We start from the raw sequence: 72089 nt of genomic DNA, 5'->3' as shown, positions 1-72089 counted from the left end.
GAATGATTTTAATCTGCCAACATATGGTCTATATATGATCAAATCGCCTGTTCAAATGGGGCAACCCCCATTTGTCAACACCACTTGAATTAAGTCAAAACTCTGGGTGAGGAGTTACCAATTTCTAGAGATAATAATGGCCATTAGATTGCTATTTGAATAAGATCAATGGTCTATATTTCAAACAGCAGAATGACAGCTCTCTTCCCAAGGCCCACCGCTTCACTTTTGTTTCTCCAGATTCCAAAATTCATGTCTGGAAAATTCCTACAATGATAGGATGCCACTCGGCATCACAAGATTTTGACAAGTTGTTTGTAATGATCGCATTACTTTGTATCCATGTGGTTAGTAGATGTTTATTAGGATTACTATCAGATTAGAGAGGTCGGTCGTTGAGGAAAACCGGTTACTTCTCCCATATGGGGAATAGCGTGAACTGTAAACAGTTGTTGGTATTGTAATGGTCTTCTCAACAATACGAAGTTACTGTGCAATTGAGAAAAAGTATGTAGGTCTTAACATACAATACAATTTCTTAATATACGATCGCTCACAGATTTCCTGAGAGTCTGGTGCATTACTTGAAAAGGTGCAACAATCAAGCTGCGGCTTCACAGTTTTGGACGCGTAAACTGCAACTCTCATGCTTGTGTTGTGCTTAATATCGAACAATATATCTTGTCAATTTATTCCAGATATCTTATTTTACATTATTAATATTTTACCTTCGAATATATGAAGTCAATCAACAGCAGTAACTTTGACGAGAATGAATTTTCAATTGTCTCAGTTGTGTGGATAATACAAGAGAACTTGTTATATGGGATCATGCTTTAAGTATAAAGCATGAGAGAGAGAGATGCAGTCCAGTAGTAGCTTTGTTGGAATCTTGGACTGGAAGAGATGGTCAGGGGATGATTAGTGAAGGGGGTAACGTATGCTTTAACATAGGTAACTGCTGCAACCATGTTTTATAAGGTTATGTTAGCCTGATAAGATTACACGATTAAAGCACAACAATAAAAAAACAAAACATGGCTGACGTGAAGAAGAAGCTCTAGCAGCAGCCATTAAATTGACTAGAACTCGAAGAAAGCTACAACGATACATAAATCTTCTGCAAGCTCCTAGCCTTAAAAAACTACTCAATGAGAAGCGTTTTGTTGCATGGTTTAGGGCTTCAAGGACCTCAATATTGATGTTAGCTAAGAGACTACGATTGAGTCCATAAAAGAGACTCACAGTTACTTGATTATCAAGGATTCAATCAGCCTTACTTGAACTCGAAGACACAAAATTATAAGACTGATATTAGGGAAACAAATCACGATCTTAATTTGATCTCTATTATTCCATACCTATTACATTGTAAGACTGTTTATGGTTCATTTATGTTGGATTAAATTCAAAAGTTCTTCATACGAAAGTGTCATCTAATCATTCATATGTGAGTTGGGTCAGTTGATCATGAAAATTTTCATGTCCCCTTTGCACTCAAACTCAAATTCTACTCTCCGTAAGTTCGTCTTACTAGGAAGAATAAAAAAGCATTGTTTTATTGACACCCTATTAATTTTTGAAGACACCCTCAATTAAAATTTATCCCAACAATTTCAGTTTTACTCTTACTTACTGTTGAATCCATCTCACCTGCCAAAACCAAAAAATTTCACAACCAACAACAGTACCGTCGCGCCAATAACTTCCTCTCTGATCAATCGAAGGCAAGAGTGCTGCCTCGATATTATTCCGAGGAGCCTTTTCTTTTGCATGTATTGTTGTTTTCAGTAAATGAATCGAAATTGTGTGCTACTTATCACATCAAATCAATGTTGTTTGGATAAACAAAAAACAAGAGTATAGTTACAATATTCTAGGGAATGGATTATATATATCAACTCGCATAGAAAAGATGACTTGGAACCACTGATTAATGCTGGGAACTTTTACAAAATAATTTGGTTCGTGCAGTGGTTATATAGCTGCATCCGAGGTTGGTACTTTTTGTTCATTTTTGTTAACCTAATTTTCGCTTATTATCTCCTCGCCCTCACATCATTTTTGCTTTTCAGGATGTTATACGATTTCTTAAACATGCTTGCCAGGCTCATATGAGTGCAACTCCGATATCACCTCCAGCAGCTCAACAGATCATATCTTCTATTAACGTCATTCTTGGAGAGGACGGTACCATTAGAGTGCCTCAGAAACTCCGGTGGATTCCCGAACACAGCAACTTCTTCAGGTCGGAGCTGCAGAATATGTGGGCTTTCAGGTTCTCGGAGAGAATGATTCCACTGTAATCGGATAATGCTTTAGAATTCAGCAAAAATTCCTGTTTTTTCTGGGGAATGTCTGAAGCAAAATGTGAGTAAATCGCTAATTCACTAACTATTCTCGTACATTTATATGTTCCTATTTACCACAGCCGTCTCTGAGATTTTGGAAGCCATGTGCGAAATTTATAAAAAGCCTCTCCTTAAGATATCTTTAAAAAGTAGAACAATATATTGATGCTAAAAAACAATCACTTAAATCAAAACCAACTTTAGCACTCATCAATTGCAAGTTTATAAATGTCATTAATTATAAGTAAAAAGTGCTGCAAACATAATATTCGCTAAATAAACAAAAGAAGTTCAATCTTAAATAACCAAACATGAAAAAAAAAAAAAAAAAAAAAACCTTCAAAACTCTAACTTTAAAGTTTCACTTGAATATAACACATTATTATATAATAAAATTGGAAAAACAAATTGTTTTAGAATGTTATTAGTGACACTCAAAATATCTCATTATACTTCAAATTTTTATATTTAAAAAGAAAAAAAATTACTCTTATAAAAAGTGAACAATGAGATTTTAGCGTGCTACCAAAAGCAACACCTTTCGCTTTTGGCTTTTCGAAAGTGAGATAAAACATGTCCGTACGGGTTGCTGTTGTGAGAGTTAAGGGGCAGAGCGCGTATATGTGTATCTGCGTCGCACGGCAGAGCAGATCTTCTTAAGCAGACGTAGGACTCTGCAAAAATAGTGTGATATAATTTGGTTTGCACCTTTGGCGGGTAATCAGTCGAGTTGGCGATTTGGTGGGTATACATACTTCCCTGCTGAACCTAACAAGCAGGAGGGAAACGCCATCAAACTTGAATAAAGGGGAGGACTCGGCGTTGAGGTGTTGTAATGCAAAGAAACCAAAGTCTGATCCGACTATCGAACTGAAGCGTCTGCCCCACGCGTTGTGTTAAGGCTTCCGATTAAGATCAAGCACTACTGGATCTTCCCTACCGGCAAAATGCGAGGCATTTAGCCTTAAAGACAGTTGTGCACAATACCATTAATTCTTTATATCGAGTTTCTTCGTAGAATTGTATTGATGAAATTTGTTCAGATGCTGCTCCCATTTGTTCGAATACCAGTTGTGTTTCTAACTCAGCACTGTTGTATTTACTAGTAATCCATCTCCCATTCGTAAAATTGCACCTGTTTTGATTGAAAGTTAGTTGATGTACTGATGCAGCTTTGATTCGATTTGTTTAATATGTTATCAGGTATGTCTCAAACTCGGCATTCTTAGACCTAACAAAACTCCGAACAAATGCTATACAATTACACAACATATTGGTCAGTGAAACTCGCATTTGCTTCCCGTCAAATGGAACAAGGTCATGCTTCCTGAAGATTGTTGAGAAACTAAAGCCAACTAATGAGTTGAAAACCTAGTACACTGCAAAACAGCAGCATTTACCTTGTGATTTGTTTAAGGTTCAAAACTATTCTGTATTCAGCATGCTTGATGGACATAGCGAAGACAACTGATCTCCGCCACTGCAACTTCTTTAACTATGAGTTAGCTTCATTCCTGTAGTTCTTATGTTGGACAAAGTTAAATCATTATGTTGGACGAAATTAAATTTGGATTTGTCGAACAAGAACTACTGTGAACCAAGCAATAATCAACAAATTGTGAAGAGGAAGCCATAATTCCTTAAATGTATATGGTCATACAAGTCACTTGAACAAAGTAAACTAGCATTGTCATCAGCCTTCTCAACCTCACCCGCCAGCGCCATAGCACCCTCTCCCTCATGCTCACCATTGGCCTTTTCCTTGTTCCATTCCCCGACTTTGTTATCGTTGAAGTTAGCTTGATTCGCCCACTCCCTCATTCACATTATCGAAGCTAGCTTCCTCATCTCCCTTGGGTGTGTGGAAAGACGCAGATGAGGGAGCTAACTCCAATAATGGGAATGAGGTAGAAGGCAAACCAAGCTAACCTCACATAAAATATGTTCAAAGAAGTTGGTGAATGGAACGAGGAAGAGACCAATGATGCAACAACTCAAGAGATTAGGGTTTACATGTGAATATGAAGCTTAAAGGGAGAGAGGGGGGGGGGGGGTGTTATTTATTTAAATAGTTCATTTCTTGCTGGCGAGCATTGAATTAATTAGGGTTTGCATGTGAAGAGGAAGCTCAAAGGAAGGATGGAGGGAGGTGTTATTTATTAACATGGTTTATTTCTTGCTGGTGAGGATTTGCACACAAAATGAATGAATGCAACCAAAGAATAGAAATTGTGAGGTGTTGACTGAAACAAAGTGGAGGAGCCGAGGAAGGAGGGAACAAGTTGGACTCTTCAAAATACAAGCAGATCTGACAAAATGGGACCCAGTTGTTAGGAACACAAGGAAAAAAATTTCAATGTACAGAACATGATTCAGTACACCAAGTGTTATAATGTAAATGGAAAAAAGTATTTTTTTCAAATGTCCATCCACTTGTATTGTTGAGACTTAGTGTACCAAGCCATGGTCGTAGTACATTAGAAAAGTCTCCCGGCAGGAAGGGATTCTTAGCCGTTAGATCAATCTTAATGACTGTTGTGAAAATTTTAACTTGTACCACAAGCCTACAACCAGTTCTTAGGAAAATTACTCTGATACATATGAAGTTCTCTACCATTGACTATAGAAAAAAAAAAGTGCTGCAGTTCGCAAGCAACAACTTAACCTTGTCACATTCTTTTCTTTTATTTTTTATAGAGACGGACAACAAGGATGACATTGAAGTGCAATCTGAAACGAGGACAACGAAATTGATCGATTTCAAAAGTTTGTGACCAAAATATGTCCTTCAACTTTAACCTAATTGGAATAATGATTTTTCAATTAAAAATCCATTACCATTGATCCCTCAACTCATCAAAACATGCAACTATGGTGCTTTTCGACAACTCTGTTAGAACTTCCGTCAAAATGAGTCACGTGTTACGCATGTGAGGCTAAATCAAAGGACAAATATAAAAAACCAAATAAGAAAAATTGTATCAATGGTCCCTCAACTTTAATTCAACTGGAGAAATAATCTCTAAACTTTAACTCAATTAAAGTAATGATCCCTAAACTTTAACCTAATTATAACAATGATCCTTCTAACATAACTCATTTTGATAGAATTTTGACGGAGTTGAGGAAAAGGATCTTAACTACACGTTTTGATTAGTTGAGGGATCATTACTTCAATTTGATTAAAGTTGAAGGACCATTGCTATAATTTATTCTTTAAGAGAAGTTGCCAAGCCAATCTTCTTGGAGGACAGTGATTTACAGGGCAATTCAATTCCGTCCTGATCTGAACCTCGGATCATCAGCAGGTTCTGCTCTAATGCCTCGGTCTCACTATATCGAGCTGCCAAACTCTGAAAAAATGCAATACAATTATACAAGCAAAGCCTTTACACAAACTTATAGTACACTTCAGCTGAAATGGCCCTGAACTCTTCTTAGGTCAACATACGTTATGAAACTTCGCAGATTTTTGCACAAGTACATTAGGGAACGCCAGAATAATGACGACACGTAAGTACAGATTAGTCAATAAAACTCGAATTTGCTTCCTGTTGATGGAACAGAGGCATGCTTCCTGAAAATTACTGAGAAACTACAGCCAACCAGTGCAAGTTATAATCCTGGTACACTCTAAAACAGCAGCATTATTTGCAACCTCAACCTTATGTTTTTGTTTAAGATCAACAAGTCTAATTAGATGAGGTCTGTATCAGCCCCACCACTTAGACAAGATAAATATGGAAAATTATAATCAAGATGCAGTGAAAGCTACTTAGTTTGACATGTATAACAAGAAGGCAAATCGCCGGCTCTTTGATGATTCGGTCTCAAAGCATGATTCCTAATACTAGACATCTATCTCTCACAAGTGAATTTATCCCTGTTACAATGGAAAGAGACGCACAAATAATACCCTGCCATACTCCAAGCCGTTATTATGCAAATTCATGTACCCTACTGTGACTGGTGAATGCAACCTTTCCTTCTGAACAACTTAGCATTAACCCTAAAACCCTCATCAACCAAGGATTTTCTAACAACAATGCATGACCTCTTGGACTCTATATCCCACTCCTGGTTCTACGAGAAGGATCTATCGGGAGAACATTCCCTCCCCTGACATCCAATCTACTGTTAAACGTCCGAAGATAACTATGCAACTCTGTACATCATAATCACAACTTTCAGGCTTTCCCTTTGCTAGCCACGACAAAACAGGTCAGACTGACTTCCAAATTCAACTCCTTGCCTAACGCCGCTATTTCATTAACCTACCAAAAGGTTTATAATTCGATACAATAGTTTTCTATATACAACATTAACATCATAGTAACTAATAGATAAGGAAGATTAAATTCAACAGAACACTTCTACCTGGGAAATCATTAAATATATTAAACTGTCCATCAGCTCAAAATTATTCTGCATGCTTGATGGAAATAAGAAGAGCGGAAACGAAATGACTCCAATTGATCCTTCCTTTAACCAATTATAGGCATTTCTTTTACCCATTCTGTCCTAGAGGTTACAACCAACTAAGAAAACAACAGTTCTCTGATCAATGGATAACTATAACTAGTTCAGCATTACTACCAAAATGAAGTACAAGGATCCAAAATTGCACCGCATCAAAAGCATGAAAAATAAAGTAAATAGTGCAATGAAAACCAAAATCTACTTATCCAAAATACTACTGAGTTGAGATTTGAGAGAAAAAAATATAACCAAAAAGCTCAAACCAGTTTTACTTGCAGGCATGTCTCTTACGTTGCCATGGCTGAGGATTTTTTTCGATTTTTCGTTTGCCAACAGTCACAAAAGCAAAAGTCAAGAAAACCCCTTCCCCAGCTTCTGAATTGCACAATACATTTTCCTTCTGGACCCAACTGCATTTACTCCCATATCCTTGAGGTCCTCCAATGTTAACATGGGCAATACCTCATCATCCACCTCATGAATTTCGAACACCGGCGCATAACGCCCTAACCCTAACCCATTGAGCCAAACCCTAACCCCATCTTCTCCACACCTTCCTCTTCCTTCATTCCCAATTCTAACCCCACTTGTCCCTCTACAATTCCAATCCCTGGCATCGTTATCCGACGGCCCGGATAGCTCAATACCATCATGGTTATCCCTACCCTCCGAAATCCTGGTCCTAATGGGTCTTCTACTTCCATGGTAAAGCAGCTCCCTTCCATTGGCATGCCCATCCACACCCAAATTCTCCGAACTATGAATTGGACTCCGCTCTTTCAACGGGCTTTCCGAGTTTTCGACATCAAAATCGCGTTGATACCCATCATCGACGTCCTCCGCTCCACTGAATTTCTCGTCCCCTTCGCCGCCACCTTCATCGATCTTGGAAGATACCCAATTGGATCTGACCCGTTTCATGACGCTCGAAGCCCGTTTCTTGGCGTCCTTGACCTTCCAGCTCCCAATGGCAACACTATCGAGATTGGCCTCTCTGTCTTCACCGTCTAGGGTTTCATGGAATTCCCCAACGGAGCTTAAATTCGTTAAAGGTCGAGGCTTGGAGGACTTATTGGCGTCTTTGCGGTGGTCCGGCGGGAGCCTCCACGGCTTGGTGGCGCGGCGCACCTGCGAATCGTACGGCTGGTCTCCTCCGATGTCGCCCAACCGGACGCTGGGTCTCCGCTGTCGCTTCGATCCTACCGTCTCGGACGAACCCATCAAAAACTGTCCTCCGCCGTTGATCTCAGAAACCGGCTGCGGTTGAATCTCCGCCATGGATTCCGAATTTTATTTAATTTCTTTCACCCTAAAAATCCAATTTTGTTCGCTGGAATTTGAGTTTCTCTGCGAAAAGACTCGAACTTTCCGAATTTGTGTGTGTTTTTTGTTAAGTGGAAAATGGGGGGAGAAGCAAAAGGGCTCTTTGGCCTTTGGGATGTAGCGCTTTCTTGCGTTGTGCCTACAAGTTTTGTTCTTTTGGTCGGTTTCTAGAGAGAGAAAGAGAGGGTTTTGAAGTAAATGAAGTGATTGATGGGGGAAGAGTGAGAGAGGGAGAGAGAGAGAGAAGGGTTTCAGTGAGTGAATGAGTGGCTTTGGATTTGGGTGGTTGGGGGGAGAGACCGAGAGAGAGAAGGTGCGTTGGAGTCTTAGAGGAACGTGACACGTGGCACTCTCTCCATGTTATCATCAGATGGGAATGTCCCATTGACCACAAGAAATCATCTCTCTCAATTAAATAAAAAAATTCATAAATGTCACATGGAAAAATGTTTTTGGTTGCATGTGTTTAAGTTAAATTTGTTGCTAGTTCATTAGGAATTTATGTTTATTTTTTTATTGTAAATAATATTGTCTATTTAGAAGAAGAAAAAAAGTCGAATTTGGTTTTTAGCATTTTAAATGAAGTTTAATATAATTTTTTGGAGTGCAAATCGCAATTGTATTCTAATTATTATTTTTGGCCAGTATAAAGTTTTTTATTAGACCATCTCCAACCGAAGGAGAGTCAGAGGGCTCTCTTTGGCCCTATAGCCCTCCAAAAAATTAATATTTTAATAAATAGTTTCAGGCCATATTTCTTACCATCTCTAACCGAGAGGCCAGAGGGTTATAGGTCAAGCATAGCCCTGTGACAAAAAATCATCTCCAACTGAGGAGCCAAAGAGATATAAGGTCAAACATAATTTGTTATTTTAATTAAATTAATATGGTTACTTAAATTAAACTACCTCAATAATTAAACTAACTCGATAAGGAATCTCAATAATTTTGCGTCTCGGATTTCGAGTGCCACGTGTCGATATCTGAGTGACTTTGCAGATTCTTGTTGATAAGGAATCTCAATCATTTTACGTCTCAGTTTTTGAGTGTCACATATCGAGATGTAATTGGTTGTAGGGATGTTAGATAGGGTTTTTATTTGTGTGGCACTTCTTATCTTTAGCTTCCAATGTCCATAAATAGGGTGGATATTAGGCTATAATTCACACACCTTTAGATTCAATCTCTTTCAATTCAAGTTTGAAATGTATTCCAACTTTGGATCCTCTTCGGATTCCAACTGGGGGACCTCATCCAATTCCGAATTGGAAGAAAAATGGGCGCAGATGAGACGAGAAGATAAAGAGTCTGATGAAGAAGATGAAGCATAGCGCAACACATAATATGTGGCAGCCATAGCTACAGTCATGGCGTGTTAACCAACTGAGGAACAACCTCAATGGGGTGGCTCTGTTGCTGGTTGCTTTTACAAACCACGAAATAGAGCGATGATGCATGCCAATCTAATGAACAACTACTTCAACCCCAACTTGGTGCACACAGAAGAGGATTTTAGACGTCGCATCCGGATGAGGCGTCATGTCTTCAAGCGTTTACTTTATGATGTCCAGTAAGTCTACTTTCGGCAAAAGCTGGACAGAGCAGGCCGCCCTTACCTCATCAAAAGGTTACTATTGCATTTCAAATAATGACCTATGTCTTCCCAGCTGATTCGATGGATAATACATATGGTATGTCTAAGTCTACATGTCTTGATACTCTTATTGAATTCTGTGACACAATTGTTCAACTTTACAAATAGGAGTACCTTCGTGAGCCAAATCAAGAAGATCTGGATCGGCTCATTCACAAAGCTAAAGACCATGGCTTTCGAGGCATGATAGGGTCATTCATGCATTGGCATTGGAAGAACTGTCTCACCGGATGGCAAAGAGGCTTTAGTGGAAGGTCGAGAAAGTTAACTATTGTGTTAAAGGCAGTTGCCTCGTATGACACATAAATCTGGCATTCTTTGGAGTCCCTGGATTCCAAAATGACATTACAGTTCTTGGGTGTTCACCCTTCTTCAATAACCTAACGGAAGGTAAATCACCTCAACTTGACTACTACATCAACGGTCGTCAGTACAATATAGGGTATTACTTAGCAGATAACATCTACCCAAAGTGGGCGACACTTGTCTAAGCAATTCGAAACCCTGCGAATGATGTTGAAAAGTGGTTTACCTTACACCAAGAGGCATACCGGAAAGATGTCGAGAGAGCTTTAGGTATTCTACAAGCATGATGGAAAAATCATCAAGGAACAAGCAAAAGGGTAGAGTCGAGAAAATTTGAACTCCATCATGATGTCTTGCATCATATTACACAACATGATTGTGAAGCATGAGCGATATAGGTATATTGATGGAGTGTCTGATGACAACCAAGAGGATCCAAATAGGTTGAAAAGGGCTCGTGCAAAAATATATGATGGGCTTAATTTGTCTTTGAATTCAATAGCTGGTAATATCTCTTTAAATGAGTACATGAGGCTATAGGATGATACATTCCCGTGCCACGAACAAGTACCGACAACAGAATCTTTTTGCACATCTTTTGGCCAAAAGAAGCATGGAGTAGGCGTTTAAGTTTTATGTTGTTAAATGTTTTTTAAAATGTTGTTTAAGTTTCATGTTGTTAAATGTTTTTTTTTATGTTGTTTAATGTTATTTAATGTTGTTTAAAAACTTAGGACGTTATAGGAAAAAAAAAAAGAATTTAAAATTTTTTTTTTTAATTTGTAAAAAAAAATATTCAAATATAACTGACACACCCCGACCCAGAAAGTCTACTTGGACCATGAATCGAGCTGTGCTGGGCGACACCTGGAAGGTAACGAAGCCATAAAATGTGATAGAGTGTAGAAAAATGTGAATAATTTGAGCCTAAAAATTATTAATACCAAAGTGCGTTGTGAGCGGGAGCGAACCCATTTCACGCACGATGTCAGAGCATAAGTAAGGTACATGAGTGTGGGTAAGAATCATACCCTCAGAAATATCCATCAATACTAAGATTCGCCACAGATCCTTGTCGATACAAACTCAGCAGCTAAAACCTAGGGGGCACCAAACAGAGAGTGTGAGTAAGCAATAAAATCAAGCTTCCCAAAGTTATTACCTCTCTAAAAGTAATGCTCCTAAATGTAAAACCTATATCGTTTTGCCATAAGACAATACAACATATATACATATATCAAAACCATACTCAGAAATGGCCAAAACCACAGTTTGCCATCAACTCCACCATGCAATAATAAGTAGGCCAAATGAACTTAATCAATACAAAATAATATATCAGTCGGAGCCATCTAATATGACATGTACAACTTATCTATATCTTATCAATCATGGCTAGCATATAAGTCGGAGTCACCTATAGTGACCTGTACGACTTATCCATATCTCATCAATCATGGCTAGCATATAAGTTGGAGTCACCTATAGTGACATGTACGACTTATTCATATCTCATCAATCATGGCTAGCATATAAGTCGGAGTCACCTATAGTGACCTGTATGACTTATTCATATCTCATCAATCATGGTTAGCCAATAGCTCAATAAGTATACCTGCACACGAGTCGGAACCACCTAAAGTGGTCTGTACGACAAGACTGGGTGTAAATAAATACGTTCAAGTGCTATGATCACATGAAGACTCTGCGAATAATCGCGGGTCACCTACGAATCGAAACCACCTAAAGTGGTCTGTACGACAGGACTGTGCACCTACCTTGGATCCAAGGTGAGTGTAAGGTGCGGGAGGTGAACATCACGTGAAGGACTGTGCCCTGGCCACGGGCGGGAGCACTAACACCGGGGTGCAGGTTTATGTGCTATATTATATCTCAACACAATCATACTCACTAACATCACTAACATCAACATGTACTCATCTGAGACTTACCTGGGCATCCGCGACGTCATATAGCACTTCAAAGTATTCACAATAGTCAGGTTCGGTAATATCCATATGAATATGCCATGATGCAATCTAAACCCAAACATTTCATGATATTCCCAAAATATATATAATACGGCATAACATGTACAATCAATAACACCCTACTCCCAAACTATTTACTTTTGAGAGTAATCATTAGTGATAAGCCCAATTAGACCCTAGTTACATTAACTATCATACTTGCCTTTCCTTACTTCAATTTCTTGATTATTCACGCATTGATTTATGATCAACATTTAATCACCAAATCATAAAGTTAAATCTCATAATTCCCACCAATGTCCCTCACATTGCTCAATTCACTAAACAAGGCTGTTGTCTCAATTATTTAATCTCATTTATTATATGGCTACATCTAACGTCTTGTTAGATTGCCTATGTATCCTAAACAGGGATCAAGCCATTCGTAGTTCGAAATGATTAATTGTAGGTAACAAGCATAGATCACTATAAAAGTGCTTGTGGAACTATCAATTATATGCCTATGAAAGAAAATTGCCCACTCACTTGGATTCCACGCTATGATTATCTTGCACGCACATCGAGACATCACCATCTATCGTCGCCTGTGACCAATTATCAAATCACATCTCAAGGGTTTTACCGATAGAATACATAATTTACATAAAACATATCCTCAAGGACCTTCAAGAATAATTTGAGACCCATTGACCAAAAGCCAACCGTCAATCAAAGATCGACAGTAGGGTCTACAACCCTGTATAGCTCGATTTGGAAGATCCGCATATCAGATTTCCAATCTGAAACTCCCAACGATCCACAATATGTTTCTAGAATAACATATTAAAATTTCATTACGATCCAACGGTTGGATCTCCGCCATTTGCCCAAAATCAAGTGGACGTCAACATTTATTTTACTAACTTACAAATTCAATTCGGGAAGATCCATACATTGGATTCCCGATCCATAAATTCCTATGATCTTTAAATATTATGCATTATAATGTATCCAAGTTTGGTGACGATCCAACGGTCGGATTGTCGATTCACATTTTCATCAAGTAACGTATCGTAACGAATTTAGGTTCCAACGATCAACCTATGTCATTCAAATAACAAAACTGAATTCAAGACATTCGACATAACCTAAAAATAGCATTGGCGGCTCACTGGCCATGCGCCGCTGCGGGTGGCGGTCGGCCACCCCGACTCGTTGGAAAATCCAACTATTTCCAAAAATTCTCAAACTTCATAGAAATGAATATCTTAGTGAGTGGAGCAACTTTCATACCTGCCACGAAGTCGAAATGTGGATGGAAGATGGTCAATTTTTCCCACAAAGTCGGCGGGTGCCTAAAACTTCCCGACGTCGATTCGTCGTCTACGGTGGTCCAACGGGGTCAAGGTTGGTTGTGTTTTGCTCCTGGGATGATGGGCTACAAACCCCAAGTGGTGGCATCGGCCATCTCTTTGCCGATTTGCCGGAAAATCGAAAAGGGTGGCCGGAGCACTATTGATTTTCGTCAACTTTCGTGGCCTCAAACCGCCACATCCCATGGTTAATCAAGGTGGTTCTTGGGTGGCTTTTGTAGAGGGGAATGAGAGCTTCAAGATGGTGGTAGTGGCATCGAAAAACTCCACCGAAGTTGGCCGGAATCGGCCTTGGAAAATGGGAACTTGTGGTGGGTGTGGGTGGACGGGAAAGCCACTTCCCTTTTTTTTTTTTTTTTTTTTTTTTTTTTTTTTTTTTCTTCTTTCTTTCCTCATTTCTGATTTTTGCTTCACCCCACAAAGTGGGGATTTAATTTAATTAACACTAAACCTTGAATAACCAATTTCGAACGTCCGTAACTATACCGTTATAATCCGGACTCGCAAACGGCTTTCACCTATACGTTCGTACCAACGAGTATTACGAGGATATGCTAAAAGAATAAGTCCCACATCTCTCAAGTCGATGGTCAACGGAAGTCAAAGTCCTTACCTCTAGGGCAATTTCGTAAATTCACGCTTTTAAAATAAAATAAAAACGTAAAATTTGGAACGGGTTGTCACAATAACGGCTAGCTGACGTCAACTAGTAGTCGTTGCATTCAAAATCTAGCCTAGCCTGGGGCTGGCTGGGTTGGGCCATTCGGTTGGCCTTTTTCATTTTTTTTTTGTCCCGGTGGGGCCCACAAGCCTTTTGGCCTAACCCTCAGTTGGAGACGGTTTTCGTGTTATTTTGGGCTATTTTCGGCCCTCTGGCCGGATCAATTGGAGAAGGCCTTAGCCTTTTTGGTATTACCGCCAATCCATCCATTATCTAGGCCAAGATGGGTTCTAAATTTGAAATGAGGATCTTCTTCGAATTCTCTTTGTGAGGATTCTAAAGATCCTCAAATCATGTCCGTTTATCGTACATCGTAAGGTCAGTTTACATGTTCATGTTTAATTTTAAATAAAAATATTTAAAATAATTTCTAATTACACGACATACGATAAACGGATATAATTTAATGATTCTTGGAATCCTCACAAAAAAGATCTAGAGATGATCGTCGTTCCTAAGTTTGGATGGTAAGTTGTACTGGTCCCACTGCATTTCAAAGAAAAGCAGAAGCCTGGTGGACCTGTCCCATTCAAGATTTTTTCCGATCTTTGTTTGTACGTCAAGTCTATTCTTTAGAAGAGGAACATTATGATTCTACACACAAAATATCAACACTAATTTTATATAAAAATTGCTATAATTGCAGTATTTCTATATTTAGGTACAACTTGTAATGACTAGTCATAATAATTTAATTTAAATTTGTGTGAAAACCTAGTGTCAAACTCAACATCACCAATATGCAGACATAAAACTTTTAAAATATGATAATGCTAAGCATACATCTATTTTTACTTTTCACATACTCTTGAAAATTTTGTCTATTCATATTCTTCAATTTATTCAATTCGATGTTCAAAAACTAAAAAAAATACATAAAAAGTAAAAATAAGTGTGAATAGCAACCTTACTTAAATATCATTAAATCGTAATACTAATTCTCTTTTTTCAAAGGGAATTGTTATTAGCATTCCAAAATTATTATTCTACACTTCAAACTTTCTATATTTAAAAAGAAAAATAAACTTGTGAAAAGTATAAAATGAGATTTTTGAAATACTAATAACACTTTCCTTTCCAAAAAAAACAAAAGAACAAAAACAAATCAAGATCCAAGCAAGTAAAAGGATAAGGTATGAAATTTAAAGGATAGACCAAATCTGGAACCTGAATTTAAGTTTCACCTTCTTACGAAAAACTTACGTACACAACATATCTTGTGTTGCCACGTGTGAATTCCAGCAAAAACAAGATGTATACACTCTAGAAAGAGGATGAGTTAATTTTCCTTCTACCCTCTTTCATTCAACTAGATTTAACTCAAAAAGAACACTTCTACAATCCTTGCATTTTAAATGAAGAGGGAAAAGGACTTGTGTACAACGGGTTTACTATCGACATAATGTTATGTTTCAATCCACTAATGTTGTGTTATATGTAAGTTTTTTTTCACATGACATAATATTATTGGATCGAGACATTATGATGAATCTGTTTCATGCAAATTGTATTATAATGAAACACATGTACTTAGTCACTTAACAATATTACAAAAAGAAAATTTCAAGAGCATGTGTCAACCTGTAATCTATCTTTCAAAAAAATAAAAAAATAAAACTAATGAAAAAAATTTGAAAACTGTGAGTTTTAATGAAAAGGACAAAATAGGAGATGAAGTGAATAGTATCAAGATTGACTTTTTAATGTAAAAATATAATTTTTTGTTAAAGTAAACAGTACCAGAAGTTTTCCTTAAAATTTTCTTTAAAAAAACCCCAAACATGAAAGCCAGGTATTTTTTTTAGGGTTCTTTAGATATAGACCCTTGAAACTCCTATTTTCCAAATAAAAACCCATCTAAATTTAAACATTCAAATAAAACCCAAATTTCAAATAGCCTACCATGTAGACAAATATATGACCAACTATTACAATACAATTACAACTTATGCCATAGAATCCTAATTTGGTCAATAAATGTTATTACTCATCCTAATTATGATGAGCAATTAAATCCATATGGATATTTTACCTTTCTTGTATCATAAATATTAGCAACATATATAAATTAATTTACCAAATTTAAAAGAGAAAGACAATCTTGTACGGAAAAAATAATATTGTTTGAATTATGTAATTACTTACATACAAATTAATTTACCTACTTATAAAATATTATACTAATAAACCTGCATTTTGAATCATGTAATTACCTACATATAAATATTATACTAATTTACCAACATTTAAATTAATTTACCTACTTATAAAATATTATACTAATTTACCTACATTTAAATTAATTTACCTACTTATTAATATTATACTAATTTACTTACATTGAAATTAATTTACCTATTCCAAAAAAAAAAAAAAATTAGTGATATCAGATAATGTTCGAATGTTGTGGGTTTGTGCTTGTAGGCAATTAAATAAACTTTTAATCTAATGCACATAAATCATGTAGGTAAATTAGACCATTTTGAAAGTAAACTAGACCCTTTAAATTTTGGTTTGCTGTAATAGGTAAATTAGACTATTTTGTAGGTGAGAATTGTGCGGAACATATAGCTTTTGTTTTGTGTATTAGGGATTGGAATATTAGCCCAAGCTGTTTTAGGTTTATTGTTGTGTTGGTAGGTAAATTAACTTATATATGTAATGCACAAAATTATGAAATTAGTATTATTATTTTTCAATTAGCACGTTATAACAATTTGAAAGTTAATACATTAAATATACAATGAATGACATGAATTATTTTGTAAAATATATAAAATTAATTAAATGGATATAATAAGTAACTGATCCAAAAACCCCATCCAAGTATTAATAGGGGTAGTTTAGGCATTCGAAAAATACACAATTTGAAAAGTCAAACTTAATTAAAGAATTTGTTGAAGATTAGTCAATGGCTTTATTCAAGAAAATAAAAAGAAATAGATTTTAGTAGAGGAAAATATAGTTTCAAAGGCTAATCTCAAATTTTCAGTTTTTTTTAATCCCTCAAGAAATTGGTAAGCAAAGAAGCAATTAAAGAAGCTCACAAAAGACTAAAAATCAAAAGAGAAAGAGAGAGTAGGCCCTGCAGCAGCTTTCCCAATGAAAGCCAGGCATCAATGATCAAGGATTTGGATCCTCACCGGATTCCCTTTCTAGAGATTCTAGGGATCAACAAACACAAACCATTAATAAAAAATCATGCGATTACAATTTTTTTATTTTTTATATTTTTCACGTAAAACGATGATATTTTATTTTTAAAAATATTAAAAACATTTAATTCAGACCACATGATTTTTTATCAACAATCCATGTTCGTTGATCCCTAAAATCCCCAAGAAGGGGATCCAGTAGGATCCAAATCCAATGATCAATGCTCCATCAAAGTCCTAGATACCTCACTCATGAAAGTAGCAAAACAACAATTTCAAATTTTGCAACCAGTCAACTGCAAGTACATCTAAAAGCAAATATACAGCAGGGACTCTCAACTATGTCGTCAGAAAAAGAGCTGTGCGTACACACCACAAGTGTGACAAATAACACAAGCTATTTTAATTCCATTTTCCTCCTTCATACAAGCTATTGGATAAGAATTTTCAGATACAACACAATTTATATAAATCACGGACCTGTCTCGTGTCCAAAGAATCGTTTGTAAAACCCTCACATACGACACTGCTAATTCCGAAAAACAATCTGTGAACCGATGCTACGGACTGAATCTTCATATCTCATCCTAATGTTTTCCTTTTTGGCTATGGAAAAATCAAAATCATGTAAATGCAGGGCCGCAAGAAGCTTACAACTCTTTCAAAACTCTACATTGAGTAGGCTGGGTGTTGATCTTCTTCCTGAACAATTTTGAGCTGCCACTCTTTTCTACGTACATTAGCTTAAGTTATGACGCTTGGACCCAAGAAATTGGGCTGACAGATTTGTTTAGTTGCTTCGGTGCAAGGAAGGCCGAGGAACCTCAACTTTAAATGGTTCACACAGTGCAAAGCATACCATGCCGAGGACTACGCTCCAGAGGGTACATGGTTGCACTTTTCACATATTTCTGATGGTCTATTGCGGCCTTTCTTAGACTTAGAAATGATGTAAGCTTTAGTTTGACTTGCTTCTTTACAATTGAACACGTACGCAGTGGATCTACATACCCTGCTCCAACTCTCCTATAGTCATAAACAAAAGCATAATTAACACTTTGAAGTGGAACAATATAATCAAATACTTGCAATAGAAAACCGTTGCAATACAATGCAGAACTAAAAATCAGAAATGTACAGGAAAGATAGAGCACCAGGTGACGAATACAAGTTCCCTATATAAACAACCGGATATTGAGGAGAACTTGCATTTTTTTAAGTTGCATCAATGTCATCGAACCTCTTCTCTTACCCTATTTATTAACTTATTTCATGAGTTTTATTGATAGTCAGTAGCAATGAGCCAGCTGACTACAAGCAATAGGACTTATATCCTCTGACTGGGATGGGATTGTTGGGTTGCATCAGAAGTTCCTAACTGTAATAGCGATCTATGAGATTCATAAAGATATATGACTCAATCTTGGTTGAACCTTGAACTCAAGGTCGCAATAATAGTTGCACATTTTAAAGAATCAATTTGACTTTGTTCATTAAAAAGTAAATAAAATTTTTAAGTTACCTCAACAATTTCTCTGATGCAATTCTAGCAGCAGTAACTATATTTCGTTCTGGTACCCATTGGACAACACGGTTTGGATCAGCTCGAAGAGGCGAATGAATTTTGATAAGCTTAACAAGAGAAAAATAAAACGTATTAATAACATAAGAAAAATTACCCACTACACATAAACCGTTTCTCTCAGAAAATAAGCACAAGAGGTAAGTACTTTTCTCAAATAGACAAACAAGAGACGCTACAGTTCTGTACACTTAAAACTTATTTGAATAGGCTAAAACTCTTACCATCTGGGATCCATAAAAGGAGGTTTCTTCCCCCATAGCACTTTCAAGAAACTTCTACTAATATTGCTTGCTTATGCAGATTACGGAATGACAAAAGGAGAAAATAAAACACTTACACCCAAACACTCCATCATCTGGTAGTATGCCCTACCATGTAGAGGAGTATGGCCTTGTCGAGCTTCTGAGAAATATCTAGTCCTGAAAAAGTATGTTCAAGATCCTTTATCAGGTAAACATTTTAAAATTGTGAAGTAGAGCATGTTGGCAGCAGGAGCAGAAGGGAATTCCTTTTACCATTCTTTATATCCTGGATCTACAGTGAAACCATACATATCGACTGAGTCACATATAGAGAGCCCAAATTCAAGAGCCTTGAGCCCAGTTCCTTTTGCGGCAGAACCAAAGGATGCACCTAGCAGGAGATATACATGATTTTTTATTGGAATTTCCTGCAGATGGTAATCAAAATTTGTACAAACAAAACATCAGTACTCATTGCAGGTAAAGAAAACATATGCAGCAACAAGTACTTGGTTTGAGTGTTAAGTCAAGACATCATGTTATTGAATAGCAATATACAAACCCGAATCATCTGGTTCATAGCGTCGTGAATTGTTGTTTTGATGATCAATACTTCCTTTCTTGACTCTGCAAGAATTTTATACTTAGTGTTCCAGTAAATATGCCATATTTATTTATAACAATGTGGACCATTTATCATACCATCTAACTCCACGACTTTATCAAGAGCTTTAGCAGATCCCCTATTAAGAAGCCGAAATGTGCATTTCTTCCCCACATAATCAGTGTAGTTCTGCAGAAGAACAAGGTAAGAAGTTTTCTCAAAGTCAAGTAAACATCACTATCCATACTCCTAAACTAGAGTTTGCTTGACCTGAATTGGTGCACCATTTTCTCTAATAACTGCATCATAACCATCAATCTCCTTCCCAAACCTTGTTTTCAAAAGATCTCCTGAGTTTCCAATCACAGCACATCGGCGAAACATCCGTGGAACATATGGTGGTGTTTCAGGGAGTACCAGTGAAAGTTTTTCCACGCATAATGTTTTATTCTTACAGCGGTTGCTGCAATACAGAAATACAGTTAATCAACTACATGCTCATCCAATAACTATTCATTGTGAAACTAGTATCATGAACAGTACTAACAGGCGATCTCCTTTATTAATCCTACGCCACGCATAATCCTCCCATCCATTTGGTAAAGAATCAATGAACTCCCTGGTCAGTATTGTGGTACTATTCCGCACCTGAGCAATCAAATCACTGAATAACAAATCAACTGTAAAGCATAAAACATAATCAAACCTAACATTGAAAAGGTAGATATAAAAAGGAAGAAATTGATTTCGACATGCAAAGTTGCATGTTTCAATTGATGACATAGTAATGAAAGATCTCAGTTCTTAAGTCTTTTGCAAATCTCTACAAATGATAGAACGCTAACCTGTTCCCATGTAGCCACAGCCTCACAAAGATTAAACTCATATGATAATCCTTCAAGCTCACCGGTTTTGGTATCCTTCTGTTTACACATAAAATTCAGACAATAGATAAGCCCACGGGAGCAACTCAAATTAGTCTACAACCAAATCATCTCCCAAAGAGATGCCGAGACATTCCAACTTCTAAAGAGTATTGCTTGAAGAGACCATGAATCAATACAAAACGGAGTTTACCACCGTTTCTTTTCATTTTAAAGATTATGGTATCTTATCCCTATTCCCAACTCAAATGGAAAATACACGCAATTGTCGATAAAATCTCATTCGCAAATGCAGAACATTTCAACCGGGAAAAAGAACTCACCCATTTAGGAATGGTGTCAGCAGGAAACTGCATTGTGACTTGACAGTAATCTTTGCCAAGCGCGGCTTTCAAACCTAATCCATTTGCAGCCTGCATCACAGTCATATTAATATGACATCCCAACCTTACAACATTTCTGACAACACAAACAAAACCCATTTTGGAGTACCTCAATTCAACATAAATTACCATGTTCTACCAAGCAAAAGCATGCAAATTTTACAGTATATACACTAAAAAATCCAAAAAAAGAAAAGAAAAAGAAAAATGAATGTTAACTGATATCAGTACATATATAATAGAAAAATCCAGAAGGCTCACCACACACTTCTGGAAACCGGTGCGCAAAGAATGCAGCGCCTCCTCATCTTCTTCCGTAAGTCGATGCGTCTCATCTGCACCACAGAATTGAAACCACACACATAAACATACACAAATTCAACACTTGTAGAGAGAGAAACAGGAGAGAGAAGGAGAAAGATAAGCATACAGAGATCGGAGACGCCGATGATGTAGATGAGAATGGCGACCAATCCGAACAGAACAGAAACCACGAACGCCAACTGCAAAAGCCTCATCGGCTTCACAAGATTCAAACTTTCTGGCGACGCGCAGCTCTGAGTTTCTGATAATTTGAAGATTTGCTTTCGAAACGCTACCTCTGACTCTGAGCGAGCGAGCTCTGGATCTCGAGAAGAACTCGCTTTGCTTTCTTGCTCCTTGTGCTTACAGCGCTCCGACTAACAGGAAACAAGAACAAAGAAGACCCGCGTATTTGCAGTTGTACGTAGCCCAGTTCATTGCGGCCCATATTTGCAGGCCCGACTTTTAACTTAATTGATGTATGGGCCTAAAAGCCCATGACACCTCAAACTAAGCTAAATTGTAAGGAGATTTGAGCCTACGAGAATATTTTGATGATTTGATTCTTCCGTCAGATATTTTCCAATTCGAAACCCTCCAGCTATGATGCATGGGCTGCTCGAGTTTTAGATTAATTTTTTAGCTTCAGTGTTGAAGGGGGAGGATAATAGGTTAGAATTATGCTAGTTCAAAGTTCGAATGCTTTCTGTGGAATGTGTTTGGGCCTGAAATACTGGGTTTGGGACGAAGAGAGATAATTTAGTTAAAAGATTGTGATTCTCGGCCCAATGGCGATTTCTATGGCCCTAGCTTAGAAATATATAATATGATCGAGTCATAGCTGAGATAGGGCTTTTAAAGTATTAGATCTAGGCATGGCTCGGTCGAGTCTTGATTGAATCCAAATTGGTAAGAATCAGAACATACTATGGTAAGATTCAAACAATCAAAACATGCGAATGATCAGATAAAAAGTGAATCGAATGCATAAGAGGACTAAGTTCAGAGTCCTAGTTCAAGTAAAAAAGGTCGAGGTCTGATAGAGATGAGGTTTCGGCAAGATAGGGTTATGATGAGAAAATGTCAACAATATCTTGATGTGTGCCAAAGAATCATAGGCCTATTGGGATTCTACTTCGGTAGACTTGGTCATCACGAAATTCATCCCTATAAATCCAAGGTGCTTTATAATAGAAAAATGACCTTCAACTCAACAAACAATTCTCTCTGGATATGTTCCTCAAAAATCCAATTCGTACAGATTCTTCCCCTAACTAAAGAAGAGATCTTGGTGGAATTGCCGCGTATAAAATTGAGCACTCAAACGCTGTTCACGAGACACTTCTCACATGTTCTGAGAAAAACACCAATTATCCTAATTCTCTTGTACATTACTTCAAGTTTATTGGTTATTTATCCAAGTCTCAGCCAACGAGGAGACTTGATTTTTTCGCCGAACGAGGTCACTTCATTAGGTTACCAGCCGAGTGAAGTGTTCCATGATTGATTATTCTCAAGTGCACTTCAAAGTTCGGCATTCAAATGGCCGAACAACATTCAAAGACACTCATCTCTTTTGAGTGCATGTGCACATACATCTTGATATCGATTCAGAACACCTATATTTTCACAAATATAGTTAAGGCAGTTGAACCTGGTGCAGGAGATCCTGAACTTTGCAATGATTTAAGCAACCTTGTCTTCAGGTTCTAAAGCCTAAGACTGTGACGCGTTCCTTCCTCGGCTGTGATTGCTTGAGTACAGAAGTCAACAGTGCATTCAACACCACCATCACATCTATTCTACTCGTCGACCGAGCTCGGTCATGAGTTGGCACGCCCGCATTCACCATAATGATGTAGTTAGCTAATTCATTGCTCGATCTGCACACCACATAGCCTCATTAGTTTTTAAAAGTAATACAAGGAAAAACAAATAAGGCTTCGAGCTTTTAATGTACCAAAGTAAAATATACAAAAGAAATCCATCAGGATTTTGTGTACCACAATGAACATCAACATTTTTTTGATACAACAATATATTCATATTAAAATGAGAGAGGAATAAATTAGTATTGAACTCATTATTCTCATAGCTCGTACCTAAGACCTCTCACATACAAGTAAATAAGAATACCATTAGACTATATTATTAAGTGGCACCACGATCACAACTATCAATACCAACTAATGTGGTTTGTTTGTAAGTGAATGAGGTTCATACCAAGCTAAACATAAACAAGTAAAAATTTGGAATATGAGTTGTTGAATTTGAGATGGTACCAACATCACATAATCAAAAGTCCAAAATATTTTATCCGTCTTCAGTCTTCTAGCTAAAAGAAAACCAAAATTTGTTATGTCGAAACAAAACAAAGGGGGGCCTAGTGCCTACATTCTTATGGGAAAATGTAGCTTTGTGTTCACGGATCTCGTTATGTCATTAATTACATATTAACCATCAATAATATTTGGTAGGCCGTTTTTAAAACGAAGAAAGAAAAAATATCATAGAACAATTTTGTTGTTGCATTTACAAGAATGCATGGAAAAAAAAAATATAGAAAACCAATTGGAATAATCGAAATCCTAATTCCTTGTCCACTTTTCGGGCAAATGCCCAAATTGCCCATGCCCTTTAGATGCAAAGAGAGATATGGAGACCACCCTATTAAATCAGTGTCACCTTCTTTCCTCTTCATCCATAGACAAAAGGGACAATGCCATTCAATGGCCAAGGGGTCCTTCGCATGCAGCTTTGCTTTCACGTAGGGCTATATATGTGGGGGCCATGGTCGAGCTCTCTGCCCCACTGGCCTGAACCCTGGGGTCCTCCATGCACCGCCCAACCGTTGTGCTTAGTTTGGTCTTTAACGTCCTTATCTTTGAAAGGCAGAGAGTGGTTGCAGGAAGATTGTTGAGTGAATGCGCCTTTAGGGTTTTAGTCGAGCTAGCTAGTCTTTATTTGTAAGCTTTGGTTTGTTTGTGACAAGCAAACCAGATAACATCGGCAACAATGTTTCTTGTCTTGCTTGCGATCTTTCCCGGAAGTAGTGGTCAATTTGTGTTTGCATTTCTACACACACCATGTTCTAAGTTTTGCCGCATTAATCGTAGGATAATACTAAAGCATATTCTATGCGGGGGTGCACATATCTCCTGTTTGTAAATAACATATCTTGATCGAATCAAATTAACGATTGGCCATGGAATCGTTTAATACCTAATCTTTATTGAAGATCACTCCTACAAAAAATCATTCGAATTAGAGATCGTTTAATCATCCAAATATATCAAATAAATGGACAGTTTATCATGAATATGTTACTTAATACCTACACCGTCAATTTATTCTATACATTTGACTGACTAAATGATCTCTGATTAAAATGATTTTTTGTATGGGTGATCTTCAAATGAAGATTAAGAAATTGAACGCTTTTGATTATGAAATTTAAAATACTCGTAATCGGGGGATAAATTCATCTCAAGAAAGGAATGCAAGCATTATCCTTAATAGTATTAAAACTGACAAATTTCATAACTAAATATGTTAAAATGAGAAACTTGTAAAAAAAAAAAAAAATTCTTTTAAATGAGAAACTTGTGATGTTCATTGCCTCCTAATTATCACGCCTTGATCATCTCCATTAATTGGCAACTTGATTTTTGCCTGCATAATCTAATTATTATTGATGTCCATTATTAATCTGGCTTGATGAGAAATTATATATGTTTAGTATATACATATATAGATAGTTATGTTTGCATGTCATTGATTGTATCATTTGTCGAACCAAAATAGATACACACACACACACACACACACGATCCATCGATTCAAAGTGGCATAAATTGCTAGAAGCAGCTTTCTAGTTTGTAAATAATTTAATCATGATTATTGATGTCGATAATTGCCCAGAGAAAGAAGAAAATTATTGAAATCAAATTAAGTGACTTCTACTTCAAGTGACTAGCTAGCTGAGATCATAAGTTAAACTTATTGATGTGTATACATCTAACTGGGCTGGCATGATGGTCTACACCTGACTAATATAGATCACTCTAGAATTTAGAGGTCGTGAAAGTGAGAGTCCAAGTAATCATATATCTATGATTGCACTGCTAGTCAATATGAACACGCGAATTATGTTAATTATTAATTAAGCTCTTGATTGGTACACAAATTATATATCCTTCTTGTTTGGCCTTGTCAATCCTATTTGCGTGTGTGTGTTTGCATGGGATGTGTTACGTATATGTGCATCCACATCACATATCAAATGGTGACGATGGTGATCCGCGGTGATGGTGTTTTATTAGTTTTCTGGGGTATATAGGGTGTGCATTTGTTGGTCTAGCATCCAACTCCACGGCCTCATACAACCAATTACATTTTTTTTTATAAAGCTTGATTAGCAAACAATTATTGATACAGATATTATAACTAACATTAGATGTCGTCATCTATTTTTATTAAATACGAGTTTCAAATTGAATTTCATATCCCAAAAGATTGATATTTAGTGGAAAGCGAGTAAAGGTTTGTAACCCTAATTTGTATTGAACTCCTATGAATGTGTTATTTTTTGGAGTTACCAACTCTGTTTTGGTGTACCGTTTAGTCTGGGGACATAACAAAAGACATTAAGGCCATCTCCAACCGAGGACTGGCCAGAAGGCTCATTTTAGCCCATTGGCCCTCCAGGATATTAATATTTTAATGAACAGTACATAGCCATATTTGCCTCCATCTCCAACCGAGGGCCAAAGGGCCAAACATAATTTATTATTTAAAAACTACAACTTAAATTCAAACCCAATGGCTAAGTGATGTCAGCTAGCCGTTGGATTTGAATTTTTTTTTTCTATAAATAGAGTGGATATTGGGCTATAATTCACACAACTTTGAATTCAATCTATTTCAATTCAATCTCTTTCAATTCAAGTTTGCAATGAATTCCAACTTTGGATCCTTTTCGGATTCCAACTGGGGGCCCTCATCAAATTCCAAATTGGAAGAAAAATGGGCGCAAATGAGACGAGAAGATTAGGAGTCTGATGAAGAAGTTCAAGTAAGGCACAACAAACAAAACAAAGCAGCAGCCATGGCTGTGGTCATGGTGTGTCAGCCAACTAAGGAACAACCTCAATGGTGTGGCTCTGTTGCTAGTCGCTCTTACAAACCACGAAACAGAGCGATGATGCATGTCAATCTGATGAACAACTACTTCAACCCCAAGTCAGTGTACATAGAAAAGGATTTCAGAAGTCGCTTCCGGATGAGGCGTCATGGTTTCGAGCGTTTACTTCGTGATGTCCAACAGGTCAATCCATACTTTCGACAAAAGCAGGACAAAGCAGGCCGTCCTGGTTTCTCACCTCATTAAAAGGTTACTATTGCACTTCGAATGATGGCCTATTGCTCCCCATCTGATTCGATGGATGAAACTCATGGTATGTCTGAGTCTACATGCCTTGATACTCTTGAACAATTATGTGACACAATTGTTCAGGTTTACAAAGACGAGTACCTTCGCGAGCCAAATCAAGAAGGTTTGAATCGGCTCATTCGCAAAGCTAAAGACTGTGGGTTTCCAGGCATGATATGGTCATTAGACTGCATACATTGGGATTGGAAGAATTGTCCCACTGGATGGCAATGAGGCTTTAGCAGAAGGTCGAGAAAGCCAACTGTTGTGTTAGAAGCAGTTGCCTCATATGACACATGGATTTGGCATGCTTTCTTTGGAGTCCCTGGATCCCAAAATGACATTATAGTTCTTGGGTGTGCACCTTTCTTTAATCGCTTGACGGAAGGTAAAGCACCTTAACTTGACTACTACATCAACGACCATCAATACAATATGGGGCATTACTTGGCAGATGGCGTCTACCCAAAGTGGACGACACTTGTCCAAGCAATTCCAAACCCTAGGAATGACGTAGAAAAGTTGTTTACCTTACACCAAGAGGCATACCAGAAAGATGTTGAGAGAGCTTTCGGTATTCTACAAGCACGGTGGAAGATCATCAGTGAACCGGCAAGAGGGTGGAGTCGAGAAAATTTGAACTCCATCATGATGTCTTGCATCATATTACACAATATGATAGTGGAGGATAAGCGAGATGGGTATATTGATGTAGAGTTTGATGATGACCAAGAAGATCCAAATAGGTCAAGAAATGCTCGTGCAAAAATATATGATGGGCCTAATTTGCCTTTCAATCCAAGAACTGGTAGTTTCTCTATAAATGAGTATATGAGGCACTATAGAATGATACGTTCTCATACCACAAACAACTACCTACAACAGGATCTTGTTGCACATCTTTGGGCCAAAAGAAGCATGGAGTAGGCGTTTAAGTTTTATATTGTTAAATATTTTTAAAAATGTTGTTTAAGTTTCATGCTGTTAAATGTTTTTTTTTATGTTGTATAATTTTTATGTTGGTTAATTTTATTTAATGTTGTTTCATATTGTTTAATGTTGTTTCATGTTACTTAATTTAATTTAATGTTGTATAATGGCTTAGGAAGTTATAGGAAAAAATAGAATTAAAAAAAAATGAAACAAATTTTATAAAATAGAAGTTATAGGAAAAAAACTAGAATTAAAAAAAAAGTTATAGGAAAAAAATTTAAAAAAAATATGAAACAAATTTTGTGAAATAGAAGTTATAGGAAAAAATGGAATTTAAAAAAAAAATAGGAAACAAAATTTGTAAACTAGAAGTTATAGGGAAAAAATAGAATTAAAAAAAAAATATATGAAACAAATTTTGTAAAATAGAAGTTATAGGAAAAATTTATAAATAAAAATAAATAAATAAAACTGTAAAAAAAAAAAAAAAAAAAAAAAAAAAGTAACGCCTAGCTGACGTCAGCTAGTCGTTATATTCAAAATTTTCCATGCTATTTGTGTCGGTTATAACCGACACTATTTCTTTTATTTCTGTCGGTTATAACCGACAGCAAAACCGACATTTTTAAAAAAAAATTCCAGCCAGCCCTTTAGCCCTTTCAGATCTCATGGGCCCCACGAGCCTTTTGGCCTAACCCTCGGTTGGAGACAGTTTTCGGTCTATTTTTGGCCCTCTGACGCTCTGAATCATTCGTTTGGAGATGAACTAACCTGTCATCAATGTTGGTGGGGTATCTCCTATATTAAAATATTTTTTTTTTACTATTTGACTTTATTTGTTTGATAAATATTTACCACATATTTAAAAGATACACTACGCAATGTCTTTAGTTACATAAAAGTTTATTCCCACATATATACGGAGCTAAGTTTGCCAAGTGCCCTTTTTCATGGGACATAACAGATTTAGAAAGTGTCGACCTATAGCAAGTCAGCTGTGGACCTAATTATATATCTTCATTTTATCTTCTTCTAAAGTAAGCTGGTATAATAAATGACAATTATCTTTTAAGTTTAGACACCTGACTTGTCATGGAAAAGTTGATATAGATTGCTTTTATACGTGTGGCTTTGCTAGCTGGAGAGCTTGGAGATGCTCTCATTGTTCCAATAGAAGGAGATAATGATGATTAATTGCGTAGACTACCCATTTACTCAAACTAGTTGAATTCTCCTGAACTTAGTGGAATATTATGGAATATGGAAGACAGAACTTAGATAAGATTAATTAACATTCTTAAACTTGATTCGGTTTTCATTATAACCGACAGTTAGATAAGATTCCAGCTGCTAATTAGCAACTATACAAGACACACAAATTGATACTAACAATGTTTAAAAGGAAATGGTAATTATTCTCCTAATTAATTTTTAATTTAAACATTTCCAAAATACAAAAAAAAAATTAAAATAAGTTTGTACTATAATTTATATAAAAAGGTTTCAATTTTTAATCTTAGATCTACTCATTCGTAAATTTTTAATCTTTAAAATTACCCATTCTTATAGATTTTATGTATAAAATGTACTAATTTTTTAAATGTAAAATGTACCCATTTTTTATTATGTAAAATTCATTCACATTTTCAAATTCATTTTTTAAACTTTTATGGTTACATTCATTTTTGTTGATTTGAGAATGAATTCATGTCAAGTTAATTCGAATAAATTTATTACTGTTATTAAGCCTAACATCTATCTCCTTTTTTGTTTTGTTTTGTTTTTTTTGTTTTTTTTTTGTTTTTTGAAAAATATACCCATATTGGGGGTTTGAAGAATCTAACAAAAATTTGATAGTACAATAATTTTTGGTTCATTTTGATGAATTTACCCATGTTTATGTATTTATATATGTATACAACATGTTTTGTGTGTGTATATATGTACATACTTTTTATGGCAAAACATGATTTTCTATTGATTATGAATTTTCTTCTCTAGGTTGGGGGTATAATTTATCTTTTAATATTTTCAATTTCACAAATTATGGGTTTTATTTAAAATCTCATTAATACAAACAACTACAAATTTCAATTTTTAAGATAAAAAAAATATAATAATCGACATGGAATTAATATATAGTAATGTCAGAGACTTCGATAAAAAAATATAACCAATAATGTTTGAGTCATAGAACATTGGTAGCTAGAAACTACATTCAAAGTCTTCCTTGTTTTATTACGGCCCAAGGGGGGAAACACGCATATACTTCTTTTGTAGAGATGATTCAGATGAATGAAATATGAAAGGGTTCCATTGATATCTTAGTTCTTAAGGATACTAAGACTCGGATCAATTATCCAGAGTTTGATTTGAGATTTATCATGTGGTGTGGTAGTGTTAATCTTTTCCGAGCTTACTTTTGGAACAGCCATCTTGTTTCAGCTGAGCCAAATGGCAAATGTGCAATGGTTTGCATACCAAACAAAATTAAATTTTGTAGGCCAGCATTCTCCTTTGATTGGTCATGATTTGATATAAGGGTAACCTGCTGAAATAATCAATATATAGCCATGATATATTATTTTTGAGTATGACCTTCTCAATATGTGTATCTATGGATGAAAAAAAATGTTATGGATTTACATTTTTATACCAAGTGTGTAGATATCACGTCTTTATCTCGTTGTATGTTAACATTTGTTGTATATATCGGTTATCGCATCAAATAATAAAGAAAATATCTATGTATATATAGCATGCTTTTCGATTCATGAACACCTGTGAAAGATAAAAAAAGAAAAGAAAAAAGGAATGAAATTAAAAGCAATAATCAAAGTTGGAGTCATCCATCGGTTGTTTCTTGGGCTCACCGCGCTCCACAACTTCAAGAGATGGGACTGGAAGCCTGGACAACTATTGAACAACATAATTGCCAAACATGGTTTACTTTATTCTCTTTGGAACCTGTCGAATACATAAAACAATACGTGTTTTTTCTGATACCAATGATATTGGGAGAACACCGAACTTGAAACATCAATTGCATGAGGTGAATGTTCTTAACTAGCTAACCGCGTTTGAAGCATGATGTGCTTTAGAAGTATATGCAATTCTTAGGGTGAAACCATGCAAGTAGAGTGGATGTGTCCGACTGATTGTCAATGACAACAACATGTGGGTCAACGTAAAAAGTATGTCGAACACAAAAACCACATGCATTGTCTTCCTCCATGAACCAGCTTAAGCATGTCGACCAATCCCAAGGAAAAGAGAATTTCCAAAACTAATATATGTGTCGTTAGTTATGTTTATGGATATGTTCTATTTACAGGGCCATATTTAGTAAATAATTAATTTTAGTTATTTTTGTTTTTACTGTAACCGTTTTTTTTTTTTAACAAACAATGGGGAGGGGGGTGTTAGTCTCACAATGGGCTAGCAATAATGTGGTTCAAATTCGCCATTGACGACAATCGAACCCAAGACATTTCACTTACAAGTGAAGAGGAATATCATTAGACCGTAAAACTAAATAGCTTAATTAACCATATCAACTACAAAATAGTATAGGACACTACTACAAAAATACTTTGCGCGATGAAATAAGTTTGTTGCGTAAAATACAATTTCGTCGGGCATGGTTCGTCTCGCAAAGCTCGTGATGATAGGGTTTGTGTGACGAAAATTAATCTTCGTCGCGCAAAGATAATGTTGCGCAAAGCTTTGCGCGACGAAATATTTTAAATTTAAAATTTTTAAAATTAAAATAAATTAATTTAATATTTTTCGTAACGAAATATTTTGTCGCGCAAGGTTTTTGACTTTTTTGTTTTATTATTTCTCTTATATTAATTTAATTATATTAATTGTTTATGCAACGAAATATTTGGTAGCGCAAGATTTTTCGAATTTTTACTTTTAAAATTTAATTTAATTGTATGATTTTATTTTTTTAATTACTTTGATTTAAATTGACATATGAAAAATAGTGATCAAATTATCCAATATATATAATATATTCAAAAGGTACACATAAATTAACAAAGTACAATAATAAAATCCTAATACAAGTCTATTGTGGTGGTAGTGGCGGGGGATATGTTTCGAGAGCGTCATAATCCTCAACTTTAGCCGTCAAAGTCTAGACGATTCCCTACAAAAAAAAAATATATATATATATGGTCAGATAACAAAATAATAACATAAAATTGGCATAATCTCCCCTAAAATTGGTATACCCCAAATCCGACCCCAAACTCCACTCCTCATCCTATACTCGACCCCAAACTCCACTCCTCATCCTATACTCGACCCCAAACCCTGCACCAAACTCAAAACTAACTCCAAAAACATATTCTAATGAAAAAAAATTAAAATTTGGGGAGAATATATCTTTTGGCAAGATTGAGAGCGAGTGAGAATGAGAGGGAGGAGTGAGTGTGAGAATTAGAGGAGATAGTGGGAGAGAGATGAGAGAGTGAGTGAGAGTGTGAGATAGTGAAGAGAGAGAAGAGAGATTAAGTGAGAGGAGTGAGTGTGAGAGAGAGGGCCGGATTTGAGGAGAGGCAAAGAGAGAGGAGAGGTAAGAGTACAGAAAGACATTGAGAAAATTGTGAAGGAGTTATTTTGGTTTTAAAAATGGTATCACTTTGCGCAACAAAGGATATGAGTTTGAGCGACGAAATATTGGTCGCGCAAAGTCTTAAAATTTTTTTTTTTTTAAATTCCCACGTCGCATTTTTTTGCCTGCCCAAAATTTTAGATTTTTGCATGACGAAGTGTTGGTCGCGCAAAGTTTTGAGCGACGAAGTATTGGTCGCGCAAAGTTTTGAGCGACGAAAAATTGGTCACGCAAAGTTTTGCGCGACCACTAAAAAAAAATTTCGATGGCCCATTTTTGGTGCCCGCCCAAATTTTTAGAGTTTTGCATGACGAAGTGTTGGTCACACAAAGTTTTGTTGACCACTTGAATAAAATTTAAAAAAAATTCTCGTGTCCCATTTTTGGTGGCCGCCCAAATTTTTAGAGTTTGGTCACGAAAAGTTTTGCGTGACGAAAAATTGGTCACGCAAAGTCTTAAAAAAAAAATCCCACGTCCCATTTTTGACTCCCATCCAAATTTAAGGATTTTGTGCAACGAATTATTGGTTCGTCACGCAAAATTTATAAAAATAATTTTTATAAATAATAAAATTTACTGAAAATGTGACTTTACTCCCTTCAAATTCAATTTTTTTTAAAACCCACAATAATATATTTTTCTAACAAAAACCCAATTCGCACTACAATAATAAATTTAAAGCTACTTAATAAATATATATACAATTCAATTTTTTAAGTGTTATACGTACAAAATAAATAAATTTAAAGCTACTTAATACACACACACACATACCATTCAACGATCCAACCGTCAAACTTGTTTGTATGTATTTTGAGACCCCATACGCCAAAAATCGCAAAAAACAAACATTTAAGGATCAAGTAACAGGACAAAACTTTTCGACGGTTATAAACAAAAATCACAATTTAAAGGTTATTTTAACTATGATTTTGATGATTTTTTACAGCTACACTCCTTGACCCTATATGAATATAATGATTGAATTCGATCTTCAATTTAAAATATTTACACTAGTGGATACCACAAAATCTTATGTTATACTTAATGAAAATATAAATAAACTCTTTAAATGTTAGTGAATCTATTGTTTTGATAGGATATGCATTCTACGAAACTAGTTTGAACGATCCAACCGTCAAACTTGTTTGTATATATTTTGAGATTATATACACCAAAAATACCAAAAAATAAACATTTAGACATCAAGTAATGGGACAAAACTTTTTGACGGTTATAAACGAAAAATCACAATTTAACGGTTATTTTAACTCCGATTTTGATGATTTTTTTACAGCTACACTCCTTGACACTATATGAATACAATAACTAAATTCGATCTTCAATTTAAAATATTTACACTAGTGGAAACCACAAAATCTTATGTTATACTTAATGAAAATATAAATAAACTCTAAGTGTTAGTGAATCTATTGTTTTGATGGGATACGCATTCTACGAAACTAGTTTCAACGATCCAATTGTCAAACTTGTTTGTATATACTTCGAGATCATATGCACCAAAAATCACAAAAAACAAACATTCAGAGATCAAGCAACGAGACAAAATTTTTTTACGGTTATAAACGAAAAATCACGATTTAACGGTTATTTCAACTCCAATTTTGATGATTTTTTTTTACAGCTACACTCCTTGACGCTATATGAATACAATGAACTAATTCGATGGTCAATTTAAAATATATCTTTCTAACAAAAATTTGATCCGAACTATGATAATATATTTTTCTAACAAAAGCTCGATTTGAACTACAATAATAAATTTAAAGCTACTTAATAAATATATATACCATTCAATTTCTTAAGTGTTATGCATACAAAATAAAAAAAAGAAAATAAATTGGTTTAGGCGATGAAATATTTGAATTACGTCGCACAAAGATTTAAAAAAAATCATTTTTTTATTTTTTTAAAGACTTTGCACGACGATATATTTTTCGTCGAGCAAGACTTTGCGCAGCGAAGCTTAGAATTTCGTTGCGCAAAGTCACTTTGTGTGACGATGTGTTTTTTGTCGTGCAAGATTTTGCGTGACGAAGTTTAGAGTTTCATCGCGCAAAGTCACTTTGCACAACGATGTGTGTTTCGTCACGCAAAATTTGGTCACACAAGGGTTTTTTTTACTAGTGGGAGGCCAATATTCAGATATTCTCTGCATTAATATTTTACTTACTCCTCTTTTTTTTTTTTTTAATTTAAGCGAAATTCTATAATGCATCAATATATGAGATGTTTTATTTTAATGGATGACTGAGTTTGCGTGTGTATAAAATTGGTGCATCACATACAACAGTGTATCATATGACTCTAAATTAAGTAAATCTTTTTTAATGTGCTTGAGATCCCCTGAAACTTTTATATGTTTATTTATTTTCCTCCAAATCATAATTGTCGTTCCTTTGGTGAAACATTGTTACAATAGTCTGCCATGTTTCCCGGGTTTGTTTATTTCTTAGATTCAGTCAATTACTACCAGAACAATTACTTCTTGATTGGTCTGTCTAGAAAAAGCATTTAATTGCAGCCCAGCATATGACTGTCATGTGACTTTATCAATTCAAAGAAATCAATGAATGTGGTCCTCTGCAAAATTTTATGAACGGTCACTCGAATTCTTACAATCACTTCCATACAGTGTGCGGATTTATGAATTTTTCTTTACATGAAAAACATTTGGTTAAAAAACTCAGTTGGTTAAGATGTTCACTTCGTGCATTCGACATCCTAAATTTGATTTTCTTAATTTTATCGTATTGGTCATATAAAAAAAACTTACAATGACAAGTTCAAGCTACCTCGCATGCCTCAACATGGAAATTAGTTAGCCTTTTTTTTTTTCCTTTTGGGTAAAGTGAGATGTAGGTCACTTATACGCACTGTTTAGCTGCTGGTCTAATTAAGCTCAACGGATGGTTCTGCCTAGAACCGTCGGGTAGATAATTTGGGGGAATTAACCTCAGGTCATCAGAGAAACCGATCAGTCTCACAATAACGCCAGAACAATACCAAAAAGATTCCACAAACAACTACTGCATAACCAGTCATGTCAACTGCAAGCCTACAGCAACAGAATCAAACAACCCTACTTTTAGGGTTTTACTTTCTCAATTCACGCACCACAAAAAAACACGGTTAAAAAAATAACTGAAATAACTAGAATAACTGAAACCACAGGAATTGGTCAAATACATTTAATGGTCAATATAATATTCTTCTTTTACATATTAAAATTCCAATTTTTCACCACCACCATATGGCTATGGGGCCTTGGAATTTGTGCATTGGATAATATAAGGCAAGGGATCTAGAAAAAGATTTGGTCTTTCATTGGTCGGTTGCTATCTGTTGTCCTTTTGTGTTCTTCTGCATCCACTGGTATTGCTTGCTGACCTTTATTCATGTTCAAAGCTCCCACTCCAATGGAACTGTAAAAAAGAGAACCTTAAGTTTTTGATTAATTTTCCACGTCTGGTTTTCTTTTTCTCGGTTTTTTGCTGCTTTCTTGTAGTCTGTTCACAAACTGGAAAGACCAATTAAAAAAAGAAGAGAGCTTTGTAAGTTATATAAGTCAACAAGGTGGACAATAACAAAATTATGGTTTTTTTAATATGTTTCGGTGGATTCTATACGAAATGATTTTTGGCAATTGGTCATTCATCAAGAATTCATTGACAAAGATCTAATGCACTGAATAATTCATTGATCAAGATCTTATACATTGGAGTATAGTAAAAGTTTCGTACAATGATTAAAGGCTATAATAAACACAAGTACGTGGTATTACATTGATTTAACTAGTAATAATCTTATCAATTTGTGTATAATTATGTACTTGTTTTTAAGTACGAGAAAGGAAATGAGGGCCAACCATATGCTGTTATGCTTGTGGGGCAGCTTTTTTGCATTATAATTAATTGAAAGAACACAAGTTGCTGTTGCTGAAACCACATGGATTATGAAAGTTTTGTCTTTGATCTTCCACATCCCACAACAAGCTCTCACTGTCCTGAAAACGATATATGTTTTGTCATGAACCTCAAGGTTAGAAAAAAATAGTATTAATTAATAATTCATTAATTAACATTTGTTTAAGTGATTTTCAAAAGAAAAATTGAAATTGGGTCAACAAATTAAGTCAGAAATATATACCTGAGAGAAGGTATTTGGCCTTTGAAGTAGATGTGAAGCTGAATTGTCCAGAAAATGATAGTTGTTATTTGTGGTGATGGCGGCAGTGGCAGCGGCAGTGGTGGCAGTGATGTTGGTGGATGTATCAGCAAAAGGTGTGGACTGTATTAGGTTGCATTGTTGCGCAGATGGATATGGTGATACCATGCTACACAATCTCTGCATGGCAAAAAATAAAAACCGAATTGTAATTACATTAGTAATTTTTGGTTCATGAATTAGGTTTTTTGAGAATGAAACTCTCGTGTCTCTATTCCGATTAGATACGAACGGAAGATTTTCATTCCTGTGTTTGAAAACGCTGTGAAGTGGGATTGAACATAACTGATACTTTTTAACTATGTACCTCTGGTTTAACCACTAAAGCACCCATGTCCATTCCAAAGTCAAAGAACATTGGATTCGAAGAAGCAAGTTTCAGTGAGAGGAACTGATCGAAAAAGAAAAAAATAATTAGAAACAATTGGTTAAATCACATATTCAATTAAGATAAGAAATTAACATGTATGTGCACGGATATCACAGTAAAACTGTACCTCCACTTGATTTTGTAGGGACTGAACATAATTGATAATTTCATCCAGCATGACTGCCCTTCCAGTTACCTAATTTATTTATAATAAAAAGATCAATCACATGAATCTAGTCAGAAAAATTACATAATATATACAAATAAGGTAATGACAAATAAGCAAGAGAGAGAGAAGCTGGTTCCACCTTGTCACAGCCAGGGACAAGTTTTTGCAGCATCTTCATCCTCTCACTAATTTTCTCTCTTCTTACCTAAAAAACCAGAGAAAAAAGGAATACACAATTATGAGATATAATAAAATGGTGGGCACAACAACAATTTTGGGAAATAAACTGTTGGGTATGTTTAATGAAATTTCATATTTTGTGTACCCTTTCTGCAAGGCTGTGACTATCTGTAGCCTCACCCCTCCTTGCTCTAACATGAATGTAGCCAGTTGGAGGTTCTTCTCTTACTTTCACCTGGTCTTTTTTATCTGATTTAATCTTCTTTTCCTCAGCTTTCTTGGTACCGCCACCAATCTTCTTTTGCATCTTTCCCTTATGCTCTTGAGTACCCTAGTGGAGTACATCACCATTAAAACCCCCAAATTTCCATCAATTAATATCTGAAATTCCGTACAACTCACATGGAAAAAGGAAAATTTACACATACAAGACCAGTTTTATAGCAGGTACCCTGTTTTGTTGTACGCGACAGATATAAGACCATCTTAGAGACCATGTATTCACTATATATATATATTATATAAATACCTTGGATTGAGCAGATTTGAAGGATGACCCAATTCTGGATTTTCTCTTCTTGTCCATAGGAGTTACTTTCTGAGTGACCTGCTCACCAATTTCAAGCCTATCCACATCCACAACAGTTGAGGACTCTGTGCTCTTGTTTTTGGTCACAGAAGGCTCATTCTCATTGTCACTAAAAGCAGCCTTATGAGTGGAGCTGTGATCCATAGTGCAGCTGCTTTCAACAGCTCTTGAATTATTATCAGCTTGAATTTCCCGGGTTAAAGGCTCAGATGGGGAAAAGAAGTTACTGTAAATGATGATGTCATTGGTAGCCGGAGCGTTGGGCAAGAAAATTGAGTCAAGGCTGCCATTGTATGAAAAGGCTGCCATTGTATAACAATATATATATATCTGGAGAGAGAGAGAGCTTTTGAAAAATTGGAAAAATGGTTGAGAGAGTTCTATGAAAGAAAGTGATAGAAGAGGGAGATGAGAGAGAGAGAGAGAGAGAGAGAGAGAGAGAGAGAGAGAGAGAGAGAGAGAAGGAGCAAGTCAAGAAAAGTGGGTTGTCTGCGAGAAACCGAGTGGGAAGTGGCTTATATAAAGGTAAGGAGGGGCCGGGAAGTGGAGAGAAGGGAGACATCCAAAAGATGTATAAAATCTTTTGGTAACTCATTCCCATGCAAATTTTTTTTGTACATTTGACCAGTCTTATCTCATCAATCCCTTTCTATCTTATTTTCTCTCTCTACATAAATATACATATAGGTATGGTTGTGTATAAAAGAAAAAAACAAAAAAAAAAAACAGAGAAAAATAAATAGCTTATACTATCAACTATGGGTATATATATTACTTAATTTTGACTGTAATAAAACTAAATATGTTTTTTTTCTTTTGATACAAGTAATATTGTGAAATAGAAGAATCACATGCAACTTTTAATCATTTCAACTATAAGTCTTTCACAGTAAAATATGTTTTATAGTGACCATGTAAATTGTATCAAAATTCAAATACTTTCTGAAAATGTATTTAATTAAAAGCATTTTTTACTCTAAAAGGTGTATAAAAAAGTAATACGTGCTTCTTACAAAAATAAAAGCTTAAACGTGCTTTTACAATCTATAAACACTTTTAATGTTTAACGTCAAACGTACTAGAAGCACTTCAATATGGTAAAATTGGTCAAGAGTTATACATAACAACATGGCTAAGCTTCTGCAAAACTAATGAGGTGACCATTTTAATTAGCAAAGGACTAAAACATCGTTAATCTACTTTTTTCAATGTTCACTAGCTGGGGCATCTTTTGTACTTGTGAGGATGTGGGATTCTCTATAAGTTTTTACTAAGTTTTTCCTTTCATTAATTTGAGACTCTTTTACCGTCATATCCTTTCAGTATTAACCATTTGGTTAAAAATGAAGTAAAATGTCCATGTACATGAACAGAAACAATTGCACTACGCAGACTGAGACTAAAAGCAACAGATCGACGGGTACCATCAATGAGAAAATATCACTATCAATACTCAGTAGAAAGTAAGAGAAGTAAATAAGAAAGAGAGGAAACATAGTAAGAGAAGTAAATAAGAAAGAGAGGAAACATAGTAAGAGAAGTAAATAAGAAAGAGAGGAAACATTGAGCATTTACCCCTAATTTTCTTCTGATTTTTCTGACATTATTTGAGATAAAGAGTTAGCTATGATGATTTTTTTTTCAGTTTGGTGAAGTACGTACTGCCTATGTCTTGAATTTAACTATGATCCAACGTTTTCTCTTGTTGCACCAAAAATATATAGAGGTGGATTCTTTGCCCTTTTATTTTCATACTTTTTCTATGTTTTTTTGTTTGTGTGGTTATAATTAAGTTACATCAATATTTTATATTAATTTTTTATAGAAATAATAAAACAATTTATAGAAATAATAAAACAAAAAGTAATAGGAATATAAAATGTTGACGTGACTTAACCGTGATCACACATCATAGAAGGGCATGGAAAGAGTATGGAAATGAGAAGGCAGACAATCCATCTCCAAAATATATACCTCCAGCCTCTTATCCTCTTGTAATTTTACATAACTTCTTTTTTCAGATATGGGGTTCCAGTCCTATGGCATTTGAAGTGAATCAATCACTTAAAAAAAACAAGGATTTGCGTACAATAGAATTCGCATTGTGTTGGAATACTATTTAAACCATGCAATATTGGTCTCTACCTTAATAGAGAAATTAAGGTGATCTATCAATCTAATGGTTCGAACGCATTTGTATTTGCATAAGAGTTTTGCGAAAGATTATTAATAAGTTGAATTAAGATAAATTTTGTCTAAGTGTAATTTTTTTTTTTCATATCAATAAAATTACCTTGTACCATCGAGGTTTTATAAAAATAAATAAAAGTGAATCATGATCATATATGGCTGAACTCATGTCACGGGGTGAGAAATGGTAAGGGACTTTTCATGGACTTTCTAACACCTCACAGTTTAACGTCAATTCTCATCCCAACATTATAAAATATTGTGTAGAAAACATGAGGTGACAAAAAATACATGGAGAGTCCTACTTTTAAGAGAGTTTCTAGTACTTTTTTGTATCATTGACATGTCAGTCATCCGGAATTAAACATATGGATGTGTTAAAAATTAAAGATATGGATGCGTATTACTAATTAGGGATTAATTTAGACGAGTTTCCTTAATAGGAACAAATTAGGTCCACCGACTACGCTATGGGTACCCTATTCTTAGGGCATGTCCTGAAGGTCCCCCATTGTTTAGGCCGTAGACGATACAGCATTAGGTTCCCCCAGTGCTGGTCCATCAACACAAATAATAGAGACTTTCGCTACAGAGTCAGCCGTGCAAGTTACCCTATTTTTGCGTTGCCCGTCGATCAACATTTTCGCATTATCGCTAGACCGGCATTTTTGCATTGCAAATGTATCAACTGTTGAATGTTGATATATTTAAGATCAAGTTGCCCTTGATTGCAAGTTTAAGGGAACTTTAACGTAAAACTTTTGTTATTGTTCACTTTAACGAAAAATCACATTTTTAGATTAAAAAGTCAATCCTGGTATCAATCATTTTACCCTTTATTTTGTCTTTATAGTTAAAACTCAAAATTTTCAAATCATTTTCATTAGTTTTTATTTTTTTTTTAAACCTAGACCACGTTATTTAGAACATAATATATATATTTTTTTTTTAAAAGAACGGCGTCGTTTTTTCGATTAAATTTATATATATAATAAAACGGGGGACCACTTATCCCCCATGATACCAAGATCTCACCGCGAACAAAAAGAAGGCTGCGTGTGCGTCCCCTTTTGGAAGTAGGCGGCGGCAGGCAACCGCCTCCGCTGCCAGCCAATTGACCACCGCGCATCGTCGCCCTCCACGGCTCCAAGTCGTCGTCAGTCACCACCAGCCACAGTCAATTTGTAAGGTAAATCCCTAGTTTTTCAAATTTTAGTTATTTAAATTCCTAATTTTATTTAATTGATAACTCAATATGAAATTTTGTTAATGATTGATATGAATTTTGTTAAAGATTGACAAAAAAAATTGATATGAATTTTTGTTGATGACATGATATGAATTAGTTGAAATTTGAACCTTTTACCCCTTTAAATTTTGTTAATTTCTCAACAATTCATGACGCCTTTAAGTTATATATTGTCAAAAGGACAAAAAAAAGGTTTCAGATTGCCTTCTGGCGATGACAAGCGAAGTGCATGAACCAGAGTCCACGCGTAGGTACGTGTACATGTCACGTAAGTCTTAGGGTTCTTTGCTTCTTTTGCCTTGCTCTTTTATTTCAACTTTGGAAGTACCATCTTAAGGGGAAACTCTGTACTGTATGCATGTATGTGTTTGCGTTCATTTCTCTCACTGCATGAAAAGTGAAAAAAGCATCATCGTTTCGACAAAAAAGAAAAGAGAAATGCGCTCAAAAATGAGACTTTTCATACTCTTTGTCAATTCAGAATTCTACATCAATTTTTATTCTAACATTATAGAAAAATAAAAAATAAAAACGGCAGCAGCATCATCATTATTGAATTGGATTCGTGAATTGTAAGGTATCTTTCAGCCAGGAGCTCTCTGTGCCGTGCATCTGCATGCACTACCATGAAAGCATCATTCATTCAGACGTTTCTAATAATGCCCTATTTTTCTCTCCATTTTTGTACCTATGACAGTGGTCACTTGTCCTCACCAACGAATGAAATGCACAATTAACATTTCTCCAAAAGGTGAATTGCTCTTTACTACCCTAAACTATTATGTTAGTGTCCATCTACTTGTTTAACTATTTTTTAACACGTAGTGCTATTCACATACTAATTTTTACTTCTCATACACTATTTTCAATTTTTAATCGTCAGAATAAATAAATTGAAGAAGATCAATAATCAAAATTAATAAGGAAGTGTGGAAGGTAAAAATGGATGTGTTAATAGCACTATCCTTTTTTAACCAATTCACTTTCTAAACTATTTAAAATTGGCCAATCTCAACCCCAACGTTAAGTTTTTTTTTATTTTTCATCCAAATTGTTATTATTGGCGGATGACGTGAACAATTTGTTGGAGAATCAAAGATAACCGAATGGGTTGTGTGTTCCAATGCGTTAGACGACCTAAGAGAATGAGAAGGGTGAGGTGGTGGCGCCGTACGAGGGAGGTTTGGTGGTGGCGTCGATTCTAATTTTTAGGTTTTTCAAATTGAAAAGAAAAGTTGCACATGGGTAAAGTAGGAATTATAGAGAATTTTTGTTGTTAGGTGGGGAAAGATAATGCGGATTTTGATTAGGTATAAGAGAGATAGTTTAAGCTTATAAGTTAATCTATCGGTAGATTAATCTAATAATTCTTATTAACAAGGACTACAACCGTCTTCAAAATGAAGACCTAGGTGAGTATCACTAATTTAACAATATAAAATCATGTATTAGACCACTTAATACTCAAGTTTAAGATTATTCTTTTTCTCGTAAATGACGAATTTGATAATACTTTATTTCCAGTCGAAGATATTCTATAATACTTTACTATTTTCATAACTTCATTTTCTTTAATTTGCTCTAGTATTATATGTAAGAAGATCTAACTTCACTTAAGTTGGTAATTTGCCTGGATTCTCTGACAAAATTTGAACTCTCAGCCTCATCATTTATTCGAACCCTAGACTTCCATCCCATCAATTCCTCCATGCAAGAAAAATATATCCTCAAAATTTGGTCGGTCTGAAACTGATTAGATCTTGGCTGTCCACCTCTTTAAATGGCTAGTTTGGCCGGTCCTTGCTTAGGTAAACGACTGAGATCTTCTATTAAATGCAACATGTTGACTAGCTAGACCTAACCAGAAGCCAATAATAAAGAGACAACTGGAAACCATAATATTTTGAGCACATTTTCCTTGCTTTATTTATTTTTTCCCTTCTTCTTCTTCTTCTTCCTCCTCCTAAAAGAACCTGCAGATGTCCCTTCGTCCAGCCCTTTGGATAATTTTTTGCAACTCTGACTGGTTGTTGCTGCGTTGGTTGTGGTGGGTGCATGTATATTGATGGGTGTAAATAGCATCTTGATTGGCTGTAACTGAGTCTATTACGCGTGAAGTGCGGTAGTCCTCCTTGTATATTGTCACCGTTCTCATACTCTAGTCCTGCAAATAAAGACAAAGTCGGTGCATGTAGCTTGGCACCCAATAAACTTTAAGAAGTCCAAACTCATGAGCTAATAAGATCGGCAGAAAACGATTACATTTGCATTTTTTACTAAAATATTAAAAAGAAACTTAGGATCCACTACTACAATATTAGCTTTAGATGACGGATGATGGTGACGGATATTAGAAAAATCCTGTTGATTATATCCAACATAAAGTCCTGGTAGATATTTAGTGGCGGATTCTGGTTTAATGGTGGCGATTATAACCGATAGAAATTTACTATTTTATTATTTTACTTTTGGTTATTATTTTAGTATTTTGGTGGTTATAAACGACAGAAATGAAAATTTTATTATTTTAAAATGTTATATTGATTAAAAATAAATAAATAAACACATATTTAAAATTATTTTTTTCACTCATGACCCTAAAGTCTAATGAACCCAATTCCCACCAACCATAAATTTTCTGAGAGAATAATAACAACAAACTACAATCTGAAGCACTATGTCTGGCACTTACAGGCAAGCAACAAGATACAAAGAAATTCCCTCACAGGCAAGCAACAAGATACAAAGAAATTCAAACAATTTTTTTCAATGCGTCACAAAGCACATTGTCTAGCACATAAACACACATGAACATCTGGGTACTCTATCATGTCTGATTTTATTATTTTAAAATGTTATATTGATTAAAATAAATAAATAAACACATGGTTTTAATATTTTTTTTTCACTCATGGCTCGGTTGGATATAACCGACACGAACAAAGTAAAATTTTGGATGGCCGCTAGAATAATCTCTGAATGTTTTTTTTTTTTTTTTTTGCGATTTTTTACTAATGCTATCTCGGAGTATATACAAACATATTTGATGGTTGGATTGTTGAAACTAGTTTCATAGAATGCATATCCTATCAAATTGATAGATTTAACAAACACTTAAGAGTTAATGTTATACTTCCATTAAGTATACAATAAGATTTATCCATTAGTGTAAATATTTTAAATTGAAGATCGAATTCATTCATTGCATTCTTATAGGATCGAGGAGTGTAGCTGCAAAAAATCATCAAAATTGGAGCTAAAATAACCGTTAAATTGTGATTTTTTGTTTATAAAAACTTTTGTTCCGTTACCTAATCTCTGAATGTTTGTTTTTTAAGATTTTTTTACGTATGCGATCTTGGAGTATGTACAAACAAGTTTGACGGTTGGATCGTTGAAAAAAGTTTCGTAGAATGCGTATCGCATCAAAACGGTAGATTAAACCAACACTTAAAGTTAATGTTATACTTCCCCATCAAGTTTAAAATAAGATTTTGTGGTATCCACTAGTCTAAATATTTTAGATTGAAGATCGAATTCATTCAGTGCATTCCTATAGGATCGAGGAGTGTAGTTGTAAAAAATCATCAAAATCGGAGCTAAAATAACCATTAAATTGTGATTTTTCATTTATAACCGTCGAAAACTTTTGTTCCGTTACGTAATCTCTGAATGTTTGTTTTTCACGATTTTTTAAGTATGCAATCTTGGAGTGTGTACAAATAAGTTTGACGGTTGGATCGTTGAAAAAAGTTTCATAAAATGCATATTGCGTCAAAACGGTAGATTAAACAAACACTTAAAGTTAATATTACACTTCTATTAAGTATAAAATAAGATTTTGTGATATCTACTAGTGTAAATATTTTAAATTAAAGATCAAATTTATTCATTACATTATTATAAGGTCGAGGAGTGTAGCTGTAAAAAATCATCAAAATCGGATCTAAAATAACTGTTAAATTGTGATTTTTTGTTTATAACCGTCGAAAACTTTTGTTTCGTTACATAGTCTCTGAATGTTTGTCTTTTACGATTTTTTAATTATGCAATCTCGGAGTGTGTACAAATAAGTTTGACGGTTGGATCGTTGAAAAAAGTTTCGTAGAATGCATATTACGTCAAAACGATAGGTTAAACAAACACTTGAAGTTAATATTATACTTCTATTAAGTATAAAATCTGAATGTTTGTTTTTTATGATTTTTTAAATATGCAATCTCAGAGTGTGTACAACTAAGTTTGATGGTTGGATCGTTGAAAAAAGTTTCATAGAATGCATATTGTGTCAAAATGGCAGATTAAATAAACACTTAAAGTTAATATTATACTTCTATTAAGTATTGGTTAGACAATATTTAGTTTGTGTGATGAAATTTTCATTGTACAATTATCTTTTTGTTTCTTTATCACATATTTTACATGCGTTATTATCTATTAAATCAAACAATTATTTATTTAATTTTTTAAAAATGTATTCTATTTAAATACATATTATTTATTTATTTATTAAACCATACAATTATTATTATTTTTTTAAATCGTAACAAATTTTTTTTGGGGGGGGGGGGGAATTTAAAATTTTAGTAGAAAAAAGAAATGGAAGCTAAGCCATCCAAAAGAAGATTGAGAGCCCCAAACCGTCTCTCTGATTGTACCAACACCATTTCCTCCATCACCGCCCTAGCCACTGCCGCCTCTTCGCAGTCCTCGTACTCCTACACTGTCAAGCTCAAACGCTAGAATCCCAAGCTCGCCTCCGTCACCGATAACCTCCTCTCCGCTTTAGACCCTAAGCCCTCGATAGTTTCGCCTCTGATACCCTCCACTTATCCTTCCCTCATCCTGTCTCGTCCTCCGTTTCTGGTAATTTCTTTGCTCCGTTTTTTATTTCTCCATTTCTCGCCTTGGGTTCGGGTGTGATTTCTGCTTTGTTCTGGTTTTAATTTCAATTTGGGAATCTAGTGGTTCTGGATTTTTCTAAAAGAAAATGAGGTCGCTTGGAACTTGTCTGTTTCGATCCTTAATCGTACCTTAAATTTATTGATATTAGTTGAAATGTGTTGCTCTGTGTTTGCATTTGAGTGCGCATTTTGAATGCTTTGTTTGAATACTTGAACTAAACTTGATGCTATTGTAGACATCGAAATTTCGGTGAAACAAATGTTCACCAATGCATTAAAGTTTTGACGTGTCAAGGCATACATGGCATACGCCACGTGTTGTACAAATTGTACACATGGCGTGTGACTCAACAAAATAGGAAGAAATACCCTTGAAGGATTAAAAAAGTTTTTCTTCTCATTTTTGGGCAATGACAAGGCAAGCACATTTCAATCCATTGAGGATCAAAACAAGTTTTTCTTCTCATGTTGGGCAATGACAAGGCAAGCACACTTCAATCCATTACGGATCAAAGCAAGTTTTTCTCATTTGGGCAATGCCATAAGTTACACCACTTCAAGTTTAAAATGGTGTTAAGTGGGAAATTAGGCCATAAGTTACACCACTTCAAGTTTAAAATGGTATTAAGTGGGAAATTAGGCCATAAGTTACACCACTTCAATTTCAATATTGCTAAGTGGGAAAATTAGGCAATGGTGCTTGGAAAGGAAAAAAATATTTTGTGGTGGTGATTCATTCTCAAAGCCTATAAATAGGCTTCTCCATCAAGGTATCAAGCATCAAGGAATTCACAAATACATTTCTCTACTCCCAAAATTAGAAGAGGAATTCCCCAAATCCTTGAAGCTTTGAAACTCCAAAGCTTCCAACCATCCAAATTCCCAAGAATTCCGAAGGATCAAGAAAGCTCTCTTCGTTCTTCGTTAAACCATTATTCAAGATCAAGCCCCGACGGCCCTTGAAGAAAGTGTTCATCCGTTCATCAACTGTTCATCCTTAGATCAAGCCCCGATGGCCCCTTAGATCAACAAACAAATCCACACATCCATTCTTCAAGATCAAGCCCAAAAGCCCTTGAAGAAAACCAACTGTTCATTCAAGATCAAGCATCGACGGCCCTTGAAGAAAACCAACCGTTCTTCAAGATCAAGCCCAAAAGCCCTTGAAGATCCGCTCATCCATCAACCTTCAAGATCAAGCCCCGAAGGCCCTTGAAGAAACTTTCATCAACCTTCAAGATCAAGCCCAAAAGCCCTTGAAGAACTCCCACCAACTCAAGATCAAGCTCCGACGGCCCTTGAAGAAAGTGTTCATCCGTTCATCAACTGTTCATCCTTAGATCAAGCCCCAAAAGCCCTTGAAGATCCGCTCATCCATCAACCTTCAAGATCAAGCCCAAAAGCCCTTGAAGAAATCCACACAACCATTATTCAAGATCAAGCCCCGACGGCCCTTGAAGAAAGTGTTCAACCGTTCATCAACTGTTCATCCTTAGATCAAGCCCCCGACGGCCCTTTGGATCAACAACTCATCCACAAACCAACACCCTACGAAGATAGAATCAGAGGACCAAATTTGAGAGAGATCGTAACCCCAAAATCATTAAACACAAAAATATTATTTTGTACACGTTATTCTTGTTTCTTGTTTCAAGGAATTTTTCGTGTTCACAGCTATGCTTCAATAGTGGGAACTTTAACGAAGTACTGTTCAATTTCATCAGATGGTTAGTTCATGGTGGTCGCGGAACCTGCAGATTTTGTGCATATATATATAGCACAAAGGTAGATTACAAAGTGTGGCGAGAGATTGATTTCTTTGGGGAGATATCCGGTGTATCAATGAGTCTCAATGACAAGTCTTTGTATATAGGAATTTGGGACCGAACCATCTGGAGAGAAAAACCTGCAAGATGAAGAAGTAATCTTAACTCTTGGTTTCGCCTGTTTTAGGGTTGATTTTTGTTTCTGTTTTCCTTTGTTTTTGTCCATTATATGAAAGGTTTTGTTTCCTAGTGAAAGATGTGGGTTTTCTCTTTTGTTTTTCTCAGATGGATTGTTGTGTTTTGTGTTTGGGAAGAAGGTTGGTGGAGTTGGGTTTTGGATCTTTTGAATTCAAGCTTCAAACTCCATCGTGCATGGGGGTTCAAGTAGGTCTTTCTGGTTGTATATTAGCTGTAGATTCTGATTTCGAGCAGAAGGGGAGAAGAATGATCAACGAGAAGAAGGGAGAATGCTCTCTTATCCTTTTTATTTTTTATTTTTTATTATTAATATATTTGTTGTCGGATTTATCCGACAGAGAATGCTTTACTTATTCATTATTAATATTTCCTGTCGTTTATAGCTGACACAATTTTTGTTAGTTATATGTATTTTCTGTCGGTTTTATCCGACAGAAAATGCTCTTATTTATTCATTATTAATATATTTTCTGTCGTTTCTATCCAACACAAATTATGTCGGTTTTAGAGTATTTTTTGTTGGAAAATTCATTTCCTAACGCTAGCAAATTTATCGCTTATTATATCCGTCATTGCATCCATTTTCTGTCAGATTTTGCACAATATTCGACAGTAATATATGTTTCTTGTCGGTTTTTGGACCGCCAGCAATAGATAATTTTGTAGTAGTGACCTAACTCATCCCAACCAAATCTCCTGCCATGCTTAACTACGTGCATCGCCACCAAATGAGCTACACGAATGAAATGCCAAAGGATAAAGCAAAACTTCACCAACTGGAACAAGCTCGCCATCGTCCAAATATCTTGGAGATAAACATCGAGTGCCACATCAACTGTGGCCTCCTTGTTAATCATTTGGATCAACCCCTTTGAGTCTGATTCCACCACCAACCTAATCCCAGACTTCATAACATCACTAGCAATAATCATCTCCATCATTTGCCTAATCGCCTCAGCCTCTGCCATAATCGCAGTAGCAAAACGCTCCCTACCCATCCCTCTCGCAAGCTTTAGTGTCTCAACAAAATCCCAGAGCACCCAACCCACACCACCCACCTTCTTAGCTTTCCGCCATGCAGCATCATAGTTGAGCTTTAGAATGCCAAATAGGGGTTTCGTCCATGTGAATCCATCACCCCCAACCCCATCTGTCTCACTACTACCCACATTTGGGTCCTTACTCTTTTGTTTCTTCCCCACCTCCACTACCATAGCCTCCTTGAACTCGATGACTTGTTGGTGTCATAAATCAATTGCAACATGGGGTAGGATTCTATTTCCACTTAATATAGCTTCATTCCTACGTAACCAAATTCGCCATAAATCAAACGCACCATGCTGCACTACCAATTCCGCATCCACCTCCTTATCCATTCGCTCTACCAACTTCTGCCAACCCTTCAGAAAATCATTCGCCTCCATAGATGCTATATTAATTTGCAAAGATGTCCCAGACCAGAAAGCGCGACTAAATTCACACCAAAATAATAGGTGAGCCTCAGTTTCGTCAAGTGCACCACATAGTTCACACTTATTCATAACCTGAATCCGTCGTCGCTCCAAATTATGCCTCACTACCAACGCCTTTTGACATGCCTTCAAAATAAAGAATCTAATTTTATTCGGCACCAAAAGAGACCACTTTTTCTTCCACATCCCCACCGACAAACCAAACGAACTCGACATTCCCCCCCTTTACGGCCAAACTTACCATTCTTCATCATCTCCATTACTACATAGTATCCTGAGCACACCGAATAGATCCCATTCTTCGTATAATGCCAGATTCGTTTATCATCACATCCACACCAACTAATGGGAATTGTTTGAATCAGCTCCACATCTTCTGGTGCAAACATAACAGCTAGCTCATGCTTTTTCCACCCCTGCCCTTCCGTAGCAATTAGTTCACTAGCCACCCTGATAGATTCAACGTTACCAACTCGCCATCAAAGCCCACGGACCAAAACTTGCCTCCCTAACAATATACCTTTCCATCCCTACGATGATTTGTTCTGTTTGTTGGCCTTTTGAAAAGTAGAGTTGGGGAAATATTTGTCCTGAAGTAAAATCCCAAGAACCGAGTTAGGATTATGTAGAACCCTCCAACTAATCTTGGCAAGCATAGCCAAATTAAAACCTTAAATCTTGAAAAGCCAACCCTCTAACCTTCTTACTCATCAGCAATTTGTCCTATGCCACCCAATGTCACCATTTGGCTTTAGATTTCCCTTTTTCCACCAAAATTGTGAAATAACTCGCTCCATTTCCTTTCAAGTGCCCACTGGCAATTTAAAAAACACAATAGCATGGTTCGGCATCGCCATAACAACTAATTTAATCAACACTTCCTTCCTTTTAGGGGAAATAAATTGCTCAGCACAACCGTTAATTCGGCTTTCAATACCACGACGTATTAATTCAAACTCCGCCTTCTTTGAGTGCCCAAAATCTGCCTGAATCCCCAAGTATTTGCCGAAACCATCTCTAGCTTGAATATTCATTTTTGTAACGATTCGCTTCTTTTGTTTCTTCAGACAACCCTTCCCAAAGAATATTGAACTTTTCTCCAAGTTAATAATTTGCTCAGAGACCTTACAATAATCCCTTAATATTTTAACCACTTAACCATCATCCGTCTCATTAGCTTTACAGAAAATCACCAACATCCGCAAAAAACATGTGAGTTATAGGTGTTGCATTTGTCGCCAACTGCCCCCCATTAATTAACCCCTTCATCTCATGCTTCCAAATATATGATGAGAGAGCTTCCACACAAAAAAGAAATAAGAATGGTGACATTGGATTTCCCTGCCGTAAGCCCTTCTCAGGTTGGAAATAACCTGATGGTACACCATTCACCATAACACTATAGGTAGTGGTGGATGCATTGAGGGGCTAGGGGGTCAGCTGACCCCTCCCCCAAAACTTTGGTGAATGTCCATAGATACCTTGGGTACTGCCTTTTTGAAGATTAGAGTTGGCTTCATATATCCTCCAACTGACTTCAGGCCTACCAAGACTTGGTGAATGTCCATGGATACCTTGGGTGCTGCCATTTGCATACATTAATAAGTGTGCAATATGCATTTCCAAATGACTTCAGGCCTACCAAGACTCGATGAAATGGTGATATGCACGCTATTTCTGATAAAAAAAAATATAATATTATTTCCTGGATCCGCCACTGATTGGAGGACGCTGTAGATATGCATTCCTGAATCCAGTCACAAAATTTAGGATAAAATCCTAAATGACCCATAACCTTAGTAAAAAAACCCCACTCCATTCGATCATAAGCCTTCACCATATCTAGTTCAATTGGCATACTACCATCCACCCCTTGCTTTAGAGTATGCAAGATTTCATGTACTACCAAAAATATTATCATGAATTTGACGCCCCGGTACAAATGCTGACTAATTTGAACTAATAACCCGGTCCATCACTTTTTTTAATCTCATCGTCAAGACCTTAGCAATGATCTTGTATACAACATTACCTAGAGAAATATGTCTCATCTCAGTCATCTGCCATGGATTCTTCACATTCGGAATTAATACAATATGTGTATGATTAACCTTCTGAAGCAACAACCCCAAATGATGGAAAACTTTCACCATCCAGATAATATCCCCACCCACCACATCCCAATGGTCCTGAAAAAACCCAGCCATAAACCCATTTGGTCCTAGTGATTTTGTTGTCGGAATTTGAAACACTACTTCCCGAATTTCATCATCCGTGAACGAACGGATGAGCTCCTCATTATCCCGAGCATTCACCTTTGGCCCCACACAACCGCCACTACCCTTCCTTATCGTAAGCATCCTGATTGAAATAAAGCATTAAAATAATGAAATGTTATTTCCTGCATACTTGACAGAGTCTTCTGCTATGCACTGGTATTATATTCAAACCCATGTAATTGATTATTCCTCATTCAATGTACCGTTTGAGCATGAAAGAATTTAGTATTTTTTCAGCTTCTTGGAGCCATGTATTTCTTGATTCACCTTTCAGTAATGTTCTTCCTCTTAATAGCCATCAAAAGCTCATTTTCCTTAACATTTATTTGCTCTTGTCGAACGTAGGTCCACAATCCCCTAAACCTATTTATTTTCGTTTTTTATTTTGTGCAAAGTGACTTTGAGCAACGAAACTTTAAACTTCATTGCGCAAAGTCTTTACAAAAAAAATAAAAATAAAAATAAAAAATATTATTTTTAAATCTTTGCGTGACGTAATCCAAATATTTCATCCCCTAAACCAATTTATTTTCGTTTTTTATTTTGTACGTATAACACTTAAGAAACTGAACAGTATATATATACAAAAAAAATAAAAATAAAAATAAAAAAATATTATTTTTAAATCTTCGCGTGACGTAATCCAAATATTTCGTCCCCTAAACCAATTTATTTTCGTTTTTTATTTTGTACGTATAACACTTAAGAAATTGAACAGTATGTGTGTATATATATATATATATATTTATTGAGTAGCTTTAAATTTATTATTTTAGTTCGGATCAGGTTTTTGTTAGAAAAATATATTATTGTAGTTCTGATCGGGTTTTTGTTAGAAAAATATATTTTAAATTGACGATCGAATTAGTTCCTTGTATTCATATAGGGTTAAGGAGTGTAGTTGTAAAATATCATCAAAATCGGAGTTGAAATAACTGTTAAATCATGAATTTTCTTTTATAACCGTCGAAAAGTTTTGTTCCATTACTTGATATTTGAATGTTTGTTATTTTCCGATTTTTGGCGCATATGATCTCGAAGTATATACAAACATGTTTGACAGTTGGATCGTTGAAACTAGTTTTGTAGAATGCGTATCCCATCAAAACAATAGATTCACTAACACTTAGAGTTTATTTATACTTTCATTAAGTATAACATAAGATTATGTGGTATCCACTAATGTAAATATTTTAAATTGAAGATCGAATTCAATCATTGTATTCATATAGGGTCAAGGAGTGTAGCTGTAAAAAAAACATCAAAATCGGAGTTAAAATAACCATTAAATCATGATTTTTCGTTTATAACCATCGAAAAGTTTTGTCTCATTACTTGATTTCTAAATGTTTGTTTTTTGTGATTTTTGGCGTATACGATCTCAAAGTATATATAAACAAGTTTGATGGTTGGATCGTTGAATGGTGTGTATATATATTAAGTAGCTTTAAATTTTTATTTTGTACGTATAACACTTAAGAAATTGAATGGTATATATATTCATTAAGTAGCTTTATATTTATTATTGTAGTTTGGATCGGGTTTTTGTTAGAAAAATATATTATTGTGGGTTTTATGCAAAAAAAAAAAAAAAAAAAAATTTGAAGGGAGTAAAGTCACATTTCAAGTAAGTAAAAAAAATATATATAACTTGTGCAATGCCACAATGGGGTCGTTGCGCAAAAACCAATAGCACGACGCTATAATGTATACATGTGACATCCCACATCGCCCAGAGGAATGATCCTTTTATGTATATTCTCATCCCTACCTAGCATGAGGCCTTTTGGGAGCTCACTGACTTCGGGTTCTATGGGAACTCCGAAGTTGAGCGAGTAGCGCGTGAGAGCAATCCCATTATGGGTGACCCACTGGGAAGTTTCTCGTGAGTTCTCAAAAACAAAAACCGTGAGGGCGTAGTTGGGGGCCAAAGCGAACAATATCATGCTACGGTGGTAGAGCGGGCCCGGGAAGTGATTCGCACCGGGCCAGGATGTGACAAATTGGTATCAGAGCCTAATCCTGGCCGTGGTGTGCCGACTAGGACGTCGAGCCCCTAAAGGGGGTGGATTGTGACATCCCACATCACCCAGGGGAGTGATCCTTATATGTATATTTCCATCTTTACCTAGCACAAGGCCTTTTGGGAGCTCACTGGCTTCGGGTTCCGTTGGAATTCCGAAATTAAGCGAGTAGCGTGCGAGAGACCAGAAATGAAACCGTGAGGGTGTGCTGGGAGCCCAAAGTGGACAATATCGTGCTACGGTGGAGTCGGGCCCGGGAAGTGGTCCCGCCCGGGCCGGGATGTGACAATACATGTGTCGCGCAATCCATTTTATTTTTATTTTTTATTTAATTTTTTATTATAAATTTTAAAATATAGTCGTTTTCATAAGTTTTTATTCGACGAATATCAATGTTTCGTCTCCTAATCCTTATTTACTTATTTTTATTTATTTTTATGTTTTATATTGTTAAACTAAATTATTTCTTTATTTTTTATTATTTTCTTTGCGCGACAAATACACATTTGGTCACCTAAATCTTATTTATTTTAATTTATTTATATTTTAAATTGTAAATGACACATCCCGACCGGAGTCAAGGCATGATGGCCATCACTTGAAGGTGACGTAACCAAAGTGCGAATGATGCAGGGAAAAAATGTGGATAAATTAAAATCAAAACTAGAACTTAATTAAACTAGTTAAGTGAGTGCACACTAGTGGTTACAACCCATAAACTACAAATATTCAGAGCATAGATAACATAAGGGTAAAGCAGTCGAATGAGAGAAGTACTTATTACACAACTGGAGATAAGTTCCTACGTTAAAATGTAGATATGTCAAAATCACCGGGTAATCCTCGAGTGCCACATAGTAGGTTAGCTAACTAGGACCTGTAGGGGCGAAAAATAGAAGGGTGAGTGGGCACAAAAATAAAGATTATAAAATCTATTTGTTTTCTGAACATACTAACCCCTCGCTATAAAACAAATATAGTTTCCCGAAAATCGTACTACGTATAAGTATGAAATCAAATGCATGCTAACAGTAAAATATCTTAACGATAATATAAATATAATCATGTGCTCAACAATCTATACTAGCACGCAGTCGAAGTCACCTAATGTGACATGTACGATTGCACTTATTGCTCATCAATCCATGCTATGAAATTTGGGCGGGCACCAAAAATGGGATGCGAGAAATTTACGCAACCAATATTTCGTCATGCAAACTTGTATTCTTCGTCGCGCAAAGTGATATGGTTTTTAAAACCAAAATAATTCCACCATTTTCTCAATGTTTTTCTTACTCTTACCTCTCCCCAAATCCGACCCTTTCTCTCACACTCACTCCTCTTACTTAATCTCTCATCTCTCTCTCACTCACACTCACTCTTTTATCTCTCTCTCACTATCTCCTCTAAATCTCTCATACTCACTCCTCCCTCTCATTCTCACTTGCTCTCAATCTTGCCAAAAGGTATACTCCCCAAATTTTAATTTTTTTTTTTCCATTAATACATGTTTTTGGAGTTAGTTTTGAGTTTGGTGTGGGGTTTGGGGTCGAGTATAGGGTGAGGAGTGGAGTTTGGGGTTGGATTTGGAGTATAAATTTTAGGGAAGATTATGCCAAATTTTTGGTATTATTTTATGTTATTTTTTTGTGACCATTTTTTTTTTTTTTTTGTAGGGAATCGTCAAGGCTTTGAAGGCTAAAGTTGACGATTATGTCGCTATCAAAACATATCCCCCGTCACTACCACCATAATAGACTTATATTAGGATTTTATTATTGTACTTTGTTAATTTATGTGTACATTTTGAATATATTATATATAGGATAATTTTATCACTATTTTCATATGTAATTTTATTTTGAATATGTCAATTTAAATTAAAGTAATTAAAAAAAATAAAATCATACAATTAAACTAAATTAAAAAAATAAAATTTTGAAAAATCTTGCCCAACCAACTATTTCGTTGAGTAAACAATGAATATAATTAAATTAATATAAGAGAAATAATAAAACAAAAAGTCAAAAACCGTGCGCGACAAAATATTTCGTCGTTCAAAATATTAAATTAATTTATTTTAATTAAAAAATTAAAAAAGAAAAATCTTTGTGCGACAAATATTAATTTTCGTCATGCAAACCTTATCTTCACGAGCTTTGCGCGATGAACCATGAGCGACCAAAGTTTTGTTGCGCAAGGTTTTGCGCAATGAAATTGTACTTTGCGCAAAATGTTTTTTGTAGTAGTGATATGCGGTTGTTAATTAATAACCCAAATGCAAGCTCTTTGGAGTAGCGCATATGATAGATTAGCCTAATAATTAGCAATTATGTGTCTAAAACATCTTCTCTGCTCTTATATATATATATATATATATAGCTAATCAACTTATAATATAGTGTCGGCATGCATCTTCTCTGGCTCTTATATATGTCAGATCACGACTCTATCTGCCGACTGTATCGGACAAATCAAGGACCTGTAGTCATCTTCTTTGAAATCTCGTCCACTAAATATTACCAAACGTGTTGAGATAGTACGCAGTTAATTGGATGCCAAGCTAGCTATTTCATGTGCAATTTTGTCAACCTGATTTATTTGTACAGTGAAACTTAATTAGGAGGGTCTGGTCACTTGTCCACATTAACACTTATTGTCCAAGTCATAAGTAAAATAATTTGTATTTTTAACAACCGACATTACAAATCGTATCTCTAATAGAAGTTGGATCTACTTATATGACAATCAGATGTCGCAATCTCCATGCACGCCCGTATCTAAATAGATCCAAATCATATAAAAGTCATTCAAGAGTCAAGTCCAAATTAATTTTCTTTGGACACAGCAGATTGAATTTTCACATAAACATGTGCGTCATATCTTGGATCAGTTCGATTTTATGATGCGGGATGTAAAAGCAAAATTTATTTCCAAGAAACAACAACGTCGATTGATACAAGTTGTTCAAACTGAAGTGTTCTTCTGCTTGCATACATAAATTCGACATTGCATGAGAGAAGTCTACTGTGTACGCATAAACAGATGGACTCTGGCCTGTTGACAAACTTCTCCCATAAATAATTAAAGAAAAAAAATGATCTGAAAATGTTGAATTAAAAAGATGTTCGTATATAAACGTTTTGCAGTGAAAGCAATGCATGCATGCATGCATGTAGCCAAATACAGTAAGCACGTTTGCGGTTGTTGCTTGCCCTTCTATCTTTTGTGTAACATCACAATGTTTACACCTATCTTTTCCCTCCACCTACTTTGGCTTTTAGATTTTCTTCTTCTTTCTTATCGTGTTCCAACTTTCAATCATGTTTTCTACCTTTTTTTCTTTTCTTCTACAGACTACAATTTGATTGATCAATTAACTACTGGTACCTATTCAACGATGGCTACGCTAGTTTTATCATCGATTATTTTATTATTATTGACGATTTTAAGACCTAAGATAAATTTCTAGGAGCATAACTCACACTTAGCAACAGGTAGCATTATACTCTAGTATAATTCATCTCTACTTGTAAATGGAAGGTCGACGCATATAGATATATACTGGGATGTGTAATTTTTATGACCGAGTCCATGCACAAAGTACTCTAATCGGAAATCCCCATCAACATCGGCGTTTAAATGGCTCATGGGCTCCTAAGATGAGGGCTCAATGCAACCCTTCTTCTCTAAATTTGGGTCCACGTTTGAGTTTATCGTTGCCACAAAATTGAATTGGTTAATTTGGGTTGGACATGTGTACCAACCCAGTCCAACTAAACTAAGCTTTAGAAAAATGAAAAACAAGAATTAAAATTGGGACAAGTTAGTACCAGCATGGTGGTCTGATGATTAAATATACTTTTTAGATATTTGTTAAAACTCAGCCAAACTAAAATGTTATATTGTAATTTGTCGGGTTGCGGTTTTGCTGAAACGCTGATCCAATCCAGACCGTGCCCAGCCTTACAAATTAAAAAAATGAAGAAACTAGCTTAACACAATTTTGTTTTTAATACGCACGATATTATCTACAATATGAAGTGTGAGAGTATGTTAAGTCTCACAATAAGTGATAATTTGGTTCGTATTTTCTTTTAAGTGAGAATTGATTCTAAAATCTCTTACTTACAAATCAATAAGAATACCATTAAACTGTAGTAGTAAGTAGGGTAACGTGAGCCCTCCTTGCTACAACACGAACATGGGCCAAACCCGTTACAACTTACGTACCCAAGACAGTTCACATGTAGCCCAAGCTAATCCCACTGTGGCTAAAACATTTCCAGTGAGGGTCTCTGACTTCTGTCCCTGTTTTCTAAAACCCTAACAATTGGGTTTAAGCTCCGCAATCCAAATCCCTAAAACCCCACTGGGTGAATGAATCAACTCGGATAATGGTGATTTCGAGCTTTGGAAACGCTTGCCGGCCCCATTTCTGCCTCCGTACTCCTCCGTTTCACTGCATCAGCAAGGTAATTTCACACCTGCATCTGTCAAATATATATACACACATGTATATATATGTGAGTTGCTTTATGAGCCTTTCGTTTCAATCAGTTTCGGGTGCAATTGAACTTAGTCGCCGCTGATGAACCGGAGGGCCTGTTTAAGGACAACAAAAGCAGTAATTCTGCCAATGGAAGAAGCAAGTTTCGATTCTTCGATTTAATTTTCATGCCTGTGATTTGGGTTTCGTGGTTTGGAGCCTATAAATGGTTCTTTTTTTTAATTTATTTATTCTAACTTTTGCTTTGAATTTTTGGGGGTGTAGAAAATGTAAAGATGCCGGTGTGGAAGAAGCTGAATTCCAAAGAACTTGGGATTACTACTTCAATGATCGACAAGCCAACCCGAAAAGTTCTTAATGGGCTAAAGCGAAGGGGTGCGTGTTAATATAACGTTTTGATGGTGATCTAGTTTGAATTTGGTTTGTAACTTTGTATTATTAATGTGGTTCTTATTCTATTGTAGGATATGAGGTATACCTTGTAGGAGGTTGTGTAAGGGATCTTATATTAAACTGTACGCCAAAGGACTTCGACATAATAACTTCAGCTGAACTGAAGGAGGTTTTGCTCTGAATTTTTTACTTTAATGTTATCTAGTTGTCGATATCGTAAGTTGTTTCCAGCTTGTAGCCTTGTAGCATCTGCAAATGATATTTTCAGCTGACAAGAACATTTTCTTGGTGTGAATTAGTTGGCAAGCGGTTTCCTATATGTCATGTGCACATTGGTGATAGAGTTATTGAGGTTTGTTTTTGTTGTAATTCTAAGCTATTTTTCAACTAATAATGAACTATTAATCTAATGCATTGGGAGTGCTATAATTTCGTACTCAAATACCACGAAGTTCCTTGTACATTAGCACACGGGCACAACACACTCATCTATGCACGTTGTTCTAATGTCATGTTAATTTTGCACTCATATCAGGTCTCAAGTTTTAGCATCTCCGCACGAAAGTCTGGCAGAAACTTAAGTAGTGATTTCGGGAAACCAAATCACTGTGATGACAAGGATTATATGCGTTGGAGGAATTGTTCACAGTGTGACTTTACAATTAATGGGTTGCTTATAAAATCCTTTTTACTTGAAAGTTGGCACTTAAAACTCTTCTTTTTATTTCTTATAGTCTTCCCTTTTGTCTTTTGCAGGTTTATGTTTGATCCTTGTGCAAGGATCGTGTACGACTACATGGAAGGCATTGAAGATATTAGAAAAGCTAAAGTGTGCTTGTATTCTTAGTAGTTGTGGTTTCTTAAATTATTTTAGCCTAGATGGCAAATACATTGTCCTCACATCATCTTCTTTGGGTCTAGGTCCAAACCGTGATACCCGCAAGTACTTCTTTTCGAGAGGATTGTGGTGAGTTTGTATTTGCAGTTTGATTTGTTTTGTGTATGTATACATGGGTATTGCTAAATGCAGTTTGTGGAGATGCTAAATGCAGTCACTTGGCAAACACTTTATCAAGTTTATGGAGATGCTAAAATCAGATTCTGCATTTTCTGCAGCTCGCATTCTACGTGCAATAAGAATTGCTGCCCGTTTAGGATTTTGTATTTCCAAGGAAACAGCTCATTCTGTTAAGAGTTTATCTTATTCAATTCTTAGGCTTGATAAGGTATTCCAAGAGCTCTTTGACTTGAAGGCTTCTCGTGGAAATGAACTACATGCTAGCGTATGGTTCTGCTGAAGCTTCTTTAAGTTTTTATGGAAATTGGGACTCCTAGAACTACTTCTTCCTATTCAGGTACGGGTCTCATAATAAACTTTCTACTTGTCCACACACAGTACAATTAGTTCTAATACGGTATCATCTTGCAGGCAGCATATTTTGTTCGCCATGGTTTTTGTAGACGCGACAAAAGAACTAACATGCTTTTGGTAATTATTGTTGCTTAATCTTTCAGTTACTTGTTGCATGCTTATTCATTAATGATTATAGTTCGAAGAGGCATTGCCTTGAAGGGCATGATTTCATTAATTCTTTGGCTTTCCGCATGCAGTCCCTTTTTTCTAACTTGGATAAACTTCTTTCGCCTGACAAGCCATGCCACAGTAGCTTATGGTAAGATGTTCTCAAAAACAGAATGCTCATTTGTTTGCATATGTCATTAATAGCAAGAAATTGGAAAGATAAAACAGTGAAATCGTTTAATCGTGTATACTTGCACGGTATGAGCTCTGCTTGGAATTAGATCTATGGAGCCTTATTCTTGCCATTCCATCCTAGTTCTTCGTAATTTGTTTGCTTCTTTTTCTTTTGGGTCTGAGTGGTCTAAGCATATTAAATTGCATATTCTCTTGTATATTAGACATTTTAGGATATTCCTTCAAGCTCATTACAATTTGGACCAAATGAGACTCAACACAGGTTTACACTTCCAGGGTTGCGATCTTAGCATTCCACAGTGCACTATCCGAACAACCTCGGGATCCATTGGTGGTTGCTGCACTTAGCCTTGCAATTTACAATGGTGGGGATATGTTAGAAGCAGTAAGCATAGACAAGAGAGTCACTAAAGTACATGATGTTGGCTTTCACGAATTATTAGAAAGTCAGAATTTGAACCCTCGAGCATTGAGAGATGGAAGTTAAGAATCTCGCAGCATCTCTTATGCGTGCCCTCAATAATGACTGATGAGCAAATAGTCTCTCAGGCAATGGCAGGGTACCCACAAGCACCATATTCGGATCTGGTGAGGGCTTCCTTTTATTTTTCTTATCCTGATGAAGTTGCATGCTGATATAGTAACTCTTCTTCTCATTTACTGAGAAACTGCAAAGGGCACGCCTTATTTGATTTAATATCAAATCGCAGGTACTTATCCCGTGGGGGTTATCTTTGAGAGTCTGCTGGATTTTCAGCTGCATAACGTTTGGCGCAGAGAGGGGATTCATCCCGAAGCAGGGCAGCACGATTGATTACGAGTCAGTAGCTCATGGAGCTCAGCCCGAAGTTCGGCATATTTTCGCAAGAGTTGTGTTTGATACCATATATCCTCTTAGCCTAAATCGTGATAATTCGCAAACATGAACACATGTGAGAACAAATTTTCAATATCTTATAATAGTAAAATGTGGGAATCGTTTATTTCCTTTTGTTCCCTTCTCATATGAGCTCTTGGCAGTCCATTCATCTGACCGTAGACGATTAAACAGTTATTGAATACCGGGATGTTGCCTCAATTCAAGGTAATTTTTTATTTCTATGTTACATGTTCATCCATGGGGAAATTGACCCCAGAAATCTCCCTTTTTATCAAATCGAGCAGTATAACGTGAATTATACATACAAAATTACTGTATAGAATACGGTCGTGTAGAAAACAGTAATGCAGGATCAATGACACCCTAAATTGAATCAACTCATCACTTTGAAAAACTTCCCAGAGCTGAGACACGGGGTTGTCAGCTATCCGGTATGGATTCAATCCTTGGCAACCTCGGCGGCGACGGGACCACCAGTAGTCGGCCTGAAAAATGCAATTGACCACACATTGTCACATTTCATCAGCCAAAAAACGGAGCATTTTTGGAAGAACGAAACGAAAGATGAGGAATAGAGCAGAAACTTACAGCCCTAAAAGAACTTTGAAAGAATCATAGAGAACCCATTGACCTGCGGTTAGGGTTCCGACCATGACGATACGCAGAGGAAGGCCTCGGGTGAAAAGACCTAATAGTCCCAGATTCTTCACGGCCTGCAAGACATCAATCACATTGAAATTAAAAACTAACTATTACGTACGTGTTAGTAAACGCAGAGGAAGCCAAGAATACACGAACACTCACATCGCCAACGGTTGCTCCCTTTGCATTGTTGAGGAAGGAGACCAAGTTGTCAGCTGGGTGTGAGACAACAGCACAGAACACACCAGCAATATACCCACTAGCAAAGCTCACACCCAGCTGCAAGGGTATGCTGCATTGCTCTTTGGGTGTTGAGATTACATGCTTGTACATGAGCTCGATAGTAGTCTCGAAAGCTGCGAATTTCATCATAGTATCTGTAGAGATCATGACCATTTTTATATACGTATTAGTAAACGCAGGAGAAGTCATGAATCAGAATAAAAATAGACGGAAAGGCTTCAACTCACAAGGAATCTGACGTCCCCAAAGCGGAACCATCCCTTTATACAACCTACAACATAATGAAAACTCATTAGCAACACCATATCAAAACTTTTCACACACAATATTCCTCCATCAAGTGTTTCGATTTCAGTTCATACCCAAGAGCGCCTTCAGATTTGATGATCTTTGGAAAGCCATCAGCCAAGCCTCTGGCAAAACTGGGCTGAGTTTGGACACGAACTTTGACGGCTTCCATAGGACAGAGGGCAACATCGGCAATGACTTCAGCTGATGCAGAACCTGCAAGGTAGATCAATGTTTTGTACTTGGCTGCGTACTCAGGGCCAGCAATGTCTGAGTAGTACTTCTTGAAGAACTCGTAGAATCCGTACTTGCCGGCTCCCTGGGCACTGTAACCAACAAAAGTTGGTGCCCAACCTTTGAAGAAACCTCTTATGCCCTGCTCCTTGAGCATAACTCTGAATCCGGATGTGATGCTATTGTACTTGATTGGGTCAATCTGAAGAAGGGTTTAGGGTTTAGAAGCATGATAACTTCAGTAAGCTTAGAATCAACACGAGTAACGCCGCAATGTCCGTTTGCAGATTGCCATTCAAACTCTCTATAAAAAGAAGTTTGAGGGGGACTTGCCGACGATTGTAGTTTTTGTCTTAAAATGTATGTTGCAGTTAGTTTCATTGTAGCACGACAAAGAAGAAATATCAGAGATGTTGGTTAAGTGTGAGCTGCTTGCACATGTGTTGAGAGGGTCTGAATAGCATTTCTCTTTGCAAAGATATGAAATGGGGCACTTTGATGTGTAAATGTAGAGTTGATCAGACTAAGTGATGTTACAATTAACGTTAACTACTTAATTGTGGGGGACGATAGCTAATGTTAATAGAAAATATTACATTTCATCGAAGTTAGAAAGGTATTTCAAAATTAAGTTTAATATTTTTAGAGCATTACATCATCTTTAAAGGAAATGTCAAATTAAAACAGTTAAATTATAATTGATGACTGATGTGGTAATCTAAAATCTTATGTTGAATTTTGTTCTCGAAACGAATTGTCAGAAGCTATTTTCTTATTAATACAAGGGGTTTAAATGGTTGTATTTATTAAAAAAACTGTTAAAATAAAATTTTTATGATTGAAATGCAAGTGGAATAAGGGGTCCACGATTAAAATTAATTAAAAATAAATTTGAAATTGATTTCAAATTTGACTTCTAATCACAAAACTTCAAATCTAGTCAACAAATAAAACTTTCATCAGAAGGATTTTAATATCACATATGCACAGTGACATTTCCACTTAGAATTTGACATATCATTTGGAAATGTTCTTAACTGTTATATAATATTTTATTTTGTTTACTTTTAGAAGCATTTTAAACCTTGTTTATTCGTGAATCATAATTAATGACTATCAAGTTACATGAACAACAAAATTTTGCTTACTATTTACTCCCAAACTTGTTAAACAACAAACAAATTGTTAACGAAACTCATGAATTCCAAAACCAAATGAAAATTGAGTTGGTGTTGAATACCGCATAGAATCGATAAATGAACACTACAAAATTGGATGCTTGCTCATATTTTCAAAAACCAAAAGAAAAAAAAGAAAGAAGCGAAGAAGCTGATCACCTGCATATTACACTTGATGACATCGATAGGCGTGACGGCCGTGTGAGTGAATCCGGTGCTCAACATCCCTGCTACTCCGCACGCCGCGTAGAACGCCGGCGAGTACATCTCCAACTTCTCTTTTGGCGCCGGAACCACCACCCTTTTCGACAACAAAGCCACCGCCGACGATGATGAAACCGAGGGCGGCGATGCATCAGTACTCGTCCGCATTGAAGAAGAAGAAGAAGAGTACAAGAAGCTTGGGACGAGAGAGTGGCGATGAGCGTTGCTGAGGGAATCTGCCATTTTTGAGCTGTCTGAGAAATGAGAGAGGAAATTGGAGAGAGTTTTAAAACGTTGGTGGAAATACACGTCGAAAAACGTGTGCGTGGGGCGCAATTTATAACACCTTGTGGCCGGACTTGTGATTTACGGGAGAACCGAGTTGACCTAATCAAAGTTGAAGGCCTTGTCTGAGACTCAAATTATTGGTTATAGACCTTCAAGAAGGCAGCCTTCACGGTAAGCAAGGACGTAACAATTTTCGTTTCTTCCACATGATCAAAAGAGTAGTCAGACCTAGAAAGGTCAAAGAATCTTCTTCCTTTTGACCCAAAAAAAAGGGAAGAATAAGAGTATTTTTATTCATCAACCCTAGTAATAATGACGTTTATCATCTTATTCATTTTTATTAGATGAGTTTAAATTTTGAAATATATGTAACAGATAGACATATATTTCAAAATTTAAACTCATCTCATAATGATAAAGAGGGTGGTGAGCATTACAATTAGTTAAGGATGAAGAGCAAAAATGCACTTTTTTCATACAACATTTGTATCACATCTATAATAGTAGTAAGGTCCACCAACACATGCATGTTTCATCTCTATTAGGGATTAGGATTATCTGTCCTCATCTTTTCATCCCCTTCTATCCCCTTCTCTCACATTCTCTTATTTTGTCTTTCTCTTGCTATAAAAAATTAATATAAGATGTTGAAGTGGCTTAACCGTGATCGTATGGGAGGAGGAAAAAAGGGGAGATAATCCTACTCCCTCTATTAGAGAGATAATACAAATGTAGTATGAACAATATGCTAAAATAACGTTTGTTTTAATAAGTAATGATTATCCTACAATTTGGCAATAACAATTTTTTGTGGCACAGGTAGATTGCAATCCTGATTCGCTTTGTATCATATTATATTATAATATATTAATTTCAATGCATCAAATAAGGCATGGGCATTTTCATCATTTTAACAATGTTTTTTTAATAATTAATTTTTTGTGTTTTTTAATTAGTACCTCACAATAGGCTAGTAATAATGTGATTCAGTTTCTCTATTTTTAAACGCGTTCAAAATATCTTAAGAAGCGTGCAATGCCTATTATAAAAAAGGTATTTCGTACGCGGATAATAATGTGATTAAATTAGTTGTCAAATGATTGTTTTAAAAATAAAATAAAAAAATATTATCTATACTAAGGGGATAAGAGTGGGCTTAGCTTCACAATGGCCTAGCAATAATGTGATTTAATCAGTTGTTTATTAAATATTATTTTCTCTATTTTTAAATACATTCAAAACATCTTAAAAGTTATGTTTGATACCATATATCCTCTTAGCCTAAATCGTGATAATTCGCAAACATGAACACATGTGAGAACCCATTTTCGATATCATGTAATAGTAAAATGTGGGAATCGTTTATTTCCTTTTGTTCCCTTCTCATATGAGCTCTTAGCAGTTCATTCATCTGACCGTAGACGATTAAACAGTTATTGAATACCAGGATGTTGCCTCAATTCAAGTTAATTTTTTTTTTTCTATGTTACATGTTCATCCATGGGGAAATTGACCCCAGAAATCTCCCTTTTTATCAAATCGAGCAGTATAACGTGAATTATACATACAAAATTACTGTACAGAATACGGTCGTGTAGAAAACAGTAATGCAGGGTCAATGACACCCTAAATTGAATCAACTCATCACTTTGAAAAACTTCCCAGAGCTAAGAAATGGGGTTGTCAGCTATCCGGTATGGATTCAAGCCTTGGCAACCTCGGCGGCGACGGGTCCACCAGTAGTCGGCCTGAAAAATGCAATTGACCACACATTGTCACATTTCATTAGCCAAAAAACGGAGCATTTTTGGAAGAACGAAACGAAAGATGGCGAATAGAGCAGAAACTTACAGCCCTAAAAGAACTTTGAAAGTATCATAGAGAACCCATTGACCTGCGGTTAGGGTTCCGACCATGACGATACGCAGAGGAAGGCCTCGGGTGAAAAGACCTAATAGTCCCATATTCTTCACGGCCTGCAAGACATCAATCACAATGAAATTAAAAACTAACTATTACTTACGTGTTAGTAAACGCAGAGGAAACCAAGAATACACGAACACTCACATCGCCAACGGTTGCTCCCTTTGCATTGTTGAGGAAGGAGACCAAGTTGTCAGCTGGGTGTGAGACAACAGCACAGAACACACCAGCAATATACCCACTAGCAAAGCTCACACCTAGCTGCAAGGGTATGCTGCATTGCTCTTTGGGTGTTGAGATTACATGCTTGTATATGAGCTCGATAGTAGTCTCGAAAGATGCAAATTTCATCATAGTATCTGTAGAGATCATGACCATTTTTATATACGTATTAGTAAACGCAGGAGAAGTCATGAATCAGAATAAAAATAGACGGAAAGGCTTCAACTCACAAGGAACCTGACGTCCCCAAAGCGGAACCATCCCTTTGTACAACCTACAACATAATGAAAACTCATTAGCAACATCATATCAAAACTTTTCACACACAATATTCCTCCATCAAGTGTTTCGATTTCAGTTCGTACCCAAGAGCGCCTTCGGATTTGATGATCTTTGGAAAGCCATCAGCCAAGCCTCTGGCAAAACCGGGCTGAGTTTGGACACGAACTTTGACGGCTTCCATAGGACAGAGGGCAACATCGGCAATGACTTCAGCCGATGCAGAACCTGCAAGGTAGATCAATGTTTTGTACTTGGCTGCATACTCGGGGCCAGCAATGTCTGAGTAGTACTTCTTGAAGAACTCGTAGAATCCGAATTTGGCTCCCTGGGCACTGTAACCAACAAAAGTTGGTGCCCAACCTTTGAAGAAACCTCTTATGCCCTGCTCCTTGAGCATAACTCTGAATCCGGATGTGATGCTATTGTACTTGATTGCGTCAATCTGAAAAAGGGTTTAGGGTTTAGAGGCATGATAACTTCAGTAAGTTTAGAATCAACACAAGTAACGCTGCAATGTCCATTTGCAGATCGCCATTCAATCTCTCTATAAAAAGAAGTTTGAGTGGCGATCTTCAAACTCTCTATAAAAAGAAGTTTGAGAGGGACTTGCCGACTCTTGTAGATTTTGTCTTAAAATTTATGTTGCAGTTAGTTTCATTGTAGCACAATAAAGAAGAAATATTAGAAATGTTGGTTAAGTGTGAGCTGCTTGCACATGTGTTGAGACAGTCTGAACAACATTTCTCTTTGCAAAGATATGAAATGGGGCACTTTGATGTGTAAATGTAGAGCTGGTCAGACTAAGTGATGTTACAATTAACGTTAACTACTTAATTGTGGGGCACGATAGCTAATGTTAATAGAAAATATTGCATTTCATCGAAGTTAGAAAGGTATTTCAAAATTAAGTTTAATATTTTTAGAGCATAACATCATCTTTAAAGGAAATGTCAAATTAAAACAGTCAAATTACAATTGATGGTTGATGTGGCAATCTAAAGTCTTATGTCGAATTTTATTTTCCAAACGAATTGTCAGAAGTTATTTTCTTATTAATACATGGGTTTAAATGGTTGTATTTATTAAAAAAAACTGTTAAAATAAAATTTTTATGACTGAAATGCAAGTGGAATAAAGGGTCGATTATTAAAATTAATTAAAAATAAAATTTAAATTGATTTTAAATTTGACTCTTAATCACAAAACTTTAAATCTAGTTAGCAAATAAAACTTCAGTCGGAAGGATTTTAATGTCACATATGCATAGTGACATTTCCATCTAGAATTTGACATATCATTTGGAAATGCTCTTAACTGTTATATAATATTTTATTTTGTTTACTTTTACATGCATTTTAAACCTCGTTTATTCGTGAATCATAATAACTGACAAGTTACATGAGAACAACAAAATTTTGCTTACTATTTACTCCCAAACTTGTTAAACAAAATAGTAAGCAAAATTGTAAACGAAACTCATGAATTTTAAACAAATTGTTAACGAAACTCATGAATTCCAAAACCAAATGAAAAATGAGTTCGTGTTGAATACCGCATAGAATCGATAAATGAACACTACAAAATTGGATGCTTGCTCATATTTTCAAAAACCAAAAGGAAAAAAAAAAGAAGCTGAAGCTGATAACCTGCATATTACATTTGATGACATCGATAGGCGTGACGGCCGTGTGAGTGAATCCGGTGCTCAACATCCCTGCTACTCCGCACGCCGCGTAGAACGCCGGTGAGTACATCTCCAACTTCTCTTTAGGCGCCGGAACCACCACCCTTTTCGACAACAAAGCCACCGCCGACGATGATGAAACCGAGGGCGGCGATGCATCAGTACTCGTCTGCATTGAAGAAGAAGAAGAAGAAGAAGAATACAAGAAGCTTGGGACGAGAGAGTGGCGATGAGCGTTGCCGAGAGAATGTGCCATTTTTGAGCTGTCTGAGAAATGAGAGAGGAAATTGGAGAGACAGGTTTAAAGCGTTGGTGGAAATACACGTCGAAAAACGTGTGCGTGGGGCGCAATTTATAACACCTTGTGGCCGGACTTGTGATTTACGGGAGAACCAAGTTGACCTAATCAAAGTTGAAGGCCTTGTCTGAGACTCAAGTTATTGGTTATAGACCTTCAAGAAGGCAACCTTCACGGTAAGCAAGGACGTAACGAGTTTCGTTTCTCTTCCACATGATCAAAAGAATAGTCAGGCTTAGAAAGATGAAATACTCTTCGTCCTTTTGACCCAAAAAAAAGGGAAGAATAAGAGTATTTTTATTCATCAACTCCTAGTGACAATGATGTTTATCATCTTATTTATTTGGGTAAATTACAAAAAAACTATCTCAACTATTAGTTTCACGATACTATCATACCTCATCTTTTAAATTGATAATGTCATACCTCATCTTTAGAATTTGGTCCAATGGTATACCTTCCGTTACTTAGCCATGAATTTTTCAGTTAAATGCTGACGTGACATGATTCGGAATCTACTTTGTATTAAAAAAATTTAATAAAATATTATTAAAAACTAAAAAAAATTATAAAAAATATTAAAATAATAAAGAAAAGTGAAAAATACAACCCTCAGTTTGTCCCTCCCCCCCCCTCCCCCCCAAAAAAAAAAAACAAAAATCCCCCATCTTCCATATTCATCTTCTTCCCCCCACCTACAACCCAAAAAAAAAAAAAAAAAAAAAAAAAAACCATCTGACCCCCATTTCTGGCAACCCACCCCTTTCTTCCCCCCTCCTGCCTTCCCTAAACCATTCGCACCGATCCTCACACCCACTACCTGCAACCCAAAACAGAAAAGAAAAAAAAAAAAAAAACCCATATCCCATCTACGCTGGGTTCATGATGGTAAGATGGGTGTCATGGAGAAGGTGCAGGATGGGTGCGGAAGAGGATGTGGAGAATGGATGAAAGTTGTGGATTTGGTTGGGGGGGACGAACTAGGCTTGGTTTGGGGTTTTTTTTTTTTTCCTTCTTCTTCTTTCTAGGTTGCAGGGGGTTGGGTTTTTTTTTGTTTTAGGGGGGGGGGAACTAGGTTGGGTTGGGGGTTTTTTTTTTTCATTTTATTTGTTTTATTTTCTTCTTCTTCTTCTTCTTCTTCCTCCTAGGAGTTGGGTCTTTTTTGGTTTTTTTTTTGTTTTTTTTGTGGGGGGGGGGGGGGGGCGGCGGGAGGGATGGTTTGGGTTTTTTTTTTCCTCTCTTTCTTCCTCCTCCTTTTCATTCTTCCCGCCCGCCGGGAGGGGGGGTTGGGGGTTGATGGGTTTTCAAAATTTTTATTTATTTTTTTGTTGAAGATTAAGCAGGGAAAAAGATGAAGATGGGGAGAGAGAGAGAGAGAGAGAAAGGGGGGAAGGAACGAACCGAGGTTTTTTTTTTTTTTTTTTTTAACTTTTCTTTATTATTTTAATATTTTAAAAAATATTAAATATTTTTTAATAATATTTTTATTAATTTTTTAATAGAAAGTGGGCTCCGAATCAAGCCACGTCGGCATTTAACTGAAAATTTCACGGCCAAATAACGGAAGGTATAACATTGGACCAAATTCTAAAGATGAGGTATAACATTGTAAATTTTAAAAGATGAGGTATGATTGTGCCGTGAGACCAATAGTTGAGATAGTTTTTTGTCATTTACCCTATTTATTTTTATTGGATGACTTTAAATTTTGAGATATGTGTAATAGATAAACACATATTTTAAAATTTAAACTCATCTAATAGTGATAAAGAGGGTGGGTGAGCATTCCCTTCAGTTAAGGATGGAGAGCAAAAATGCACATTTATTCATACAACATTTGTATCACATTTATAATAGCAGTAAGGCCCACCAACACATGCATGTTTCATCTTTATTAGGGACTAGGATTATCTGTCCTCATCTTCTCATCCCCTTTCATCCCCTCCTTTCATATTCTCTTATTTTGTCTTTTTCTTGCTATAAAAAATTAATATAAGATGTTGACATGGTTTAACCGTGACCGTTCAAATAGGAGGGAAAGAATCATACTCCCTGTATTAGAGAGATAATACACATGCAGTATGAAAAATACGAAAATAACATTTTTTTAATAAGTAATGATTATCTGACAATTTGGCGATAACAATTTTTTGTGGCATAGGTAGATTGCAATCCTAATTCGCTATGTATTATATTATATTATAATATATTAATTTCAATGCATCAAATAAGATATGGGCATTTTCGTCATTTTAACAATGTTTTTTTAATAATTAATTTATTGTGTTTTTTTTTTAATTAGTACCTTACAATAGGCTAGCAATAATGTGATTCAGTTTCTCTATTTTTAAACGTGTTCAAAATATCTTAAGAGGCGTGCAATTCCTATTATAAAAAAGATATTTCACACGCGGATAATAATGTGATTAAATTAGTTTTCAAATGATTGTTTTTTAAAAAAAAAAAATATTATCTACACTAAGGGGAAGGGGTGGGCTTAGCCTCACAATGGTCTAGCAATAATATGATTTAATCAGTTGTTTATTAAATATTATTTTCTCTATTTTTAAATACGTTCAAAACATTTTAAAGGGCATGTAATGTCGGTTATAAAAAGGTTCTTTCACAGGCGGATAATAATGTGGTTAAATTAGTTGTCAAATGATTGTTTTGTTTTAACAAACGATATTATCTACGCTAAGTGGGAGGGGCTGGCTTAGCCTCACAATAGGATAGCAATAATGTGATTCAATCAATTGTTTATTAAATATTATCTTCTCTATTCTTAGTTTAAATTCTATAGAGACCGATTTTATTATGTGAATTCAGCCGCTTTAATTGGTTTATGAGTGATTTCTTCTTGCATGATCTAAGATTATTCATTTACTTAAAATATTTGACTTTCATTTTGTCAATTTACGCATATAAATACATTTAAAACGTGTTAGTTGCGCGTAGCACGCCGTGATTCAAAAAATGTATTTTGCATGTGCGTGAGCGCGTGCATAAAGGCTAGTCTTATATATAAAGGCAACACAAAAAGGTGAATAGTGCTTTGGTGTCACCAAGCTTCAACAAAAATATTTGGACAAAAATGCCCCCAAGACAAAAAAACTTCGAAGGCATCATAAAATAATGCATCAA

General features: G+C 35.8%; 5 protein-coding genes and 1 pseudogene across 6 annotated transcripts; 1 reads left to right on the top strand and 5 right to left on the bottom strand.

Moving 5' to 3' along the window:
• Positions 1-6814: 6814 nt before the first annotated feature.
• On the bottom strand, positions 6815-8433 carry LOC103929976. Its single transcript, XM_009339252.3, has one exon. It carries the CDS (start codon positions 8106-8108, stop codon positions 7182-7184), a length of 927 nt encoding a protein of 308 aa, XP_009337527.2. The 5' UTR covers positions 8109-8433; the 3' UTR covers positions 6815-7181.
• A 9278-nt stretch (positions 8434-17711) lies between these two features.
• On the bottom strand, positions 17712-21717 carry LOC103929975 (sialyltransferase-like protein 2). Its single transcript, XM_048566755.1, has 12 exons — positions 21461-21717; positions 21292-21365; positions 20971-21060; positions 20609-20686; positions 20311-20411; positions 20034-20226; positions 19862-19952; positions 19722-19786; positions 19433-19587; positions 19255-19336; positions 18855-18964; positions 17712-18358 (listed from the first exon to the last, which is right to left on the bottom strand). Exons 1-12 carry the CDS (start codon positions 21546-21548, stop codon positions 18172-18174), a joined length of 1314 nt encoding a protein of 437 aa, XP_048422712.1. The 5' UTR covers positions 21549-21717; the 3' UTR covers positions 17712-18171.
• A 13757-nt stretch (positions 21718-35474) lies between these two features.
• Positions 35475-38312, bottom strand: LOC103929974 (transcription factor bHLH137). 2 transcript variants are annotated; one of them, XM_009339249.3, is made up of 8 exons: positions 37818-38312; positions 37434-37619; positions 37248-37313; positions 37067-37135; positions 36877-36960; positions 36492-36689; positions 36211-36348; positions 35475-35862 (listed from the first exon to the last, which is right to left on the bottom strand). In XM_009339249.3, exons 1-7 carry the CDS (start codon positions 38184-38186, stop codon positions 36253-36255), a joined length of 1068 nt encoding a protein of 355 aa, XP_009337524.2. In that variant the 5' UTR covers positions 38187-38312; the 3' UTR covers positions 35475-35862; positions 36211-36252. The 2 variants fall into 2 exon arrangements, with proteins under 2 accessions (XP_009337524.2, XP_009337525.2); XM_009339250.3 differs by having other exon boundaries at positions 35475-35767.
• A 20044-nt stretch (positions 38313-58356) lies between these two features.
• On the top strand, positions 58357-61566 carry LOC103929971 (annotated as a pseudogene).
• Positions 61567-61648: 82 nt separating this feature from the next.
• On the bottom strand, positions 61649-64682 carry LOC103929972 (mitochondrial phosphate carrier protein 2, mitochondrial). Its single transcript, XM_009339247.3, has 6 exons — positions 64204-64682; positions 62707-63068; positions 62572-62615; positions 62264-62478; positions 62048-62172; positions 61649-61944 (listed from the first exon to the last, which is right to left on the bottom strand). The coding sequence occupies exons 1-6, from the start codon at positions 64489-64491 to the stop codon at positions 61899-61901; spliced, it is 1080 nt and encodes a 359-aa protein (XP_009337522.2). The 5' UTR covers positions 64492-64682; the 3' UTR covers positions 61649-61898.
• A 1193-nt stretch (positions 64683-65875) lies between these two features.
• Positions 65876-69079, bottom strand: LOC103927153 (mitochondrial phosphate carrier protein 3, mitochondrial-like). The gene is made up of 6 exons (XM_009336046.3): positions 68610-69079; positions 67047-67405; positions 66912-66955; positions 66604-66818; positions 66388-66512; positions 65876-66284 (listed from the first exon to the last, which is right to left on the bottom strand). The coding sequence occupies exons 1-6, from the start codon at positions 68901-68903 to the stop codon at positions 66239-66241; spliced, it is 1083 nt and encodes a 360-aa protein (XP_009334321.3). The 5' UTR covers positions 68904-69079; the 3' UTR covers positions 65876-66238.
• Positions 69080-72089: the final 3010 nt, after the last annotated feature.

The sequence above is a fragment of a genome, unplaced genomic scaffold, assembly GCF_019419815.1.
Source record: "Pyrus x bretschneideri cultivar Hongxiangsu unplaced genomic scaffold, Pyrus_bretschneideri_v1 Contig42, whole genome shotgun sequence".
In the NCBI taxonomy this organism is placed as follows: domain Eukaryota; kingdom Viridiplantae; phylum Streptophyta; class Magnoliopsida; order Rosales; family Rosaceae; genus Pyrus; species Pyrus x bretschneideri.
The sequence above is the reverse complement of the archived record's forward strand: the minus strand, read 5'-3'. Positions and strand labels throughout refer to the sequence as shown.

What these genes read in the sequence shown, in the direction of transcription:
- LOC103929976 (XM_009339252.3), bottom strand. Translation starts at nt 8,108, where the DNA reads ATGGCGGAGATTCAACCGCAGCCGGTTTCTGAGATCAACGGCGGAGGA.
- LOC103929975 (XM_048566755.1), bottom strand. Translation starts at nt 21,548, where the DNA reads ATGAGGCTTTTGCAGTTGGCGTTCGTGGTTTCTGTTCTGTTCGGATTG. An exon ending in CATCGGCGTCTCCGATCTCT is followed by an intron (nt 21,366 to 21,460) that starts GTATGCTTATCT and finishes TCTGTGGTGCAG; the next exon opens with ATGAGACGCATCGACTTACG. An exon ending in CTGTGGCTACATGGGAACAG is followed by an intron (nt 20,412 to 20,608) that starts GTTAGCGTTCTA and finishes TTGATTGCTCAG; the next exon opens with GTGCGGAATAGTACCACAAT.
- LOC103929974 (XM_009339249.3), bottom strand. Translation starts at nt 38,186, where the DNA reads ATGGCAGCCTTTTCATACAATGGCAGCCTTGACTCAATTTTCTTGCCC. An exon ending in TCAAATCTGCTCAATCCAAG is followed by an intron (nt 37,620 to 37,817) that starts GTATTTATATAA and finishes GTACTCCACTAG; the next exon opens with GGTACTCAAGAGCATAAGGG. An exon ending in CCCTACAAAATCAAGTGGAG is followed by an intron (nt 36,961 to 37,066) that starts GTACAGTTTTAC and finishes TTTTTCGATCAG; the next exon opens with TTCCTCTCACTGAAACTTGC.
- LOC103929972 (XM_009339247.3), bottom strand. Translation starts at nt 64,491, where the DNA reads ATGGCAGATTCCCTCAGCAACGCTCATCGCCACTCTCTCGTCCCAAGC. An exon ending in AGGGAGCAACCGTTGGCGAT is followed by an intron (nt 62,173 to 62,263) that starts GTGAGTGTTCGT and finishes GATGTCTTGCAG; the next exon opens with GCCGTGAAGAATCTGGGACT. An exon ending in TTCAAAGTTCTTTTAGGGCT is followed by an intron (nt 61,945 to 62,047) that starts GTAAGTTTCTGC and finishes TGCATTTTTCAG; the next exon opens with GCCGACTACTGGTGGTCCCG.
- LOC103927153 (XM_009336046.3), bottom strand. Translation starts at nt 68,903, where the DNA reads ATGGCACATTCTCTCGGCAACGCTCATCGCCACTCTCTCGTCCCAAGC. An exon ending in AAATCCGAAGGCGCTCTTGG is followed by an intron (nt 66,956 to 67,046) that starts GTACGAACTGAA and finishes ATTATGTTGTAG; the next exon opens with GTTGTACAAAGGGATGGTTC. An exon ending in TTCAAAGTTCTTTTAGGGCT is followed by an intron (nt 66,285 to 66,387) that starts GTAAGTTTCTGC and finishes TGCATTTTTCAG; the next exon opens with GCCGACTACTGGTGGACCCG.